Source organism: Oncorhynchus keta, unplaced genomic scaffold, assembly GCF_023373465.1.
Source record: "Oncorhynchus keta strain PuntledgeMale-10-30-2019 unplaced genomic scaffold, Oket_V2 Un_scaffold_2042_pilon_pilon, whole genome shotgun sequence".
Lineage (NCBI taxonomy): Eukaryota > Metazoa > Chordata > Actinopteri > Salmoniformes > Salmonidae > Oncorhynchus > Oncorhynchus keta.
Genome location: NW_026290857.1, coordinates 183131 through 252500, shown reverse-complemented (window position 1 = coordinate 252500; position 69370 = coordinate 183131). Strand labels below are relative to the sequence as shown.

The window sequence follows — 69370 nt, the reverse complement described above, 5'->3', positions numbered from 1 at the left end:
GGAGATGGTAGAGGATGCCTCTAACTACTGGTCTGAGATCAGACATCGTTTGATGGGTAATCTGATCCTAGATCTGTGGCTTAGAGGAAACTTCTACTCAGAGCTGATCTGACGTCCTGTATTTAACCACACTGGTTGTTTTGTGGTCTGACTCTGTGCTCTCAACACACCGGGGACAACGAGAGAGAACCTCAGACATGTTGTGGAAGGTCATCATGATTGTACAGATTATTTGTATGTGTGCTATACTTAAGAGAATAAAGTCGCCACAGGTTGTGTTTTTACACAGTACTGTGTCATCAGGTTGTGTTTTTACACAGCACTGTGTCATCAGGTTGTGTTTTTACCCAGTACTGTGTCATCAGGTTGTGTTTTTACACAGCACTGTGTCATCAGGTTGTGTTTTTACACAGTACTGTGTCATCAGGTTGTGTTTTTACACAGCACTGTGTCATCAGGTTGTGTTTTTACACAGTACTGTGTCATCAGGTTGTGTTTTTACACAGTACTGTGTCATCAGGTTGTGTTTTTACACAGTACTGTGTCATCAGGTTGTGTTTTTACACAGTACTGTGTCATCAGGTTGTGTTTTTACACAGTACTGTGTCATCAGGTTGTGTTTTTACACAGTACTGTGTCATCAGGTTGTGTTTTTACACAGCACTGTGTCATCAGTTTGTGTTTTTACACAGCACTGTGTCATCAGGTTGTGTTTTTACACAGTACTGTGTCATCAGGTTGTGTTTTTACACAGTACTGTGTCATCAGGTTGTGTTTTTACACAGCACTGTGTCATCAGGTTGTGTTTTTACACAGCACTGTGTCATCAGGTTGTGTTTTTACACAGCACTGTGTCATCAGTTTGTGTTTTTACACAGTACTGTGTCATCAGGTTGTGTTTTTACACAGTACTCACAGTCATTAGTTTTCCTTTAAATGTTTTGGGCACTTCAGGGATTGATATGATACAGTGGAGTCTGATCTCGTACCTTTCAAGAGGGCAGATATCAGAGCAGTATAAAAGGGCTCCCGGGTGGCTCAGCGGTCTAAGGCATCAGTACAGACCCTGGTTCGATCCCGGGCTGTATCACAACCGGACGTAATTTGGGAGTCCCATGGGACAGTGCACAATTGGCCCAGTGTCGTCCGGCTTAGGGGAGGGTTTGGCCTGTGTAGGCTGTCTTTGTAAATAAGGATTTGTTTGTATCTACTTGCCTAATTAAATAAAGGATAAATAAAGGTTAAAAATATGTATCAACCATCTCAGTGTAGGAGTGCTGATCTAGAATCAGACTCCCCCTGTCCATGTAATCCTGTTCATTGTTATCTAAATGACTAAACTGATCCTACATCAGCAGTCTTTTACTCTGAGACGCTTGATATATAATAAGGCCCCAGGAGCCTACCAACTTTCCTCCTTGTGAAGTCCTCCTCTCATACAGGATGTTATCACGCGGGTTGTGTTGGTCCGCTGTGAAAAGGACTGGTCCCTGTGTTTACATGGCTGCCCACTGTTAGTGTGAAAAGGACTGGTCCCTGTGTTTACATGGCTGCCCACTGTTAGTGAGAAAAGGACTGGTCCCTGTGTTTACATGGCTGCCCACTGTTAGTGAGAAAAGGACTGGTCCCTGTGTTTACATGGCTGCCCACTGTTAGTGAGAAAAGGACTGGTCCCTGTGTTTACATGGCTGCCCACTGTTAGTGAGAAAAGGACTGGTCCCTGTGTTTACATGGCTGCCCACTGTTAGTGTGAAAAGGACTGGTCCCTGTGTTTACATGGCTGCCCACTGTTAGTGAGAAAAGGACTGGTCCCTGTCCCTGTGTTTTACATGGCTGCCCACTGTTAGTGTGAAAAGGACTGGTCCCTGTGTTTACATGGCTGCCCACTGTTAGTGAGAAAAGGACTGGTCCCTGTGTTTACATGGCTGCCCACTGTTAGTGTGAAAAGGACTGGTCCCTGTGTTTACATGGCTGCCCACTGTTAGTGTGAAAAGGACTGGTCCCTGTGTTTACATGGCTGCCCACTGTTGTGAGAAAGGACTGGTCCCTGTGTTTACATGGCTGCCCACTGTTAGTGTGAAAAGGACTGGTCCCTGTGTTTACATGGCTGCCCACTGTTAGTGTGAAAAGGACTGGTCCCTGTGTTTACATGGCTGCCCACTGTTAGTGTGACAAGGACTGGTCCCTGTGTTTACATGGCTGCCCACTGTTAGTGAGAAAAGGACTGGTCCCTGTGTTTACATGGCTGCCCACTGTTAGTGAGAAAAGGACTGGTCCCTGTGTTTACATGGCTGCCCACTGTTAGTGTGAAAAGGACTGGTCCCTGTGTTTACATGGCTGCCCATGTTAGTGAGAAAGGACTGGTCCCTGTGTTTACATGTGCCCACTGTGTGAGAAAAGGACTGGTCCCTGTGTTTACATGGCTGCCCACTGTTAGTGAGAAAAGGACTGGTCCCTGTGTTTACATGGCTGCCCACTGTTAGTGAGAAAAGGACTGGTCCCTGTGTTTACATGGCTGCCCACTGTTAGTGAGAAAAGGACTGGTCCCTGTGTTTACATGGCTGCCCACTGTTAGTGAGAAAAGGACTGGTCCCTCCCTGTGTTTACATGGCTGCCCACTGTTAGTGAGAAAAGGACTGGTCCCTGTGTTTACATGGCTGCCCACTGTTAGTGAGAAAAGGACTGGTCCCTCCCTGTGTTTACATGGCTGCCCACTGTTAGTGTGAAAAGGACTGGTCCCTGTGTTTACATGGCTGCCCACTGTTAGTGAGAAAAGGACTGGTCCCTGTGTTTACATGGCTGCCCACTGTTAGTGAGAAAAGGACTGGTCCCTGTGTTTACATGGCTGCCCACTGTTAGTGTGACAAGGACTGGTCCCTGTGTTTACATGGCTGCCCACTGTTAGTGTGAAAAGGACTGGTCCCTGTGTTTACATGGCTGCCCACTGTTAGTGAGAAAAGGACTGGTCCCTGTGTTTACATGGCTGCCCACTGGTCCCTGTGTTTACATGGCTGCCCACTGAAAAAAGGACTGGTCCCTGTGTTTACATGGCTGCCCACTGTTAGTGAGAAAAGGACTGGTCCCTGTGTTTACATGGCTGCCCACTGTTAGTGTGACAAGGACTGGTCCCTGTGTTTACATGGCTGCCCACTGTTAGTGTGAAAAGGACTGGTCCCTGTGTTTACATGGCTGCCCACTGTTAGTGAGAAAAGGACTGGTCCCTCCCTGTGTTTACATGGCTGCCCACTGTTAGTGTGACAAGGACTGGTCCCTGTGTTTACATGGCTGCCCACTGTTAGTGAGAAAAGGACTGGTCCCTGTGTTTACATGACTGCCCACTGTTAGTGAGAAAAGGACTGGTCCCTGTGTTTACATGGCTGCCCACTGTTAGTGTGAAAAGGACTGGTCCCTGTGTTTACATGGCTGCCCACTGTTAGTGAGAAAAGGACTGGTCCCTGTGTTTACATGGCTGCCCACTGTTAGTGAGAAAAGGACTGGTCCCTGTGTTTACATGGCTGCCCACTGTTAGTGTGAAAAGGACTGGTCCCTGTGTTTACATGGCTGCCCACTGTTAGTGAGAAAAGGACTGGTCCCTGTGTTTACATGGCTGCCCACTGTTAGTGAGAAAAGGACTGGTCCCTGTGTTTACATGGCTGCCCACTGTTAGTGAGAAAAGGACTGGTCCCTGTGTTTACATGGCTGCCCACTGTTAGTGTGAAAAGGACTGGTCCCTGTGTTTACATGGCTGCCCACTGTTAGTGAGAAAAGGACTGGTCCCTGTGTTTACATGGCTGCCCACTGTTAGTGAGAAAAGGACTGGTCCCTGTGTTTACATGGCTGCCCACTGTTAGTGAGAAAAGGACTGGTCCCTGTGTTTACATGGCTGCCCACTGTTAGTGTGAAAAGGACTGGTCCCTGTGTTTACATGGCTGCCCACTGTTAGTGAGAAAAGGACTGGTCCCTGTGTTTACATGGCTGCCCACTGTTAGTGAGAAAAGGACTGGTCCCTGTGTTTACATGGCTGCCCACTGTTAGTGAGAAAAGGACTGGTCCCTGTGTTTACATGGCTGCCCACTGTTAGTGAGAAAAGGACTGGTCCCTGTGTTTACATGGCTGCCCACTGTTAGTGAGAAAAGGACTGGTCCCTGTGTTTACATGGCTGCCCACTGTTAGTGAGAAAAGGACTGGTCCCTGTGTTTACATGGCTTTACATGGCTGCCCACTGTTAGTGTGAAAAGGACTGGTCCCTGTGTTTACATGGCTGCCCACTGTTAGTGAGAAAAGGACTGGTCCCTGTGTTTACATGGCTGCCCACTGTTAGTGAGAAAAGGACTGGTCCCTGTGTTTACATGGCTGCCCACTGTTAGTGAGAAAAGGACTGGTCCCTGTGTTTACATGGCTGCCCACTGTTAGTGTGAAAGGACTGGTCCCTGTGTTTACATGGCTGCCCACTGTTAGTGAGAAAAGGACTGGTCCCTGTGTTTACATGGCTGCCCACTGTTAGTGAGAAAAGGACTGGTCCCTGTGTTTACATGGCTGCCCACTGTTAGTGAAAGGAAAAGGACTGGTCCCTGTGTTTACATGGCTGCCCACTGTTAGTGAGAAAAGGACTGGTCCCTGTGTTTACATGGCTGCCCACTGTTAGTGAGAAAAGGACTGGTCCCTGTGTTTACATGGCTGCCCACTGTTAGTGTGAAAGGACTGGTCCCTGTGTTTACATGGCTGCCCACTGTTAGTGAGAAAAGGACTGGTCCCTGTGTTTACATGGCTGCCCACTGTTAGTGAGAAAAGGACTGGTCCCTGTGTTTACATGGCTGCCCACTGTTAGTGAGAAAAGGACTGGTCCCTGTGTTTACATGGCTGCCCACTGTTAGTGAGAAAAGGACTGGTCCCTGTGTTTACATGGCTGCCCACTGTTAGTGAGAAAAGGACTGGTCCCTGTGTTTACATGGCTGCCCACTGTTAGTGAGAAAAGGACTGGTCCCTGTGTTTACATGGCTGCCCACTGTTAGTGAGAAAAGACTGGTCCCTGTGTTTACATGGCTGCCCACTGTTAGTGAGGAACATGGCTGCCCACTGTTAGTGACTGGTCCCTGTGTTTACATGGCTGCCCACTGTTAGTGAGAAAAGGACTGGTCCCTGTGTTTACATGGCTGCCCACTGTTAGTGAGAAAAGGACTGGTCCCTGTGTTTACATGGCTGCCCACTGTTAGTGTGAAAAGGACTGGTCCCTGTGTTTACATGGCTGCCCACTGTTAGTGTGAAAAGGACTGGTCCCTGTGTTTACATGGCTGCCCACTGTTAGTGAGAAAAGGACTGGTCCCTGTGTTTACATGGCTGCCCACTGTTAGTGAGAAAAGGACTGGTCCCTGTGTTTACATGGCTGCCCACTGTTAGTGAGAAAAGGACTGGTCCCTGTGTTTACATGGCTGCCCACTGTTAGTGAGAAAAGGACTGGTCCCTGTGTTTACATGGCTGCCCACTGTTAGTGAGAAAAGGACTGGTCCCTGTGTTTACATGGCTGCCCACTGTTAGTGAGAAAAGGACTGGTCCCTGTGTTTACATGGCTGCCCACTGTCCCTAGTGGTCCCTGTGTTTACATGGCTGCCCACTGTTAGTGAAAAAGGACTGGTCCCTGTGTTTACATGGCTGCCCACTGTTAGTGAGAAAAGGACTGGTCCCTGTGTTTACATGGCTGCCCACTGTTAGTGAGAAAAGGACTGGTCCCTGTGTTTACATGGCTGCCCACTGTTAGTGAGAAAAGGACTGGTCCCTGTGTTTACATGGCTGCCCACTGTTAGTGTGAAAAGGACTGGTCCCTGTGTTTACATGGCTGCCCACTGTTAGTGAGAAAAGGACTGGTCCCTGTGTTTACATGGCTGCCCACTGTTAGTGAGAAAAGGACTGGTCCCTGTGTTTACATGGCTGCCCACTGTTAGTGAGAAAAGGACTGGTCCCTGTGTTTACATGGCTGCCCACTGTTAGTGAGAAAAAAGGACTGGTCCCTGTGTTTACATGGCTGCCCACTGTTAGTGAAAAGGAAAAGGACTGGTCCCTGTTAGTGAGAAAAGGACTGGTCCCTGTGTTTACATGGCTGCCCACTGTTAGTGAGAAAGGACTGGTCCCTGTGTTTACATGGCTGCCCACTGTTAGACTGGTCCCTGTGTTTACATGGCTGCCCACTGTTAGTGAGAAAAGGACTGGTCCCTGTGTTTACATGGCTGCCCACTGTTAGTGAGAAAAGGACTGGTCCCTGTGTTTACATGGCTGCCCACTGTTAGTGAGAAAAGGACTGGTCCCTGTGTTTACATGGCTGCCCACTGTTAGTGAGAAAAGGACTGGTCCCTGTGTTTACATGGCTGCCCACTGTTAGTGAGAAAAGGACTGGTCCCTGTGTTTACATGGCTGCCCACTGTTAGTGCCCACTGAGTGAGAAAGGACTGGTCCCTGTGTTTACATGGCTGCCCACTGTTAGTGAGAAAAGGACTGGTCCCTGTGTTTACATGGCTGCCCACTGTTAGTGAGAAAAGGACTGGTCCCTGTGTTTACATGGCTGCCCACTGTTAGTGAGAAAAGGACTGGTCCCTGTGTTTACATGGCTGCCCACTGTTAGTGAGAAAAGGACTGGTCCCTGTGTTTACATGGCTGCCCACTGTTAGTGAGAAAAGGACTGGTCCCTGTGTTTACATGGCTGCCCACTGTTAGTGAGAAACTGGTCCCTGGACTGGTCCCTGTGTTTCCCTGTGTTTACATGGCTGCCCCTGTGTTTACTGTTAGTGAGAAAAGGACTGGTCCCTGTGTTTACATGGCTGCCCACTGTTAGTGAGAAAGGACTGGTCCCTGTGTTTACATGGCTGCCCACTGTTAGTGTGAAAAGGACTGGTCCCTGTGTTTACATGGCTGCCCACTGTTAGTGAGAAAAGGACTGGTCCCTGTGTTTACATGGCTGCCCACTGTTAGTGTGAAAAAGGACTGGTCCCTGTGTTTACATGGCTGCCCACTGTTAGTGAGAAAAGGACTGGTCCCTGTGTTTACATGGCTGCCCACTGTTAGTGTGAAAAGGACTGGTCCCTGTGTTTACATGGCTGCCCACTGTTAGTGAGAAAACTGGACTGGTCCCTGTGTTTACATGGCTGCCCACTGTTAGTGAGAAAGGACTGGTCCCTGTGTTTACATGGCTGCCCACTGTTACTGTCCCTAGTGCCCACTGAGTGAAAGGACTGGTCCCTGTGTTTACATGGCTGCCCACTGTTAGTGAGAAAAGGACTGGTCCCTGTGTTTACATGGCTGCCCACTGTTAGTGTGAAAAGGACTGGTCCCTGTGTTTACATGGCTGCCCACTGTTAGTGAAAAGGAAAAGGACTGGTCCCTGTGTTTACATGGCTGCCCACTGTTAGTGAGAAAAGGACTGGTCCCTGTGTTTACATGGCTGCCCACTGTTAGTGTGAAAAGGACTGGTCCCTGTGTTTACATGGCTGCCCACTGTTAGTGAGAAAAGGACTGGTCCCTGTGTTTACTGCCCACTGTTAGTGAGAAAAGACTGGTCCCTGTGTTTAGGCTGCCCACTGTTAGTGAAAAAGGACTGGTCCCTGTGTTTACATGGCTGCCCACTGTTAGTGAGAAAAGGACTGGTCCCTGTGTTTACATGGCTGCCCACTGTTAGTGAGAAAAGGACTGGTCCCTGTGTTTACATGGCTGCCCACTGTTAGTGAGAAAAGGACTGGTCCCTGTGTTTACATGGCTGCCCACTGTTAGTGAGAAAAGGACTGGTCCCTGTGTTTACATGGCTGCCCACTGTTAGTGTGAAAAGGACTGGTCCCTGTGTTTACATGGCTGCCCACTGTTAGTGAGAAAAGGACTGGTCCCTGTGTTTACATGGCTGCCCACTGTTAGTGAGAAAAGGACTGGTCCCTGTGTTTACATGGCTGCCCACTGTTAGTGTGAAAAGGACTGGTCCCTGTGTTTACATGGCTGCCCACTGTTAGTGAGAAAAGGACTGGTCCCTGTGTTTACATGGCTGCCCACTGTTAGTGAGAAAAGGACTGGTCCCTGTGTTTACATGGCTGCCCACTGTTAGTGAGAAAACTGGACTGGTCCCTGTGTTTACATGGCTGCCCACTGTTAGTGAGAAAAGGACTGGTCCCTGTGTTTACATGGCTGCCCACTGTTAGTGAGAAAAGGACTGGTCCCTGTGTTTACATGGCTGCCCACTGTTAGTGAGAAAAGGACTGGTCCCTGTGTTTACATGGCTGCCCACTGTTAGTGAGAAAAGGACTGGTCCCTGTGTTTACATGGCTGCCCACTGTTAGTGTGAAAAGGACTGGTCCCTGTGTTTACATGGCTGCCCACTGTTAGTGAGAAAAGGACTGGTCCCTGTGTTTACATGGCTGCCCACTGTTAGTGAGAAAAGGACTGGTCCCTGTGTTTACATGGCTGCCCACTGTTAGTGAGAAAAGGACTGGTCCCTGTGTTTACATGGCTGCCCACTGTTAGTGAGAAAAGGACTGGTCCCTGTGTTTACATGGCTGCCCACTGTTAGTGAGAAAAGGACTGGTCCCTGTGTTTACATGGCTGCCCACTGTTAGTGCCCACTGAAAAGGACTGGTCCCTGTGTTTACATGGCTGCCCACTGTTAGTGAGAAAAGGACTGGTCCCTGTGTTTACATGGCTGCCCACTGTTAGTGCCCACTGTTAAAAAAGGACTGGTCCCTGTGTTTACATGGCTGCCCACTGTTAGTGAGAAAAGGACTGGTCCCTGTGTTTACATGGCTGCCCACTGTTAGTGAGAAAAGGACTGGTCCCTGTGTTTACATGGCTGCCCACTGTTAGTGAAAAGGAACATGGCTGCCCACTGTTAGTGAGAAAAGGACTGGTCCCTGTGTTTACATGGCTGCCCACTGTTAGTGAGAAAAGGACTGGTCCCTGTGTTTACATGGCTGCCCACTGTTAGTGAGAAAAGGACTGGTCCCTGTGTTTACATGGCTGCCCATGTGCTGCCCACTGTTAGTGAGAAAAGGACTGGTCCCTGTGTTTACATGGCTGCCCACTGTTAGTGTGAAAAGGACTGGTCCCTGTGTTTACATGGCTGCCCACTGTTAGTGAGAAAAGGACTGGTCCCTGTGTTTACATGGCTGCCCACTGTTAGTGAGAAAAGGACTGGTCCCTGTGTTTACATGGCTGCCCACTGTTAGTGAGAAAAGGACTGGTCCCTGTGTTTACATGGCTGCCCACTGTTAGTGAGAAAGGACTGGTCCCTGTGTTTACATGGCTGCCCACTGTTAGTGAGAAAAGGACTGGTCCCTGTGTTTACATGGCTGCCCACTGTTAGTGAGAAAAGGACTGGTCCCTGTGTTTACATGGCTGCCCACTGTTAGTGAGAAAAGGACTGGTCCCTGTGTTTACATGGCTGCCCACTGTTAGTGAGAAAAGGACTGGTCCCTGTGTTTACATGGCTGCCCACTGTTAGTGAGAAAACTGGTCCCTGTGTTTACATGGCTGGTCCCTGTGTTTACATGGCTGCCCACTGTTAGTGTGAAAAGGACTGGTCCCTGTGTTTACATGGCTGCCCACTGTTAGTGAGAAAAGGACTGGTCCCTGTGTTTACATGGCTGCCCACTGTTAGTGAGAAAAGGACTGGTCCCTGTGTTTACATGGCTGCCCACTGTTAGTGAGAAAAGGACTGGTCCCTGTGTTTACATGGCTGCCCACTGTTAGTGAGAAAAGGACTGGTCCCTGTGTTTACATGGCTGCCCACTGTTAGTGAGAAAAGGACTGGTCCCTGTGTTTACATGGCTGCCCACTGTTAGTGAGAAAAGGACTGGTCCCTGTGTTTACATGGCTGCCCACTGTTAGTGAGAAAAGGACTGGTCCCTGTGTTTACATGGCTGCCCACTGTTAGTGTGAAAAGGACTGGTCCCTGTGTTTACATGGCTGCCCACTGTTAGTGAGAAAAGGACTGGTCCCTGTGTTTACATGGCTGCCCACTGTTAGTGAGAAAAGGACTGGTCCCTGTGTTTACATGGCTGCCCACTGTTAGTGAGAAAAGGACTGGTCCCTGTGTTTACATGGCTGCCCACTGTTAGTGAGAAAAGGACTGGTCCCTGTGTTTACATGGCTGCCCACTGTTAGTGAGAAAAGGACTGGTCCCTGTGTTTACATGGCTGCCCACTGTTAGTGTGAAAAGGACTGGTCCCTGTGTTTACATGGCTGCCCACTGTTAGTGAGAAAAGGACTGGTCCCTGTGTTTACATGGCTGCCCACTGTTAGTGAGAAAAGGACTGGTCCCTGTGTTTACATGGCTGCCCACTGTTAGTGAGAAAAGGACTGGTCCCTGTGTTTACATGGCTGCCCACTGTTAGTGAGAAAAGGACTGGTCCCTGTGTTTACATGGCTGCCCACTGTTAGTGAGAAAAGGACTGGTCCCTGTGTTTACATGGCTGCCCACTGTTAGTGAGAAAAGGACTGGTCCCTGTGTTTACATGGCTGCCCACTGTTAGTGTGAAAAGGACTGGTCCCTGACTGGTCCCTGTGTTTACATGGCTGCCCACTGTTAGTGAGAAAAGGACTGGTCCCTGTGTTTACATGGCTGCCCACTGTTAGTGTGAAAAGGACTGGTCCCTGTGTTTACATGGCTGCCCACTGTTAGAGAAAAGGACTGGTCCCTGTGTTTACATGGCTGCCCACTGTTAGTGAGAAAAGGACTGGTCCCTGTGTTTACATGGCTGCCCACTGTTAGTGAGAAAAGGACTGGTCCCTGTGTTTACATGGCTGCCCACTGTTAGTGAGAAAAGGACTGGTCCCTGTGTTTACATGGCTGCCCACTGTTAGTGAGAAAAGGACTGGTCCCTGTGTTTACATGGCTGCCCACTGTTAGTGTGAAAAGGACTGGTCCCTGTGTTTACATGGCTGCCCACTGTTAGTGAGAAAAGGACTGGTCCCTGTGTTTACATGGCTGCCCACTGTTAGTGAGAAAAGGACTGGTCCCTGTGTTTACATGGCTGCCCACTGTTAGTGTGAAAAGGACTGGTCCCTGTGTTTACATGGCTGCCCACTGTTAGTGAGAAAAGGACTGGTCCCTGTGTTTACATGGCTGCCCACTGTTAGTGAGAAAAGGACTGGTCCCTGTGTTTACATGGCTGCCCACTGTTAGTGAGAAAAGGACTGGTCCCTGTGTTTACATGGCTGCCCACTGTTAGTGTGAAAAGGACTGGTCCCTGTGTTTACATGGCTGCCCACTGTTAGTGAGAAAAGGACTGGTCCCTCCCTGTGTTTACATGGCTGCCCACTGTTAGTGTGAAAAGGACTGGTCCCTGTGTTTACATGGCTGCCCACTGTTAGTGTGAAAAGGACTGGTCCCTGTGTTTACATGGCTGCCCACTGTTAGTGAGAAAAGGACTGGTCCCTGTGTTTACATGGCTGCCCACTGTTAGTGAGAAAAGGACTGGTCCCTGTGTTTACATGGCTGCCCACTGTTAGTGAGAAAAGGACTGGTCCCTGTGTTTACATGGCTGCCCACTGTTAGTGAGAAAAGGACTGGTCCCTGTGTTTACATGGCTGCCCACTGTTAGTGTGAAAAGGACTGGTCCCTGTGTTTACATGGCTGCCCACTGTTAGTGAGAAAAGGACTGGTCCCTCCCTGTGTTTACCCTGTGTTTACATGGCTGCCCACTGTTAGTGAGAAAAGGACTGGTCCCTGTGTTTACATGGCTGCCCACTGTTAGTGTGAAAAGGACTGGTCCCTGTGTTTACATGGCTGCCCACTGTTAGTGTGAAAAGGACTGGTCCCTGTGTTTACATGGCTGCCCACTGTTAGTGAGAAAAGGACTGGTCCCTGTGTTTACATGGCTGCCCACTGTTAGTGAGAAAAGGACTGGTCCCTGTGTTTACATGGCTGCCCACTGTTAGTGAGAAAAGGACTGGTCCCTGTGTTTACATGGCTGCCCACTGTTAGTGAGAAAAGGACTGGTCCCTGTGTTTACATGGCTGCCCACTGTTAGTGTGAAAAGGACTGGTCCCTGTGTTTACATGGCTGCCCTGTGTTTATGCCCACTGTTAGTGAGAAAAGGACTGGTCCCTGTGTTTACATGGCTGCCCACTGTTAGTGAGAAAAGGACTGGTCCCTGTGTTTACATGGCTGCCCACTGTTAGTGTGAAAAGGACTGGTCCCTGTGTTTACATGGCTGCCCACTGTTAGTGAGAAAAGGACTGGTCCCTGTGTTTACATGGCTGCCCACTGTTAGTGAGAAAAGGACTGGTCCCTGTGTTTACATGGCTGCCCACTGTTAGTGAGAAAAGGACTGGTCCCTGTGTTTACATGGCTGCCCACTGTTAGTGAGAAAAGGACTGGTCCCTGTGTTTACATGGCTGCCCACTGTTAGTGTGAAACTGGACTGGTCCCTGTGTTTACATGGCTGCCCACTGTTAGTGAGAAAAGGACTGGTCCCTGTGTTTACATGGCTGCCCACTGTTAGTGAAAAGAAAAGGACTGGTCCCTGTGTTTACATGGCTGCCCACTGTTAGTGAGAAAAGGACTGGTCCCTGTGTTTACATGGCTGCCCACTGTTAGTGTGAAAAGGACTGGTCCCTGTGTTTACATGGCTGCCCACTGTTAGTGAGAAAAGGACTGGTCCCTGTGTTTACATGGCTGCCCACTGTTAGTGAGAAAAGGACTGGTCCCTGTGTTTACATGGCTGCCCACTGTTAGTGAGAAAAGGACTGGTCCCTGTGTTTACATGGCTGCCCACTGTTAGTGAGAAAAGGACTGGTCCCTGTGTTTACATGGCTGCCCACTGTTAGTGAGAAAAGGACTGGTCCCTGTGTTTACATGGCTGCCCACTGTTAGTGAGAAAAGGACTGGTCCCTGTGTTTACATGGCTGCCCACTGTTAGTGAGAAAAGGACTGGTCCCTGTGTTTACATGGCTGCCCACTGTTAGTGAGAAAACTGGGACTGGTCCCTGTGTTTACATGGCTGCCCACTGTTAGTGAGAAAAGGACTGGTCCCTGTGTTTACATGGCTGCCCACTGTTAGTGAGAAAAGGACTGGTCCCTGTGTTTACATGGCTGCCCACTGTTAGTGTGAAAAGGACTGGTCCCTGTGTTTTTACATGGCTGCCCACTGTTAGTGAGAAAAAAAGGACTGGTCCCTGTGTTTACATGGCTGCCCACTGTTAGTGAGAAAAGGACTGGTCCCTGTGTTTACATGGCTGCCCACTGTTAGTGTGAAAAGGACTGGTCCCTGTGTTTACATGGCTGCCCACTGTTAGTGAGAAAAGGACTGGTCCCTGTGTTTACATGGCTGCCCACTGTTAGTGTGAAAAGGACTGGTCCCTGTGTTTACATGGCTGCCCACTGTTAGTGTGACAAGGACTGGTCCCTGTGTTTACATGGCTGCCCACTGTTAGTGAGAAAAGGACTGGTCCCTGTGTTTACATGGCTGCCCACTGTTAGTGTGAAAAGGACTGGTCCCTGTGTTTACATGGCTGCCCACTGTTAGTGTGACAAGGACTGGTCCCTGTGTTTACATGGCTGCCCACTGTTAGTGAGAAAAGGACTGGTCCCTGTGTTTACATGGCTGCCCACTGTTAGTGTGACAAGGACTGGTCCCTGTGTTTACATGGCTGCCCACTGTTAGTGAGAAAAGGACTGGTCCCTGTGTTTACATGGCTGCCCACTGTTAGTGTGAAAAGGACTGGTCCCTGTGTTTACATGGCTGCCCACTGTTAGTGTGAAAAGGACTGGTCCCTGTGTTTACATGGCTGCCCACTGTTAGTGAGAAAAGGACTGGTCCCTGTGTTTACATGGCTGCCCACTGTTAGTGAGAAAAGGACTGGTCCCTGTGTTTACATGGCTGCCCACTGTTAGTGAGAAAAGGACTGGTCCCTGTGTTTACATGGCTGCCCACTGTTAGTGAGAAAAGGACTGGTCCCTGTGTTTACATGGCTGCCCACTGTTAGTGAGAAAAGGACTGGTCCCTGTGTTTACATGGCTGCCCACTGTTAGTGAGAAAAGGACTGGTCCCTGTGTTTACATGGCTGCCCACTGTTAGTGAGAAAAGGACTGGTCCCTGTGTTTACATGGCTGCCCACTGTTAGTGTGAAAAGGACTGGTCCCTGTGTTTACATGGCTGCCCACTGTTAGTGTGACAAGGACTGGTCCCTGTGTTTACATGGCTGCCCACTGTTAGTGAGAAAAGGACTGGTCCCTGTGTTTACATGGCTGCCCACTGTTAGTGAGAAAAGGACTGGTCCCTGTGTTTACATGGCTGCCCACTGTTAGTGAGAAAAGGAACAAGCATGTTGGAGTGGAGTCTCTTACAGGCCACCCAAGAGCTATTGTTGCTAAGCTACATGTCCAACCCCCCAGTTTTAGCTGGACTGTCTGTTCTATTTAAGGACAATTCTAGAATGGACTCTTGTATTCATGGAAAGGTAACACAGTTGTTCTGTCACAATGTTCCGTCTCTTCTCACAGCCACTGTATCTCTGTGACTGTGAGGAAAGAGACTGTAATGTTGAGTTCAAAACATCACACTGAAATGAATGTCAATGTTGTTAGTAGGTCTGTGCTGGTTTATGCCCAGTTATGAAAAGGGTTCATTCAGACCATTAGGGACAGGTAAGAAACAGGATACAAAGGAACAATGTACACTATATATACAAAAGTATGTGGACAGCCCATCAAATTAGTGGATTCAGCTATTTCAGCCACACCCATTGCTGACAGGTGTATAAAATCGCGCTCGCAGCCATGCAATCTCCATAGACAAACATTGGCAGTAGAATGGCCTTACTGAAGAGCTCAGTGACTTTCAAGGTGGCACTGTCATAGGATGCCAGCTTTCCAACAAGTTAGTTTGTCAAATTTCTGCCCTGCTAGAGCTGGCCCGGTCAACTGTAAGAGCTGTTATTGTGAAGTGGAAACATCTAGTAGCAACAACGGCTAAGCCGCAAAGTCGTAGGCCACACAAGCTCACAGAACGGGACAACCGAGTGCTTAAGCAGGTACGGCATAGAAATCATCTGTCCTCGGTTGTAAAACTCACTACTGAGTTTCAAACTGCCCCTGGAAGCAACATCAGCACAATAACTGTTTGTCAGGAGCTTCAAGAAATGGTTTTCCATGGCCGAGCAGCCGCACACAAGCCTGATATCACCATATGCAATGCCAAGCATCGGCTGGAGTGGTGTAAAGCTCGCCGCCATTGGACTCTGGAGCAGTGAAAATGCGTCCTCTTGAGTGATGAATCACGCTTCACGATCTGGCAGTCCGACAGACGAATCTGGGTTTGGCGGATGCCAAAGAGAACCCTACCTGCCCCAATGCATAGTGCCAACTGTAACGTTTGGTGGAGGAGGAATAATGGCCTGGGGCTGTTTTTCTTGGTTCTGGCAAGGCTCCTTAGATCCAGTGAAGGGTACTCTCAACCCCATTGAACACCTTTGGGATGAACTGGAACAGACTCCTACACATACTTTAAAGGCTGCATCCCAAATGGGCCCTGGCAAAAAGTGCACTATAAAGGGAACAAGGTTCTATTTAGGATGCAGGCTTTAAAGTATGTGTAGGAGTCTGTTAAGAAAGCAGAAGTTTCACTGACACAGTATGTCTTACCTGGTTTCAGTTCCCGTTATTCTGTGGAGGCTATAAATGATGTCGCATAATAACTGTAAAGTCAATTACTTCAACAGAAACAAACAAGTCATGGAAAGGAATCTCCCTAATTACGGCGACATGAAGTTGGATGCAATGCCGAGGTCATAGGGCTAGAGTTCTAGGCTGCATATGTTACACACATATTTCATTTTTATAAAAAAATATATATGTTTTAGGTATGCAAAATACTCAAACTTGGTTGTGCAGTCAGCCTGGTAAAAAGGCATCCTTTTAGAGGGAGTTCTATTATGACCGTGTACGGGGCATGCGCGTTTCTCCAAGGCCAGTTTCCATAGCAGTGGTCGCACCGCGAGATAAGTTCTCCAACTTATGATGATTGACTGACACCCACCGTGCGAGTTCATTTGATATGGATCTTACTATGGACTTACGTATGTTACATTTTATTTAGCCTAGTAGGCTTCCTAATTGTTGCCTTCCCAATTGATTCAGTGCGCTTTTGCGTTTTGGCAAGAGACTGTAGCTGAGACAAAAGTCCGACTGATTGGGTAAAACAAACAATTATGGGCAATCAAGACGGTGAATTCTGCTTCTTAATTTGAGCAAATATTTATTTTTGTCATCACAGTGTGCTTTTCGTTTTTGAACGCCATCCGACAAAAGTAAGTAATTTTCTAATAATTTTGAATACACTTTACAGATGTAAAAAGGTCAACTTCAACAGCTTATTTGATGTATTTTGATATGTGTATAATCAGTGTATGTATTTTATGTTTGCAGCTGTGCACGTTGGTGTTTTGGAAAATGTTTAGTTCTGATTGTGGTGTTTGCGTTGTTGAGTGTGTGACTGACAGATGAACACAACGCATTATGGAACATTCGCAGTTAAACGTCCGGTTGGTGCATTTTGTTATGGCTTCTATATAATAAAGCCATTTGACTCACTATACATTTTCCTGTCTCGATTTATGTTTCAACTATTGTGGGAACTAGGGCTACATTATTTGCCTAGCAAAACAGTGTAGTCGGAGAAACCATCCGATTGGCAGGAGCGCAAATAAGAAGCCTGGGTCCTATTCATTAGTCCACACCGGAGCAAAACGTTTTGCAACTGCAAACGAAAACGAGGGTTTAGTCCAGACTGGTCTTTCCCAGTTTCAGTACATTTTCTTCCGCATGGCGCTTAATGAATACGCCAAAGGGATTTATTACTGAATTTGCTAGGCAACCGAATTTCAACCCCTGTCAATGAACTCAGGAGGCAGACAGGATCATACGCCCATGTCAAAGCGCTGGCTCAATGCCCAGGTGATGATGACAAAACGATTAGCTCTACAGCATCATCATTTTTCATCCACTAACATTCTGACAATTGCATTTTGAGAATAAAGAGAATGGTCATTATGATTTTGACAGCTTAGTGGAGAAGGTAAGACGAGGAAGGGACCATTTTAAGTCAGATATAACGATAGAAACATAGTGGCATAGGAGGAGTTTGTCCGCGTAAATGTCATAGAAAAAGTTGAGCATTGATTGGGAAAGGTTAAAATGTTGTGCCTGCCTGACTACTCAAAGCAATATCCTCCTTGTGAAACGAACTTCTGTTTTTAAAAACCCGATAGTCCAAAGAAAAGGAAGTAGATTTGTTTTCATCTTAACCAAAAACCGTCCAGAAGGGTTGGATATTATGACCACAGTTGTGTCCGTCCCAAACGGCACTCTGTTCTTTCTATAGGGCACTACATCCGACTAGAGCGCTATGGGTCCTGGTCAGAAGTGGTGTAATATATAGGGAATCGGGTGCCATTTGGGACGTTGGCCCAGAGTGTTTAGATATTATGCTGAACCGCTATGGACACTGTGAGAAAAGCTGTTGATACAGGATGGTTGTGGGGGATGGTAACGATGCCGTCATGCTCCAACTCAACTCATTTCCCTGGCAAATGTAACCGCAGCCTACCAAGTGTGGCATCGTGCATTCTAAAAGAGACACAAAACATCCCTTTCACTTTTGGTGTGATGATGCAAGTTGTCCTTGGCCGTTTGACACAAAAAATGAAGAACTTTGGATCCTAGTCATCAGTCTCAACCAGGGTCATAGTCTAGTCTATAACCAGGGTCCTAGTCATCATAGTCTATAACCAGGGTCCTAGTCATCATAGTCTATAACCAGGGTCCTAGTCATCATAGTCTATAACCAGGGTCCTAGTCATCATAGTCTATAACCAGGGTCCTAGTCATTATAGTCTATAACCAGGGTCCTAGTCATCATAGTCTATAACCAGGGTCCTAGTCATCATAGTCTATAACCAGGGTCCTAGTCATTATAGTCTATAACCAGGGTCCTAGTCATCATAGTCTATAACCAGGGTCCTAGTCATTATAGTCTATAACCAGGGTCCTAGTCATCATAGTCTATAACCAGGGTCCTAGTCATTATAGTCTATAACCAGGGTCCTAGTCATCATAGTCTATAACCAGGGTTGTAGACTATAACCAGGGTTGTAGCCTAAAACCAGGGTTGTAGCCTATAACCAGGGTTGTAGTCTATAACCAGGGTCCTAGTCATTGTAGTCTATAACCAGGGTCCTAGTCGTCGTAGTCTATAACCAGGGTCCTAGTCAGCATAGTCTATAACGAGAGAGGTTTTCCTGGTCAGGTATTGTGTTCAGGAGAAATGCCTGGGCTGCCAAATGGCACACTAGTCTCTATATAGTGCACTACAGACAGAGCACCATGGGTCCTGGTTTAAAGTAGTGCACTGAATGGGGTGGCAGGGTAGCCTAGTGGTTAGAGCGTTGGACTAGTAACCGGAAGGTTGCAAGTTCAAACATAGGACCTTGATCCTATGTGTCACTGTCTTCTGTGTTCCAGATGAGCTGTTTTGGGCGGGGGCTGAGGCGGACGGCCCCTGCACGCGGCAGCAGCAGGAATGAGCTGGTGACCCCCTCGACGGCATCTCTCTCCAGGGTTAACGGCTGGGCCTGTCCCCCTCACTCCTTCCAGCTGGTGGGATGGACAATATACAGCTACATGGCTGTAGTTGGCTTTGGGATCTATATCCCACTACTACCTTCACCCTGGAGCCACATGGCCTACTCTGTAACCTTTACTCAAGGAGTCAAGGACTCTGGGTCGAAAGCAGAGGTTGAAGAGGTTTCAAGGGGGCCTGGGGTCAAACACTTTCAAATACTTGAGCTGCACTCGATTTACTTTGCCTGGTACAAGTAGAACCATTTTAATTAGTTTTCCAGGTACAAGTAGAACCATTTTAATTCGTTTTCCAGGTACAAGTAGAACCATTTTAATTAGTTTTCCAGGTACAAGTAGAACCATTTTAATTAGTTTTCCAGGTACAAGTAGAACCATTTTAATTAGTTTTCCAGGTACAAGTAGAACCATTTTAATTAGTTTTCCAGGTACAAGTGTAACGGATGTGAAACGGCTAGCTTAGTTAGCGGTGTGCGCTAGATAGCGTTTCAATCGGTTACGTCACTTGCTCTGAGACCTTGAAGTAGTAGTTCCCCTTGCTCTGCAAGGGCCGCGGCTTTTGTGGAGCGATGGGTAACGATGCTTCGAGGGTGACTGTTGTCGATGTGTGCAGAGGGTCCCTGGTTCGCGCCCGGGTATGGGCGAGGGGACGGTTTAAAATTATACTGTTACACAAGTAGAACCATTTTAATTAGTTTTCCAGGTACAAGTAGAACCATTTTAATTAGTTTTCCAGGTACAAGTAGAACCATTTTAATTCGTTTTCCAGGTACAAGTAGAACCATTTTAATTAGTTTTCCAGGTAAAAGTAGAACCATTTTAATTTGTTTTCCAGGTACAAGTAGAACCATTTTAATTTGTTTTCCAGGTACAAGTAGAACCATCTTAATTAGTTTTCCAGGTACAAGTAGAACCATTTGATTTAGTTTTCCAGGTACAAGTAGAACCATTTGATTTAGTTTCCAGGTACAAGTAGAACCATTCGATTTAGTTTTCCAGGTAAAAGTAGAACCATTTTAATTAGTTTTCCAGGTACAAGTAGAACCATTTGATTTAGTTTTCCAGGTACAAGTAGAACCATTTGATTTAGTTTTCCAGGTACAAGTAGAACCATTTGATTTAGTTTTTCAGGTACAAGTAGAACCATTTGAATTAGTTTTCCAGGTACAAGTAGAACCATTTTAATTTGTTTTCCAGGTAAAAGTAGAACCATTTTAATTAGTTTTCCAGGTACAAGTAGAACCATTTGATTTAGTTTTTCAGGTACAAGTAGAACCATTTGAATTAGTTTTCCAGGTACAAGTAGAACCATTTGAATTAGTTTTCCAGGTACAAGTAGAACCATTTGAATTAGTTTTCCAGGTACAAGTAGAACCAATAGAATAGTACCGAAAGTCATTCTCAACTCAAATAAGTGTAAATATTTGACCGAGGGGTTCAGGTCAGATGTTTTCTACGAGATGTCTTGCTTGGTTTCAGTTCCTGAAATATTTCTGCTTTAAGTGAAGAGCAAGACCTATAAATTGCACAGAAGGCTTTGGTGTTGCCTTGCGTCCCAAAATGGCACCCTATTCCCTACATAGTACACAACTTTTGACCTAAAGTAGTGCACTATGTAGGGAATAGGGTGCCATTTGGGATGTAAAGCCACTGTCATCACAGCTCTTTTGTCTTGATTTGACTGCAGTATGATGTCAGCTGCACCTCTTTGTTTAAAGACGAGCAGGTTGATGGCAGAAACAGAAAGGGTAGATTTATTCAGACTTGGCACTACTACTCCTCCTCACATAGAGAAGCTTTTGTGTACCTCGAAGGCTCTCCTAAAGGCCCCGTTTCTTATGTGTGGCTCTTCCACACACAATGGAATCTTCTGTGAGAAGATCATGAATGAGTTGAATGTTATATTATTCACTAGTATACCGTATAGTCACTTGAAGTCACTGTAAGGTCTGTGAAAATGACATCTGGACTGAGAGTGGACACTATGTCATCCGTCAATACAGAATCAGATATTCAAGCTGGTTTGGATTCTACTATGGTTCATGCTGTGGCTATTTGATCAATTGTATCAATATTTCCCTTGTTAGTCCCTTGACCTTTCCACTATGCAGCTGACTGGCATAGCCTTCATTGTGCACCTGGTCACCCATCTAGCTGCCGTGTCTATAGACCCAGCAGATGCAGGCGTCCGTGCCAAGAAGAGCTACTCCAACCCACTGCCTGTCTTTGACAAGAAGAAACAACCACATGTTATCCACAACCTACACTGCTACCTGTGTAAAATCAATGTGTATGTATCTCACACAAGTCTCGTTAAAAGGGCAATCTGGAATTGGTCAAATGTTTTCATTCACTTTTAAAAGTGGCGGCCGGACATTTTGTTCTGGTTTGAATTCAGGATTACCCCTTTATAAGTATATATTTATGACCTGCTGCATTATACTATAAAATTGAGATACAATTGTGTTTTTTTTCTCATTGAAGAAATCAACAAGGTTGATGTGGTTTCTGTGTCTTTCTCCAGGGACCCTAAAGTGAAACACTGTGGTGTGTGCAACAAGTGTATTGAAGACTTTGACCACCACTGTAAATGGCTGAACAACTGTGTGGGGGGACAGAACTACTGGTAAGAGGAAGCATGGGAGGACGGCCCATTTCAGTCAACGTTGACTACTAAGACTGTGAGGAAATATTGTTTTGAGTATTGTTCTTTTGAAATGTAGTTTATTTCAGCCACTTTGCTTTAGCTTCTGCTTTGCTTGCTCTTTGGGGTCTGGGCCGGGTAACTGGAAAGCACCTTGTGGCTCATATAAAAAGGACAAGGTTAAATCCAATACATTTGATTGAGATCAAAGCCACATTTCTCTATGTTTCTCCTCCTCAGGTACTTCTTTGTGACGGTGTTGTCTGCTACACTGGGCGTCCTTGTGCTTCTCATGGTCGTCCTGTTCATCTTCATCCAGCATTATATGGACCCTGCCAGTCTCCGCACCGCACCACAGTTTACCAGTGAGTTTATCTCCGCACCGCACCACAGTTTACCAGTGAGTTTATCTCTGCATCGCACCACAGTTTACCAGTGAGTTTATCTCCGCATCGCACCACAGTTTACCAGTGAGTTTATCTCCGCACCGCACCACAGTTTACCAGTGAGTTTATCTCCGCACCGCACCACAGTTTACCAGTGAGTTTATCTCCGCACCGCACCACAGTTTACCAGTGAGTTTATCTCCGCACCGCACCACAGTTTACCAGTGAGTTTATCTCCGCATCGCACCACAGTTTACCAGTGAGTTTATCTCCGCACCGCACCACAGTTTACCAGTGAGTTTATCTCCGCACCGCACCACAGTTTACCAGTGAGTTTATCTCCGCACCACAGTTTACCAGTGAGTTTATCTCCGCACCGCATCACAATTTACCAGTGAGTTTATCTCCGCACCGCACCACAGTTTACCAGTGAGTTTATCTCCGCACCGCACCACAGTTTACCAGTGAGTTTATCTCCGCATCGCACCACAGTTTACCAGTGAGTTTATCTCTGCATCGCACCACAGTTTACCAGTGAGTTTATCTCCGCACCACAGTTTACCAGTGAGTTTATCTCCGCACCGCACCACAGTTTACCAGTGAGTTTATCTCCGCACCGCACCACAGTTTACCAGTGAGTTTATCTCCGCACCGCACAACAGTTTACCAGTGAGTTTATCTCCGCACCGCACCACAGTTTACCAGTGAGTTCTCCTCCACACCACAGTTTACCAGTGAGTTCTCCTCCACACCACAGTTTACCAGTGAGTTCTCCTTCACACCACAGTTTACCAGTGAGTTCTCCTCCACACCACAGTTTACCAGTGAGTTCTCCTCCACACCACAGTTTACCAGTGAGTTCTCCTCCACACCACAGTTTACCAGTGAGTTCATCTCCACACCACAGTTTACCAGTGAGTTCTCATCCACACCACAGTTTACCAGTGAGTTCATCTCCACACCACAGTTTACCAGTGAGTTCTCCTCCACACCACAGTTTACCAGTGAGTTTATCTCCGCACCACAGTTTACCAGTGAGTTTATCTCTGCATCGCACCACAGTTTACCAGTGAGTTTATCTCCGCATCGCACCACAGTTTACCAGTGAGTTTATCTCCGCACCGCACCACAGTTTACCAGTGAGTTTATCTCCGCACCGCACCACAGTTTACCAGTGAGTTTATCTCCGCACCGCACCACAGTTTACCAGTGAGTTTATCTCCGCACCGCACCACAATTTACCAGTGAGTTTATCTCCGCACCGCACCACAGTTTACCAGTGAGTTTATCTCCGCACCGCACCACAGTTTACCAGTGAGTTTATCTCCGCACCGCACCACAGTTTACCAGTGAGTTTATCTCCGCACCGCACCACAGTATACCAGTGAGTTTATCTCCGCACCGCACCACAGTTTACCAGTGAGTTTATCTCCGCACCGCACCACAGTTTACCAGTGAGTTTATCTCCGCACCGCACCACAGTTTACCAGTGAGTTTATCTCCGCACCGCACCACAATTTACCAGTGAGTTTATCTCCGCACCGCACCACAGTTTACCAGTGAGTTTATCTCCGCACCGCACCACAGTTTACCAGTGAGTTTATCTCCGCACCACAGTTTACCAGTGAGTTTATCTCCGCACCGCACCACAGTTTACCAGTGAGTTTATCTCCGCACCGCACCACAGTTTACCAGTGAGTTTATCTCCGCACCGCACCACAGTTTACCAGTGAGTTTATCTCCGCACCGCACCACAGTTTACCAGTGAGTTTATCTCCGACCGCACAACAGTTTACCAGTTAGTTTATCTCCGCACCGCACCACAGTTTACCAGTGAGTTTATCTCCGCACCGCACCACAGTTTACCAGTGAGTTTATCTCCGCACCGCACCACAGTTTACCAGTAAGTTTATCTCCGCACCGCACCACAGTTTACCAGTGAGTTTATCTCCGCACCGCACCACAATTTACCAGTGAGTTTATCTCCGCACCGCACCACAGTTTACCAGTGAGTTTATCTCCGCACCGCACCACAGTTTACCAGTGAGTTTATCTCCGCACCGCACCACAGTTTACCAGTGAGTTCTCCTCCACACCACAGTTTACCAGTGAGTTCTCCTCCACACCACAATTTACCAGTGAGTTTATCTCCGCACCGCACCACAGTTTACCAGTGAGTTTATCTCCGCACCGCACAACAGTTTACCAGTGAGTTTATCTCCGCACCGCACCACAGTTTACCAGTGAGTTCTCCTCCACACCACAGTTTACCAGTGAGTTCTCCTCCACACCACAGTTTACCAGTGAGTTCTCCTTCACACCACAGTTTACCAGTGAGTTCTCCTCCACACCACAGTTTACCAGTGAGTTCTCCTCCACACCACAGTTTACCAGTGAGTTCTCCTCCACACCACAGTTTACCAGTGAGTTCATCTCCACACCACAGTTTACCAGTGAGTTCTCCTCCACACCACAGTTTACCAGTGAGTTTATCTCCGCACCGCACCACAGTTTACCAGTGAGTTTATCTCTGCATCGCACCACAGTTTACCAGTGAGTTTATCTCCGCATCGCACCACAGTTTACCAGTGAGTTTATCTCCGCACCGCACCACAGTTTACCAGTGAGTTTATCTCCGCACCGCACCACAGTTTACCAGTGAGTTTATCTCCGCACCGCACCACAGTTTACCAGTGAGTTTATCTCCGCACCGCACCACAGTTTACCAGTGAGTTTATCTCCGCATCGCACCACAGTTTACCAGTGAGTTTATCTCCGCACCGCACCACAGTTTACCAGTGAGTTTATCTCCGCACCGCACCACAGTTTACCAGTGAGTTTATCTCCGCACCGCACCACAGTTTACCAGTGAGTTTATCTCCGCACCGCACCACAGTTTACCAGTGAGTTTATCTCCGCACCGCACCACAGTTTACCAGTGAGTTTATCTCCGCACCGCACCACAGTTTACCAGTGAGTTTATCTCCGCACCGCACCACAGTTTACCAGTGAGTTTATCTCCGCACCGCACCACAGTTTACCAGTGAGTTTATCTCCGCATCGCACCACAGTTTACCAGTGAGTTTATCTCCGCACCGCACCACAGTTTACCAGTGAGTTTATCTCCGCACCGCACCACAGTTTACCAGTGAGTTTATCTCCGCACCGCACCACAGTTTACCAGTGAGTTTATCTCCGCAACCACAGTTTACCAGTGAGTTTATCTCCGCACCGCACCACAGTTTACCAGTGAGTTTATCTCCGCACCGCACCACAGTTTACCAGTGAGTTTATCTCCGCACCGCACCACAATTTACCAGTGAGTTTATCTCCGCACCGCACCACAGTTTACCAGTGAGTTTATCTCCGCACCGCACCACAGTTCACCAGTGAGTTTATCTCCGCATCGCACCACAGTTTACCAGTGAGTTTATCTCCGCACCACAGTTTACCAGTGAGTTTATCTCCGCACCGCACCACAGTTTACCAGTGAGTTTATCTCCGCACCGCACCACAGTTTACCAGTGAGTTTATCTCCGCACCGCACCACAGTTTACCAGTGAGTTTATCTCCGCACCGCACAACAGTTTACCAGTGAGTTTATCTCCGCACCGCACCACAGTTTACCAGTGAGTTTATCTCCGCACTGCACAACAGTTTACCAGTGAGTTTATCTCCGCATCGCACCACAGTTTACCAGTGAGTTTATCTCCGCACCACAGTTTACCAGTGAGTTTATCTCCGCACCGCACCACAGTTTACCAGTGAGTTTATCTCCGCACCGCACCACAGTTTACCAGTGAGTTTATCTCCGCACCGCACCACAGTTTACCAGTGAGTTTATCTCCGCACCGCACAACAGTTTACCAGTGAGTTTATCTCCGCACCGCACCACAGTTTACCAGTGAGTTTATCTTCGCACTGCACAACAGTTTACCAGTGAGTTTATCTCCGCATCGCACCACAGTTTACCAGTGAGTTTATCTCCGCACCACAGTTTACCAGTGAGTTTATCTCCGCACCGCACCACAGTTTACCAGTGAGTTTATCTCCGCACCGCACCACAGTTTACCAGTGAGTTTATCTCCGCACCGCACCACAGTTTACCAGTGAGTTTATCTCCGCACAACAGTTTACCAGTGAGTTTATCTCCGCACCGCACCACAGTTTACCAGTGAGTTCTCCTCCACACCACAGTTTACCAGTGAGTTCTCCTCCACACCACAGTTTACCAGTGAGTTCTCCTCCACACCACAGTTTACCAGTGAGTTCTCCTCCACACCACAGTTTACCAGTGAGTTCATCTCCACACCACAGTTTACCAGTGAGTTCTCATCCACACCACAGTTTACCAGTGAGTTCATCTCCACACCACAGTTGTGTGATGAGTAACGGGACGTGGCCGGTCTTCCTGTCTGTAGGTGTGATGAGTAACGGGACGTTGCTGGTCTTCCTGTCTGTAGGTGTGATGAGTAACAGGACGTGGCTGGTCTTCCTGCCCCTGGTACCCATGGAAACAGGGTCAGAGAGTCTCCTGGTTGTCGCCTTCCTCACGGTCATGTTGGCTACTGGCTCTCTACTGCTGCTGGTTCACCTACTGGGCTTCCACATCTATCTCTGTGAGTTACAAACTGGTCCAAGGGCTGTATGTATCAAGTGTCTCAGAGTAAAAGTGCTGATCTAGGATCAGGTTCCCCCTGTCCATATAAGCTTTTTCATTATGATCCTTGATCAGCAGTTCTGTTCTGAGACTTTGTGAATACGGGCCCAGACCTGGTTAGAATATTGTACATATGTGAAAATACTTTTGAATACCTTCCATATACTAGATGTTATCTTGATTTAGTACAATGGAACCGATGGAATAGTGTATCTGTGTGTGAGTTGGCATGACAACACTTAATGTTTCTCTCTGAGGATGTTTCTCTTGCAGAGTTCTAACAATACACAAGGTCCTCACAACCAGACGCTACAAACTGCATGTCTTCCTTCCTTCATTCCTGTCTTCTCTTCCTCTGGTCTCTGCAGTGTTAAACAACATGAGCACGTATGACTACATTATAACAAGACGTCGTAAACAGGCCAGCCAGCAGGACATAGAGATGGGCTTTCCCCAGTCATCTGACAGCAACGCAGGACCGGTCAGATCCTTTGTTTCACTACTCCTATCTGGCCCTGGTGATTAACCAACCAGGATTTCTGGAAAAACTTGGCATTTTGGGAAAGTTACTGGAATTTTGCAACTCTAATTCCAATAGTTGCATGCAAACTGTTTTTTTTTTTCAATCCCACAACCATGAGTTTGGTACAAGTGAGACTACACAATCATGTGTTCTCAGGTTTGATTGGTTGATTTGATTGTTTTCTAGAATCATCCGCAAATGGAGCCCTCCATCGATTGTGATGCGTTGTTGTCAGACAGTGTCAGGTAGGTAAATCCCACTAGGAAATCATGACACCGATGCATTTGGTTATCATGTACAGTGTTGAAAGACACAGGTACTGGAAGTTCTGCTATGCAGCTGTGGAATCGTAATCTTCCAAAGTGTCAAAGTTATCTCAACGATAGACTTGTAGAATCACACATTATTGTAGATATCTCAAAGATAGACTTGTAGAATCACACATTATTGTAGATATCTCAAAGATAGACTTGTAGAATCACACATTATTGTAGATATCTCAAAGATAGACTTGTAGAATCACACATTATTGTAGATATCTCAACGATAGACTTGTAGAATCACACATTATTGTAGATATCTCAAAGATAGACTTGTAGAATCACACATTATTGTAGATATCTCAAAGATAGACCTGTAGAATCACACATTATTGTAGATATCTCAAAGATAGACTTGTAGAATCACACATTATTGTAGATATCTCAACGATAGACTTGTAGAATCACACATTATTGTAGATATCTCAAAGATAGACTTGTAGAATCACACATTATTGTAGATATCTCAACGATAGACTTGTAGAATCACACATTATTGTAGATATCTCAACGATAGACTTGTAGAATCACACATTATTGTAGATATCTCAACGATAGACTTGTAGAATCACACATTATTGTAGATATCTCAACGATAGACTTGTAGAATCACACATTATTGTAGATATCTCAACGATAGACTTGTAGAATCACACATTATTGTAGATATCTCAACGATAGACTTGTAGAATCACACATTATTGTAGATATCTCAAAGATAGACCTGTAGAATCACACATTATTGTAGATATCTCAACGATAGACTTGTAGAATCACACATTATTGTAGATATCTCAAAGATAGACCTGTAGAATCACACATTATTGTAGATATCTCAACGATAGACTTGTAGAATCACACATTATTGTAGATATCTCAACGATAGACTTGTAGAATCACACATTATTGTAGATATCTCAACGATAGACTTGTAGAATCACACATTATTGTAGATATCTCAACGATAGACTTGTAGAATCACACATTATTGTAGATATCTCAACAATAGACCTGTAGAATCACACATTATTGTAGATATCTCAACGATAGACTTGTAAAATCACACATTATTGTAGATATCTCAACGATAGACTTGTAGAATCACACATTATTGTAGATATCTCAACGATAGACTTGTAGAATCACACATTATTGTAGATATCTCAACGATAGACTTGTAGAATCACACATTATTGTAGATATCTCAACGATAGACTTGTAGAATCACACATTATTGTAGATATCTCAACGATAGACTTGTAGAATCACACATTATTGTAGATATCTCAACGATAGACTTGTAGAATCACACATTATTGTAGATATCTCAACGATAGACTTGTAGAATCACACATTCTGCATGGTACCGCCTTGTTTTTTCCTGTGGTAGCTGCAAGAATCAGGAAACGGGAACTATTGCAAGTCGACCTTCTGGATCTTTCTGTTCTGAGGTCAGTTACCCTAACCAAATTAAAGGTGATCACTAAACTACTTTTGTCATCGTATTCTAAAGTAATATTTGGGGTATTGTCTGTATGAAGGTGTTTTGTTTCTGAACTATCAGTTAGGACCATTTTGCACGAAAATATTAGAATAAAATAAGTCTATGTTCTTGTTCTAGTTGGACAACTTTACTAAATCATCAGAAAAGGAAAATGGCTTTTACTATGGCACAGAGCTACCCACCCAGATTATACCAGGTGAGTTTACCCACCCAGATTATACCAGGTGAGTTTACCCACCCAGATTATACCAGGTGAGTTTACCCACCCAGATTATACCAGGTGAGTTTACCCACCCAGATTATACCAGGTGAGTTTACCCACCCAGATTATACCAGGTGAGTTTACCCACCCAGATTACACCAGGTGAGTAAACCCACCCAGATTATACCAGGTGAGTAAACCCACCCAGATTATACCAGGTGAGTTTACCCACCCAGATTATACCAGGTGAGTAAACCCACCCAGATTATACCAGGTGAGTTTATCCACCCAGATTATACCAGGTGAGTAAACCCACCCAGATTATACCAGGTGAGTATACCCGCCCAGATTATACCAGGTGAGTATACCCGCCCAGATTATACCCGGTGAGTATACCCGCCCAGATTATGCCAGGTGAGTTTACCCGCCCAGATTTTGCCAGGGGAGTTTACCCACCCAGATTATACCGGGTGAGTTTACCCACCCAGATTATACCAGGTGAGTTTACCCGCCCATATTTTGCCAGGGGAGTTTACCCGCCCAGATTATACCAGGAGAGTATACCCGCCCAGATTATACCCGGTGAGTATACCCGCCCAGATTATACCCGGTGAGTTTACCCGCCCAGATTATGCCAGGTGAGTTTACCCGCCCAGATTTTGCCAGGGGAGTTTACCCGCCCAGAATATACCGGGGGAGTTTACCCACACAGATTATACCAGGTGAGTTTGAACAGACATTTTCAATTCAGCATGAACTTTTTAAACGCTTACGCTGAATTTAGGTCTCCGGGTCTTTCCTATTTAGCAAGAGCTGTGTCCCAAATGACACTCTGTTCCCTATTTAGTTCACTACCTTTGACCAGCCCCCAGTGAATATGGGTCCTGGTCAAAAGTAGTGCACTGCATAGGGAATATGGTGCAATTTGGGACACAGCCCTAGGTGATTATCAGTGTAACTAATTCCAATCTGCTGGTTTTCCTCACTGACATGTTTTAAATGTTCTGTCTGGAAGGTGAAGTGGTGATGGATGACCCCTTGGGCTTGAGGTTGGGTGGAGGTGGAGAGGGCCCCAGAGCAGGCCAGTGTGAGGGGGTCCCCTGCACTGACAGAGCTCATCAGTAGCTGGTCTCTGATGCTCTGCAGGTGGCCACACACAGTACCTGAGGAACTAAAGGCATTGACACGCCATAGTGAACGTCGGCCGTGTGCAGTACAGTAGATCACCTACTGGATGTTGACTAACTGTGGTCGATACAACATGTCAAACCTTTGGGAAATGAACAAACAATGACTGTTGATGTTGTCTGGTCAGAAGCCATGGAATCGTCCACCGGCAGCAGTATTGACCCAGCACAGCACTGGGGAACAAATAGAATGTTCATGCTGGATTGAAGCCACTGTGATGCGTCCAACGGACCTCCTGCTGTTGCCTATGACGATCACCACTTGAAACTGGAAATGGACATTTATAATTGACTATTTTAATAGGATATTTACACTGAGTGATGGGAAGGACATTTATTTTGCAGCAGTTTTATGTGTTTTATCTGTGGATTTAAATAATTGTTTTACCTATGTTTTATTTGTTAATTTAGCCATATCAGATCATAATGTTCTTGCTGAATTTAAAAATAAAATGTGTAAACATACTGTACAAACTCTTGAATGAAATGTTCCATTCCCAAGTTAACCACACAGTGGCGCTACTGAGACTCCTTGAACTACAATTGAACAACAATAAATCTCATTAATTTATACCCTATGTATATCCAGGCAATGAAGTGACAGAGCATTTGTCATTCCTAAGAAACATTTCCTGGAGCTGTAAATTAGTGTCTTGGATAATCCATGAGTGCTGTACAGTGGTGGCTGGTAGCACTTTAAATGGGGAGGACACGGATCATAGTAATGGCTGAAACGGAATGAATGCATTTTTACATTTACATTTACATTTAAGTCATTTAGCAGACGCTCTTATCCAGAGCGACTTACAAATTGGTGCATACACCTTATGACATCCAGTGGAACAGCCACTTACAATAGTGCATCTAAATCTTTTTAGGGGGGTGAGAAGGATTACTTACCCTATCCTAGGTATTCCTTGAAGAGGTGGGGTTTCAGGTGTCTCCGGAAGGTGGTGATTGACTCCGCTGTCCTGGCGTCGTGAGGGAGTTTGTTCCACCATTGGGGGCCAGAGCAGCGAACAGTTTTGACTGGGCTGAGCGGGAACTGTACTTCCTCAGTGGTAGGGAGGCGAGCAGGCCAGAGGTGGATGAACGCAGTGCCCTTGTTTGGGTGTAGGGCCTGATCAGAGCCTGGAGGTACTGAGGTGCCGTTCCCCTCACAGCTCCGTAGGCAAGCACCATGGTCTTGTAGCGGATGCGAGCTTCAACTGGAAGCCAGTGGAGAGAGCGGAGGAGCGGGGTGACGTGAGAGAACATTTTGTTTAATACCATTCTGTTCATTCCATTCCAGACATTATTATGAGGCGTCCTCCTCTCACCAGCCTCCTCTGGTGCTGTTTCACCACCAGCCTGCCTGGCCCCAGTGGACACTGCGTTATATCATCTCCAGTTCTACATGTTAAATCATTACCACTAGTTGTATAACCCTTTAAAGAGGTCTATGCCGTGAGTGGACAAGATCAGAGAATGAACCATACCTAGAAATCAAATGAACCACAGAGGTTAGATGGGGGCAGAGTGATACAATTACAGAGATGTTGAGACTTTGATTTTCAAGTCCCATGTGCATTCCAAGCAGAACTGTTGACGTTGAAGGAAGTTGAGGGTTCTGTCCTACTCGCTATCTTTTAGGGAATATCTTATTTCCCTAGAGAGCGGATGCGTCCCAAATGACTCCCTATAAGCCCTGGTTAACAGAAGTGCACTACAGGAATAGGGTGCCATTTGGGATGCAAATTGCCTCCACTGTATCTTTGAGGAGAATCTTCTTTCCCCAGAGAGAGAATCCCACAGGCCATGTGTTGACCAGCCCACACAAGACATCCTGGACCCGGACGAGAGCCAGGGTGTATTTCCTGGAGAAAACATGTTTTTATTTTATCATCTTTTTATATACATGTCATGACCTTTGACCTTAGTGATGTGCTAATGCTTTCTCACACTGCCTGTACTGTCTCTTTATTGTGGAATACATTTCACTCGGAATGTATATTCTGAAGTATTACATTATTGGATGGGAGTACAATTGATTGAATAGCAGCAGCTAATACAGGTGAAAGTACAATCACCTCACTGGCTGATCTAACATTTGATAGATGGTTTAGAAGCCCCCCGAATACGCCATACTGCAAAAGAGCATGACAGAACAGAGATTCCCACGGAACGGAAGGAATTCACTTATCCTATTATGGATAAAACAAAACAACGTCCTGCATCACCTTCATGAGAATAGATTGATGTTTACACGAGTGGTAGGAGTGCTGCAGCCAATCAGTGGCCTGGATTTCTCCCCGCATTTCTTTCTGAGAGGCGAACAGCAGACAGGCATTTGAGATTCTATATAGCGGGAGAATATAGTGTTGGCAACGCTCTTTCATCCTCCAACATTCCTCGACATGCAGTTATGATTTTGTGAAATTGACAACAAAGAACAGTGGATTGGAGAAGGATTGAGATATCAGGTAAATGTGTTATTTTACAGATATTTTTTGGCAAAAGAACAGCTATTGATGTTGACAGTTTATTTGTTTTGGTGTTCGTTTATTTTGACACTGACTCAGTCGGGTTCAATGCCTTTTTATAAATATGCAACTTTATAGCTACAAATGTAAACGTATTTCAATATTTCATTGCACTAAATTATGTTGTGCATTATATGCAGGAAGTCGCTTGATTGTCAAATATGCTTTCGTTTTTCCCTCATTTGAAAGCACTGGTCTTTTACGCCGTTTGGTTCTGGAATTATGCCTTGCATAATGGTGTATGGTTTACTGAATTGTAGACGCTGTCAATGGTGTATACGCATATTCAATGTATTGCCAGGTATTGCGTTATGCACTGGCAAGTGGCTATAGAAGAGCGGCGACTGCAGCCTGTGCATGGTCACAATAACAATGGTCACGTGCCACTGTAGACTATTCCGGAGACCACTACTGGAGCATGCATTTCTGCACATTTGCAAGTTTATGTAACCAGTCTCGCGCATGAAACACGCTCATACTGCATTACACAACTTCCGTACTGTCAACTTAAACACAACCATAGTATAGTCTATGTCGTTTGTTCTCCTGACGTTGTACATGTGTTGTTGTTACCTTCTCCCTACTACGTCCTCTATCAAGAGGTCAAGGTCCGTGATGACATAGGAGATCCTCTTGAAACTGTAGGACAGATCGTTGGTATCGAACCCTGCGCTGCCTTCTAATGCATAATTATTACATCATGTCGCCTGGACAGCCTAGAAGGGTAATAGTTGAAGGAAGCCTTTTTGGAATGATAATATTCTCATACATACAAACTACCGTAAGGATGAATGACGCCCATTTACCCAGTTCTCTTCCTTATTCTGTTTCTGTACTCTTTAGGCGTACGTCGATTTTATTGCGTCAAAGATTCTACCTATATCTTGTAACATGATGATGATGATATGGTAGTGTGGCTGATGGTAATGGTAGTGTGGCTGATGGTCATGTATGTTAATGGAAATGACAGATGCTTGGCAGGCAGCACTACACGCGTTGGGCTTACATACAGTATCTAGTGTTTCACAGTCAAGAGAGTTAAATGAGAGCATTTGCCAATCAGTCTTTGCTTTTGTCGGACTCAAGCATTATATAAGTAAAGCACTACTGTAATTAAAACGTTGACCTAATTGCAAACGTAGGTCAGATTCTACAAATAAATGGCCCAGTATTTTGTTCATAGCACTTCTGATTTACATGTTAGCCTTGTTTATCACCATATGTTGTATTAGGTACGCACGAGGAGAGAATGCACTGACTATGCCCCAGATATCTCTTTTGGCTCTAGGTTGCAAGTGCACTCTGGTCCCGAGAGCCTCTGGGTCCAGTCATAAACGATTACCCTCACGGTGTAAATTAGTCTGTTTTGTTGTTCCATTCGTTCATATTCAGGACAGTGTGGTGTTATGAAAGGTTATGTTTTTGGTAAAAAGCCAGCTTATGAAAGTGTGTTGTCTACATGATCAGTGAAAAAAGCCAAAGAGGTGGTCTAGTAGTCAAAGCTTTAAGCCGCCTCCTCAGGAGCACATGTACGATGTACCGCTGTCAACATGGGTTTGAATCCGGACGACTGCTCTTTAAGCCGGCTCTCTCCTACCTTTCACCACCACATGAAAAAACTCCCCACTCTTTTTCCCCCATAAAAAGCCAGATATATTCAGCTCTTGTAGTCCTCTTAAATCATTCAGGTAATTGTTGGTGTCACTGATGATTAGTAATTAGAGGACGCTGTCCGTTTCTAATCAGCCCGCTACATTTTGAAATGTTTTAGTTTTCTAAATGTTAAACTTTTCCTCTCCCAGCCGAGTGATATCAATGAAAACATGTGGTTCCAGTTTCCACAATTGACTGGTGTTTACAGTAGAATGTCAAAGGGAACCCACTTTGTTCTGCATTCCTGTTGAAGTTCAACACCTTCCACTCAGTGCTGTCAGATGAACATGGCTGCACATCCCTAATGGCACCCTATTCCCTATATAGTGCACTACTCTTGACCAGAGCCCATGTCGTGTACTGCATAGGGAATAAGGTAGCATTTGAGCCACAGCCCAGGCCTCTCTCCGTGACAGACAGGACCACTGCTGCTCTCATTGGGATCATTCAGCCAATGGGGTTGAATAAGGATCCTCTCTTTCATTACTCTGCCTTGTATCTTAATATGTCTGGTTGTTATGACCACAATAAGAACTGAGCAGAGATATAGTGTGACATATTGTTTCTGAAGCACAATACATTGTGTCTGACACCAGAGGGGGGATGGAGCGAGGGGGAGGGAGGGATGGAGATGTAACAGAATAACTTTACACCGTCCCCTCGCCCATACCCGGGCGCGAACCAGGGACCCTCTGGACACATCAACAACTGACACCCACGAAGCATCGTTACCCATCGCTCCACAAAAGCCACGGCCCTTGCAGAGCAAGGGGAACTACTACTTCAAGGTCTCAGAACAAGTGACGTCACCGATTGAAACACTATTTAGCGCGCACCACCGCTAACTAAGCTAGCCGTTACACATCCGTTACAGAGACACACAATCTCTAGTGATGGGGGAAGAAATCGATAGTTACACTTCACAATATTATTCTTAGATGATATTATATCGATATTTGACTCCCAAGTATCGATTTGTAAAAAATATTTACTTTTGTTTATTAATGTAGGTGGTGTTAGCTAGCGCTAGTCGGCTGTACCTGAGCCAAAACTCCAGTCTTTTTACTCTTATAGCTTGTTCTCCATCTTCTTCTTAAATAGTGAACATGTTTTCAGCACTTTAATTTCCCTAACTGATCAAAACTACTTTTCTCACGGCTCTCTCGTCTCTCTGCAGCAGACATGCAGTGAGGGGAAAAGTATTTGATCCCCTGCTGATTTTGTACGTTTGCCCACTGACAAAGACATGATCCGTCTATAATTTTAATGGTCGGTTTATTTGAACAGTGAGAGGCAGAATAACAACAGCAAAAATCCAGAAAAACGCATGTTATAAATGTTATAAATTGATTTGCATTTTAACGAGGGAAATAAGTATTTGACCCCCTCTCAATCAGAAAGATTTCTGGCTCCCAGGTGTCTTTTATACAGGTAACGAGCTGAGATTAGGAGCACACTCTTAAAGGGAGTGCTCCTAATCTCAGTTTGTTACCTGTATGACAGACACCTGTCCACAGAAGCAATCAATCAATCAGAATACAAACTCTCCACCATGGCCAAGACCAAATAGCTCTCCAAGGATGTCAGGGACAAGATTGTAGACCTACACAAGGCTGGAATGGGCTACAAGACCATCGCCAAGCAGCTTGGTGAGAAGATGAAAACAGTTGGTGCGATTATTCGCAAATTGAAGATACACAAAAGAACTGTCAATCTCCCCCGGCCTTGGGCTCCATGCAAGATCTCACCTCGTGGAGTTGCAATGATCATGAGGACGGTGAGGAATCAGCCCAGAACTACACAGGAGGATCTTGTCAATGATCTCAAGGCAGCTGGGACCATAGTCACCAAGAAAACAATTGGTAACACACTACGCTGTGAAGGTCTGAAATCCTGCAGTGCTCGCGAGGTCCCCCTGCTCAAGAAAGCACATATACATGCCCGTCTGAAGTTTGCCAATGTACATCTGAATGATTCAGAGGACAACTGGGTGAAAGTGTTGTGGTCAGATGAGACTAAAATGGAGCTCTTTGGCATCAACTCAATTCGCCGCAAGAGACACAGACCAACAACAGTGAGTGACTTCAGACCCATGGGGCAGTAGGGTGATGGTGTAATGCACTCTGGGATAGCTGGATGGATGGAGGGGTGCGGGTTTATGTGCCTAAATATTTTGATGTGTGACCTGGAATTTTAATTTAGAAAAAAAATGAAGGATTCTAGCTTTATTACATCATATTTGTGTGAGCATACATTTAGGTTGCACACATGCTCCTTGTAAAAAATGTCACCGTAGAGCCCTGGGCAAGACTGGGTGACTACAAACTGACTACCTGGATGTGGCAGAGAGGTTTGGTAGAGCTGTATACACAGGGAAGAGTTGTTGTCTGACTGGTGGACTCGGTTCAGTGGTTAGTGGTACAATGGCGGCCTGGGACTCTGAGTGCTGGTGCTCTACTGAAGACTGACAGACTCAGGATAGTGTGTTTTTAGCCTTCGGTCAATGTAGCCTGGGCCCAGATCGCTATTGCTTTATGTATGGGATTGGCAGTGCTAGTTAGAGCTGGGACCAGGCTACCCCATAATGATCTGGGACCAGGCTACCCCATAATGATCTGGGACCAGGCTACCCCATAATGATCTGGGACCAGGCTACCCCATAATGATCTGGGACCAGGCTACCACATAATGATCTGGGACCAGGCTACCCCATAATAATCTGGGACCAGGCTACCCCATAATGATCTGGGACCAGGCTACCCCATAATGATCTGGGACCAGGCTACCACATAATGATCTGGGACCAGGCTACCCCATAATGATCTGGGACCAGGCTACCCCATAATGATCTGGGACCAGGCTACCACATAATGATCTGGGACCAGGCTACCCCATAATGATCTGGGACCAGGCTACCACATAATGATCTGGGACCAGGCTACCCCATAATGATCTGGGACCAGGCTGCCACCTAATGATCTGGGACCAGGCTGACCACCTTCAGTGGTTATGATCTGGGACCAGGCTACCACATAATGATCTGGGACCAGGCTACCACATAATGATCTGGGACCAGGCTACCCCATAATAATCTGGGACCAGGCTACCCCATAATAATCTGGGACCAGGCTACCACATAATGATCTGGGACCAGGCTACCCCATAATGATCTGGGACCAGGCTACCCCATAATGATCTGGGACCAGACTACCCCATAATGATCTGGGACCAGGCTACCACATAATGATCTGGGACCAGAACTGGGTAGACTAGGGGTCATGATGGTATAGAACTGGGTAGACTAGGGGTCATGGTGGTATAGAACTGGGTAGACTAGGGGTCATGGTGGTATAGAACTGGGTAGACTAGGGGTCATGGTGGTATAGAACTGGGTAGACTAGGGGTCATGGTGGTATAGAACTGGGTAGACTAGGGGTCATGGTGGTATAGACCTGGGTAGACTAGGGGTCATGATGGTATAGAACTGGGTAGACTAGGGGTCATGATGGTATAGAACTGGGTAGACTAGGGGTCATGATGGTATAGAACTGGGTAGACTAGGGGTCATGGTGGTATAGAACTGGGTAGACTAGGGGTCATGGTGGTATAGAACTGGGTAGACTAGGGGTCATGGTGGTATAGAACTGGGTAGACTAGGGGTCATGATGGTATAGACCTGGGTAGACTAGGGGTCATGATGGTATAGAACTGGGTAGACTAGGGGTCATGATGGTATAGAACTGGGTAGACTAGGGGTCATGATGGTATAGAACTGGGTAGACTAGGGGTCATGATGGTATAGAACTGGGTAGACTAGGGGTCATGATGGTATAGAACTGGGTAGACTAGGGGTCATGGTGGTATAGAACTGGGTAGACTAGGGGTCATGGTGGTATAGACCTGGGTAGACTAGGGGTCATGATGGTATAGAACTGGGTAGACTAGGGGTCATGATGGTATAGAACTGGGTAGACTAGGGGTCATGATGGTATAGAACTGGGTAGACTAGGGGTCATGATGGTATAGAACTGGGTAGACTAGGGGTCATGGTGGTATAGAACTGGGTAGACTAGGGGTCATGGTGGTATAGAACTGGGTAGACTAGGGGTCATGATGGTATAGAACTGGGTAGACTAGGGGTCATGGTGGTATAGAACTGGGTAGACTAGGGGTCATGATGGTATAGAACTGGGTAGACTAGGGGTCATGATGGTATAGAACTGGGTAGACTAGGGGTCATGATGGTATAGAACTGGGTAGACTAGGGGTCATAGTGGTATAGAACTGGGTAGACTAGGGGTCATAGTGGTATAGAACTGGGTAGACTAGGGGTCATGATGGTATAGAACTGGGTAGACTAGGGGTCATAGTGGTATAGAACTGGGTAGACTAGGGGTCATAGTGGTATAGAACTGGGTAGACTAGGGGTCATGATGGTATAGAACTGGGTAGACTAGGGGTCATAGTGGTATAGAACAGGGTAGACAAGGGGTCATGGTGGCATTGTACCACACATTCTGTTCTGATTTGCTGACAAGGCCACATTCAAGAGCAGTTGGCTGGCTGGGACTGATCTAGATGTAGAGCAGATGGGTTCACCACGGCATGCCCAGTCAGGGAGTGACACACAAACACACACACAGGCACTCATACGAATGCTTGAATAAACGAACACAAGGGTGCCCGCTCACAAGCAAACACTCACTCACTCACTCACTCACTCACTCACTCACTCACTCACTCACTCACTCACTCACACACCTCAAGTTGTTAAGTGTGTGGTATTCTCATCATTTTTACGATTGGCTGTCTGCTTATTCTCTTGTGCTGACTATTCCCCCTCTCTTAAGAACAGATAGAATGTTCTTACCATGGCGTGTTGTGTTGCTATTAATACCAGAGTTCAAAATGGGCCAATTTCTATAGTAAAGCAGTCATCTGTAAGCAGCAATGCATGGCCAGAAGGAGAGTATATGTGAGCAGCAATGCATGGCCAGAAGGAGAGTATATGTGAGCAGCAATGCATGGCCAGAAGGAGAGTATATGTGAGCAGCAATGCATGGCCAGAAGGAGAGTATATGTGAGCAGCAATGCATGGCCAGAAGGAGAGCATATGTGAGCAGCAATGCATGGCCAGAAGGAGAGCATCTGTAAGCAGCAATGCATGGCCAGAAGGAGAGTATATGTGAGCAGCAATGCATGGCCAGAAGGAGAGTATATGTGAGCAGCAATGCATGGCCAGAAGGAGAGCATATGTGAGCAGCAATGCATGGCCAGAAGGAGAGCATCTGTAAGCAGCAATGCATGGCCAGAAGGAGAGTATATGTAAGCAGACAGTCATCCAGTCACAGGTTTATCTCTTGAGATCTGGACTTAACCAAATGGCTTTTGTCCTTTGTAGTGGGACAGGAAACAGGCCTAAGACTGTAGTACGGTCTTCTATCTGGCCAATGTGTCAGCACGGACTATACTCCACACTGTTGGGGGTTACTATGCCCAGTGCCTGGTTAATGCCATGGTAATTAACCTTTCATATGCAGTAATGAAATCCTCTATTAGATCCAAGCCACACCAACTGTCATTTCTGACAGTTATAATTGATGTCATTTATTCAAATCAAATCAAATCAAATCAAATTTATTTATATAGCCAGCAATGTACATCAGCTGATATCTCAAAGTGCTGTACAGAAACCCAGCCTAAAACCCCAAACAGCAAACAATGCAGGTGTAAAAGCACAATGTGGCTAGGAAAAACTCCCTAGAAAGGCCAAAACCTAGGAAGAAACCTAGAGAGGAACCGGGCTATGTGGGGTGGCCAGTCCTCTTCTGGCTGTGCCGGGTAGAGATTATAACAGAACATGACCAAGATGTTCAAATGTTCATAAATGACCAGCATGGTCGAATAATAATAAGGCAGAACAGTTGAAACTAGCAGCAGCACAGTCAGGTGGACTGGGGACAGCAAGGAGCCTTCATGTCAGGTAGTCCTGGGGCACGGTCCTGGGCTCAGGTCAGTTGAAACTGGAGCAGGAGCATGGCCAGGTGGACTGGGGACAGCAATGTCCTCATGTCAGGTAGTCCTGGGACATGGTCCTAGGGCTCAGGTCCTATTTTCCGAGAGAGAGAAATGAAAGAGAGAAGGAGAGAATTAGAGAACGCACATTAGATTCACACAGGACACCGAATAGGACAGGAGAAGTACATCCAGATATAACAAACTGACCCTAGCCCCCTGACACATAAACTACTGCAGCATAAATACTGGAGGCTGAGACAGGAGGGGTCAGGAGACACTGTGGCCCCATCCGAGGACACCCCGGACAGAGCCAAACAGGAAGGATATAACCCCACCCACTTTGCCAAAGCACATCCCCCACACCACTAGAGGGATATCTTCAACCACCAACTTACCATCCTGAGACAAGGCCGAGTATAGCCCACAAAGATCTCCGCCACGGTAACCCAAGGGGGGTTCAATCCCTGACAGGCCGGTACCACAACAGTGAATCAACCCAACAGGTGTTACGCACTGTTCCTAGGGACGGTCACGAGAGAGCCCTTAGCAAGCCAGTGACTCAGCCCCGTAACAGGGTTAGAGGCAGAGAATCCCAGTGGAAAGAGGGGAACCGGCCAGGCAGATGTAATCCAATCATCATCAATCACATGATCATCCAATCATAACATGTTTACTAAAATGTAAGGTAATAATATATTCTGTATTCATGGTCTAAATGAGACCTAAAGCTGCAATATGTTCCTTTTTGGGTGACCTGACCAAATTCACATAGAAATGTGTGCTATAGATCTGTCATGCTTATTGAAAGCAAGTCTAAGAAGCGGTAGATTTGTTCTATGTGAGCTTCACCTTCTTAACTTCTAGTTTTTGCGTCTTTTACTTTAGGTTTTGTACACCAGTTTCAAACAGCTGAAAATACAATATTTTTGCTTATTGAAAATACATTTCACAGCGGTTTAGATGTTACAATGATTCTCTACACCTGCTTGTTTTGCCACATAAACTGAAATTAGATGAGCTATTAGAATTTTAGCAACCAGGAAATGGCAGAGCGGTTTCTGCATATTGCACCTTCAATAGACACAATGCTTGGAAAAACTACCCATGTAAAAGTACTAAAATACTTTCTCTGCTTATATTTTCCACACCATCCTGTCTTAATTGTTAACATGAGGGTTTTGTAGACTGAATTAACTCTTGGGGTGTTTCCCTAATGGCACACTATTCCCTACATAGTGCACTACTTTAGACCAGAACCCAATAAGTAGTGCACTATATAGGGTGTCAGTTGGGATGCATCCTCTCTCGCTAGCCTCTCTATTATCCTTAGTCTTGAACGTGGTGGGTTTTTGAGGAGTCTGGCTGTATAGAACACTGGCAGTTGAACACTTGAGACTAAACTGACTATAAGACTAGAGAGTGAAAAGACTCCTTTGTTCCAGATGGATTCTGCTGTAGACATCAGGGCACACAGGGTGTTACAGAGCACTCTATCGTAGGGATGAGGGTGTTACAGAGCACTCTATCGTAGGGATGAGGGTGTTACAGAGCACTCTATCGTAGGGATGAGGGTGTTACAGAGCACTCTATCGTAGGGATGAGGGTGTTACAGAGCACTCTATCGTAGGGATGAGGGTGTCACAGAGCACTCTATCGTAGGGATGAGGGTGTCACAGAGCACTCTATCGTAGGGATGAGGGTGTCACAGAGCACTCTATCGTAGGGATGAGGGTGTTACAGAGCACTCTATCGTAGGGATGAGGGTGTCACAGAGCACTCTATCGTAGGGATGAGGGTGTCACAGAGCACTCTATCGTAGGGATGAGGGTGTTACAGAGCACTCTATCGTAGGGATGAGGGTGTCACAGAGCACTCTATCGTAGGGATGAGGGTGTCACAGAGCACTCTATCGTAGGGATGAGGGTGTTACAGAGCACTCTATCATAGAGATGAGGGTGTCACAGAGCACTCTATCGTAGGGATGAGGGTGTTACAGAGCACTCTATCGTAGGGATGAGGGTGTCACAGAGCACTCTATCGTAGGGATGAGGGTGTCACAGAGCACTCTATCGTAGGGATGAGGGTGTTACAGAGCACTCTATCGTAGGGATGAGGGTGTCACAGAGCACTCTATCGTAGGGATGAGGGTGTCACAGAGCACTCTATCATAGGGATGAGGGTGTCACAGAGCACTCTATCGTAGGGATGAGGGTGTTACAGAGCACTCTATCGTAGGGATGAGGGTGTTACAGAGCACTCTATCGTAGGGATGAGGGTGTTACAGAGCACTCTATCGTAGGGATGAGGGTGTTACAGAGCACTCTATCGTAGGGATGAGGGTGTTACAGAGCACTCTATCGTAGGGATGAGGGTGTTACAGAGCACTCTATCATAGAGATGAGGGTGTTACAGAGCACTCTATAATAGGGAGGGGTGTCAGGGATGAGGGTGTTACAGAGCACTCTATCATAGGATGAGGGTGTTACATGAGGGGATGTGTACAGAGCACTCTATCGTAGGGATGAGGGTGTCACAGAGCACTCTATCGTAGGGATGAGGGTCACAGTCTACAGAGCACTCTATCATAGGGATGAGGGTGTCACAGAGCACTCTATCGTAGGGATGAGGGTGTCACAGAGCACTCTATCGTAGAGATGAGGGTGTTACAGAGCACTCTATCATAGAGATGAGGGTGTCACAGAGCACTCTATCGTAGGGATGAGGGTGTTACAGAGCACTCTATCATAGAGATGAGGGTGTTACAGAGCACTCTATAGTAGGGATGAGGGTGTTACAGAGCACTCTATCGTAGGGATGAGGGTGTTACAGAGCACTCTATCATAGAGATGAGGGTGTTACAGAGCACTCTATCATAGAGATGAGGGTGTTACAGAGCACTCTATCATAGGGATGAGGGTGTTACAGAGCACTCTATCGTAGGGATGAGGGTGTCACAGAGCACTCTATCGTAGGGAAGAGGGTGTCACGGAGCACTCTATCATAGAGATGAGGGTGTTACAGAGCACTCTATAGTAGGGATGAGGGTGTTACAGAGCACTCTATCATAGAGATGAGGGTGTTACAGAGCACTCTATCATAGGGATGAGGGTGTCACAGAGCACTCTATCATAGAGATGAGGGTGTTACAGAGCACTCTATCATAGAGATGAGGGTGTTACAGAGCACTCTATAGTAGAGATGAGGGTGTTACAGAGCACTCTATCATAGAGATGAGGGTGTTACAGAGCACTCTATCATAGAGATGAGGGTGTTACAGAGCACTCTATCATAGAGATGAGGGTGTCACAGAGCACTCTATCGTAGGGATGAGGGTGTTACAGAGCACTCTATCGTAGGGATGAGGGTGTCACAGAGCACTCTATCGTAGGGATGAGGGTGTTACAGAGCACTCTATCATAGAGATGAGGGTGTTACAGAGCACTCTATCATAGAGATGAGGGTGTCACGGTAAATAAACAGCCTAAAGGCTTCCCCAAACACCAGTATGTGCACAGAGGGAAGCCAAGTCTGTCAGTACATGTAGATGGTTCCAGAGAAATTGGAGTGAATTTGCTGGGAAAGTCTTGTTCGGCAGGATGCAAGCTGAAACAAGACCGTGTGAAGGTTTCACACAGATCATCCAAGGTCCTGTACCACTGGTAGCTGGAATGTTGTGATATCACATCACATTTGATTGGTCATATACACATATTTAGCAGATGTTATTGCGGGTGTAGCGAAATGCTTGGTCATATCACTGTTTCTATTCATTTGCGGAAGAGAGAAGCTGTTGAACTCTATGTGTTCTCTATCATACAGTTGTTTGTTTATTCTTGTTTGTTTATTCCTGGGAGTTCAGTAGTTGAATGGTCGGTCACTAGATCTGTTTAGGTTTCAAGGGTAACTGTTTAAATACTTAACTGTTATAGCTCTAACTTGGTAACTTAACACGTCCCAAAAGTCACCCTATTCCATATATAGTGCACTACTTTTCACCAGGGCCCTTTATAGTGCACTACTTTAGACCAGAGCTGTATTGGCCCGAGTCAACACTAAGTCATGCACTATATAGGGAATAGGGTAGAATTTGGGATACTGTATTGGCCAGAGTCCTGGATGACCCACGCCACCACCTCAACCCCCCTAACACCAACGGTAGCACCCAGCGACGTCACCCACCATGTGTGTGTGTGTGAAGAGATGGCCATGGGACTCAGAACCAGACAGAGCTGTCACAGTGCTGTCACAATGGCTTCCCAGTGTCCCTCCTTCTCAATGACATGATTGATAGACATTAATAAGGGCTTGTTTTCCCTGTAAGAATGGACCTGTGAAACATAATGCCTTTACTCAGGGTCCATCTGGGCTTTTCTGTACTCTGTACTTAGAGTTCATTTGTGTGGTTGATTTGTAGCTGTGTCTTGTCAACGAAACCCTTGTTCTGCCACCCACGGGGCCGTACCACCCATGTAGTGCTGAAGGGGGCTGGGGGTGCATTGAATGACAGCAACTATCCAGTCTTCACTCCTCTATATTTTTGAAAATTAGAGTGACAGTTGAAATCAGTTGGAGAAGAAGTTTAAGATTGAAATCTTCTGGAATATAAAAGATGTCTGTCTGTATTCCGGACCTCTAGATAGATAACAGAACTGCTCTCTGGGAGCAGTCAGAACTGACAAGCTGCGTGTGTCGGAGGGGAGGGGGGGGGGGGGGGCTCTTTGCTGTGGTGTACTTTGCCATGGCAACACGGGTTCTGCGAGGCTGCTGAGTGGTTACTGTAGTTCACCATGGGAACGACTTGGTGAGCACAGTTCTTATTTACTTCAGTAGAACAACATTAACAGTAAGTCATCAGTATCTTCCTAAAACACATCTGATACCTGTCATTGGTTACTCTTTTAAAATCTACACGAGGTATTTAAATGAGACTTGTAAACATGGAATAAAATACCTGTGTGTGTCTTTATTAATGTACATGTGATCTGTGATCCAGGAGTGTTTTATGCCTTGTTTATCTGAATGCTGCTTGTCTTGCTGTGTGTAGACACAAATGGTGATGACTATGATGTGTTTGAAGAGGGCTCCTGCTCCTCAGACTGACTGAAAGCATCTGGAAGAGGGAGGTTGTGTCCCAAACAGCACCCTGTTCTATATAGTGCATTACTTTTGGGACATAGCCAGAGAAAGACTGTTGTAAAACAGGCCCTTAACAGGAGAGGGGCTCGGCTATAGCCAGCCTTTAAAAGGGAAGGCAGTCAGGTTTTATCAGTTGGGTTGAAGAAATGAGAAACAGGAGGTGAGACAGCTGTGGCAGGACATGACTGTTGTCTGTTAGGGTTTTAACTATAATACTGAACAATACGGTATGTATTTGTTTTTAATCTAAACTATAAGTATTTAGGTTATACTATAAGGTGTTATTCGTATTGACATGCTATTACTAGTTTAGTGCTTTGGATTTGGTGCCAAGTACATAATGAAATATGTCTTCATCCCAAATGGCACCCTATTCCCTAAATAGTGCACTACTTTTGACCAGAGCCTTATGGGTAAGTAGTACCCTATATAGGGAATAGGGTGCTGTTTGGGACGTGGTTGTTATCACTGGATGGGTCATAAATATGTGGACAGTAGAAGAAGGGTGATTAATGAGTCTGAAGGCCTCACAATGTGAAAGTAGCAGCACTCACAGTCCCGGACTTTGCACTTTGTTTTCCGACTTTGATGAACAATGGGCTATCACTTTGTCCACTTTCGTTCTTGTTCTCACACACACACACACACACACACACACACACACACACACACACACACACACACACACACACACACACACACACACACACACACACACACACACACACACACACAGAGAGAGAAGGACTGTGAACATCACTCACTTACAATGTTCATTGAATCTTTTTCACAGTACAAAGAAACTAAGAGAGTCACCTACTCCAAGCAGTGTAGAGGGGGAAACCAACTACTGCAGCGCCATGGCTGACCCAATAAAGCTGGCTGACCCAAAGCTGGCTGAACTAAGGTAAGTAGTAACGAATGTCTCTGAATATGCTGTTGTATCAACATCAATGCCCAACATTTCTTCAATCAGTCTGCCTCTCTCTAAACTGTTCTATGACCTCACGATCACAGTGAAACACAGCGGTTTGAAACAGTAGAAATACTGGCTGTGTGTGTGTGTGTGTGTGTGTGTGTGTGTGTGTGTGTGTGTGTGTGTGTGTGTGTGTGTGTGTGTGTGTGTGTGTGTGTGTGTGTGTGTGTGTGTGTGTGTGTGTGTGTGTGTGTGTGTGTGTGTGTGTGTGTGTGTGTGTGTGTGTGTGTGCGTCGGCCTGACTGTCCATCTGCTCTCCTGGCACAACCATGGCTCTGCTCTTGAATACCAGAGATCTATTAATAATCATCACCTCCATGCCAGAACACTTACGACATCTGCCCATTCACAGTCAGCCTGGGCTCACACCACTGACAACTAGCTGAGCTAAAGCTCTGCCTCCAGCCTCCAGCTAGCACACTGAGTTAGCAGTGAGAGAGAACCAGAGCCAATGAAACAAGCCTTGTGTTAGAGACCGTGTGTTTTCACAGGGGAACAAGAGGACCCAAGTCAAACCCCTACGACTGTCTGTACAGCTGTACTAACATTGTCCCCAGGCTAATCCCTTGTCCAAAATGGGACCCTATTTTCTACATAGTTCATGACCCGTCGGGTCTGATGAACAAGATGAGATCTGACCCTACAGTCACCTCCTTCGCCTACAGTCATCTTCTTCGCCTACAGTCATCTCCTTCTCCTACAGTCACCTCCTTCGCCTACAGTCACCTCCTTCGCCTACAGTCACCTCCTTCGCCTACAGTCACCTCCTTCTCCTACAGTCACCTCCTTCTCCTACAGTCACCTCCTTCGCCTACAGTCATCTCCTTCTCCTACAGTCATCTCCTTGACCTACAGTCATCTCCTTCTCCTACAGTCATCTCCTTCTCCTACAGTCATCTCCTTCTCCTACAGTCATCTCCTTCTCCTACAGTCATCTCCTTCTCCCATTGTCATCTCCTTGACCTTCAGTCATCTCCTTCTCCTTCAGTCATCTCCTTCTCCTACAGTCATCTCCTTCTCCTACAGTCACCTCCTTCGCCTACAGTCATCTCCTTCTCCCATTGTCATCTCCTTGACCTTCAGTCATCTCCTTCTCCTACAGTCATCTCCTTCTCCTACAGTCATCTCCTTCGCCTACAGTCACCTCCTTCGCCTACAGTCATCTCCTTCTCCTACAGTCATCTCCTTGACCTACAGTCATCTCCTTCTCCTACAGTCATCTCCTTCGCCTACAGTCACCTCCTTCGCCTACAGTCATCTCCTTCTCCTACAGTCATCTCCTTGACCTACAGTCATCTCCTTCTCCTACAGTCACCTCCTTCTCCTACAGTCACCTCCTTCTCCTACAGTCACCTCCTTCGCCTACAGTCATCTCCTTCTCCTACAGTCACCTCCTTCTCCTACAGTCATCTCCTTCTCCTACAGTCACCTCCTTCGCCTACAGTCATCTCCTTCTCCTACAGTCATCTCCTTGACCTACAGTCATCTCCTTCTCCTACAGTCATCTCCTTCTCCTACAGTCATCTCCTTCTCCTACAGTCATCTCCTTCTCCTACAGTCATCTCCTTCTCCCATTGTCATCTCCTTGACCTTCAGTCATCTCCTTCTCCTTCAGTCATCTCCTTGACCTACAGTCATCTCCTTCTCCTACAGTCATCTCCTTCTCCTACAGTCATCTCCTTCTCCCATTGTGATCTCCTTGACCTACAGTCATCTCCTTGACCTACAGTCATCTCCTTGTCCTACAGTCATCTCCTTCACCCATTGTCATCTCCTTGACCTACAGTCATCTCCTTGACCTACAGTCATCTCCTTCACCTACAGTCATCTCCTTCACCTACAGTCATCTCCTTCACCTACAGTCAGGATCACAGCATGATGCAGTAGAGATGAGAATTCCCCTTTTCTGCTCCAGACCTGTTATGTCCCAGTCCACCTGTACTAACACAGTGGTTTAACACAGGAGACAGAGCTGGTATTATGTCCCAGTCCACCTGTACTAACACAGTGGTTTAACACAGGAGACAGAGCTGGTATTATGTCCCAGTCCACCTGTACTAACACAGTGGTTTAACACAGGAGACAGAGAGCTGGTATTATGTCCCAGTTCACCTGTACTAACACAGTGGTTTAACACAGGAGACACAGAGCTTTTATTATGTCCCAGTCCACCTGTACTAACACAGTGGTTTAACACAGGAGACACAGAGCTTTTATTATGTCCCAGTCCACCTGTACTAACACAGTGGTTTAACACAGGAGACACAGAGCTGGTATTATGTCCCACATACTTAACTCATGCACAGTATGTAAATCTGTTTCACATAAACAGGAAAACCACACATCTTCAGCTAATAGTGTCGGTCTCTTTCCTCTTCCTCAGAGACAGCATGGCAGATTTTACAGTTCAGACGGCCAAGCACTCCAACCCTCCAATCTCCTCCACTCCCCTGCGGCCGCCCAGCGAACAGCAGTCCAAGGACCGGGCCTCCAAAAGGCTTTCCTCCGAGTCCAACGGGACCAGCGAGGGTGGGGCAGGGTCGCGGACGCCCGTGGAGATAACCGCACTGGAGGAGTCGTTCCGGCGCTTCGCCATCCACGGCGACACACGTGCCACAGGAAAGGACATGCATGGCAAGAACTGGTCCAAGCTGTGCAAGGACTGCGGTGTCATCGACGGAAAAACTGTCACCCTCACGGACGTGGATATCGTCTTCACTAAAGTCAAGTAAGGAAATCTTTTCTAGTAATCTGTGTCCCAAATGGCGTAGTAGAAATCTTGCGGGCATTGTTGCCCTCAGTAACAGTCATGTTGTGGGGGTTGTTGCCAGTCATGTTGGGGGGTTGTTGCCTCAGTCAGTAACAGTCATGTTGTGGGGTTGTTGTTGCCCTCAGTAACAGTCATGTTGTGGGGGGTTGTTGCCCTCGGTAACAGTCATGGGGGTTGTTGCCCTCAGTAACAGTCATGTTGTGGGGGTTGTTGCCCTCAGTAACAGTCATGTTGTGTGGGGTTGTTGCCCTCAGTAACAGTCATGTTGTGTGGGGTTGTTGCCCTCAGTAACAGTCATGTTGTGGGGGTTGTTGCCCTCAGTAACAGTCATGTTGTGGGGGTTGTTGCCCTCAGTAACAGTCATGTTGTGGGGGTTGTTGCCCTCAGTAACAGTCATGTTGTGGGGGTTGTTGCCCTCAGTAACAGTCATGTTGTGGGGGTTGTTGCCCTCAGTAACAGTCATGTTGTGGGGGGTTGTTGCCCTCAGTAACAGTCATGTTGTGTGGGGTTGTTGCCCTCAGTAACAGTCATGTTGTGGGGGTTGTTGCCCTCAGTAACAGTCATGTTGTGGGGGTTGCCCTCAGTAACAGTCATGTTGCCCCTCAGTAACAGTCATGTTGTGTGGGGTTGTTGCCCTCAGTAACAGTCATGTTGTGTGGGGTTGGCCCTCAGTAACAGTCATGTTGTGGGGGGTTGTTGCCCTCAGTAACAGTCATGTTGTTGTGGGGTTGTTGTAACAGTCATGTTGTGGGGGTTGTTGCCCTCAGTAACAGTCATGTTGTGGGGGGTTGTTGTTGCCCTCAGTAACAGTCATGTTGTGGGGGTTGCCCTGTTGCCCTCAGTAACAGTCATGTTGTTGTGGGGTTGTTGCCCTCAGTAACAGTCATGTTGTTGTTGGGGTTGTTGCCCTCAGTAACAGTCATGTTGTGGGGGTTGTTGCCCTCAGTAACAGTCATGTTGTTGTGGGGTTGTTGCCCTCAGTAACAGTCATGTTGTGGGGGGTTGTTGCCCTCAGTAACAGTCATGTTGTGGGGGTTGTTGCCCTCAGTAACAGTCATGTTGTGGGGGTTGGGTCATGTTGTTGCCCTCAGTAACAGTCATGTTGTGGGGGTTGTTGCCCTCAGTAACAGTCATGTTGTTGGGGGTTGTTGCCCCTCAGTAACAGTCATGTTGTGGGGGTTGTTGCCCTCAGTAACAGTCATGTTGTTGTGGGGTTGTTGCCCTCAGTAACAGTCATGTTGTGGGGGGGTTGTTGCAGTCAGTAACAGTTGTGGGGGTTGTTGCCCTCAGTAACAGTCATGTTGTGGGGGGTTGTTGCCCTCAGTAACAGTCATGTTGTGGGGGGGTTGTTGCCCTCAGTAACAGTCATGTTGTGGGGTTGTTGCAGTAACAGTCATGTTGTCATGTTGGGGTTGTTGCCCTCAGTAACAGTCATGTTGTGTGGGGTTGTTGCCCTCAGTAACAGTCATGTTGTTGTGGGGTTGTTGCCCTCAGTAACAGTCATGTTGTGGGGGGTTGTTGCCCTCAGTAACAGTCATGTTGTGGGGGTTGTTGCCCTCAGTAACAGTCATGTTGTGGGGGTTGTTGCCCTCAGTAACAGTCATGTTGTGGGGGTTGTTGCCCTCAGTAACAGTCATGTTGTGGGGGTTGTTGCCCTCAGTAACAGTCATGTTGTGGGGGTTGTTGCCCTCAGTAACAGTCATGTTGTGGGGGTTGTTGCCCTCAGTAACAGTCATGTTGTGGGGGTTGTTGCCCTCAGTAACAGTCATGTTGTGGGGGGTTGTTGCCCTCAGTAACAGTCATGTTGTGGGGGGTTGTTGCCCTCAGTAACAGTCATGTTGTTGTGGGGTTGTTGCCCTCAGTAACAGTCATGTTGTTGTGGGGTTGTTGCCCTCAGTAACAGTCATGTTGTGGGGGGTTGTTGCCCTCAGTAACAGTCATGTTGTGGGGGGTTGTTGCCCTCAGGTCATGTTGTTTGTTGCCCTCAGTAACAGTCATGTTGTTGTGGGGTTGTTGCCCTCAGTAACAGTCATGTTGTTGTGGGGGTGTTGCCCTCAGTAACAGTCATGTTGTGGGGGGTTGTTGCCCTCAGTAACAGTCATGTTGTGTGGGGTTGTTGCCCTCAGTAACAGTCATGTTGTGTGGGGTTGTTGCCCTCAGTAACAGTCATGTTGTGGGGGGTTGTTGCCCTCAGTAACAGTCATGTTGTGGGGGGTTGTTGCCCTCAGTAACAGTCATGTTGTGGGGGTTGTTGCCCTCAGTAACAGTCATGTTGTGGGGGGTTGTTGCCCTCAGTAACAGTCATGTTGTGGGGGGTTGTTGCCCTCAGTAACAGTCATGTTGTGGGGGTTGTTGCCCTCAGTAACAGTCATGTTGTGGGGGTTGTTGCCCTCAGTAACAGTCATGTTGTGGGGGTTGTTGCCCTCAGTAACAGTCATGTTGTGGGGTCATGTTGTTGCCCTCAGTCATGTTGTGGGGGGTTGTTGCCCTCAGTAACAGTCATGTTGTGGGGTTGTTGCCCTCAGTAACAGTCATGTTGTGGGGGGTTGTTGCCCTCAGTAACAGTCATGTTGTGGGGGGTTGTTGCCCTCAGTAACAGTCATGTTGTGTGGGGTTGTTGCCCTCAGTAACAGTCATGTTGTGTGGGGTTGTTGCCCTCAGTAACAGTCATGTTGTTGTGGGGTTGTTGCCCTCAGTAACAGTCATGTTGTGGGGGTTGTTGCCCTCAGTAACAGTCATGTTGTGGGGGTTGTTGCCCTCAGTAACAGTCATGTTGTGTGGGGTTGTTGCCCTCAGTAACAGTCATGTTGTTGTGGGGTTGTTGCCCTCAGTAACAGTCATGTTGTGGGGGTTGTTGCCCTCAGTAACAGTCATGTTGTGTGGGGTTGTTGCCCTCAGTAACAGTCATGTTGTTGGGGGTTGTTGCCCTCAGTAACAGTCATGTTGTTGGGGGTTGTTGCCCTCAGTAACAGTCATGTTGTGGGGGGTTGTTGCCCTCAGTAACAGTCATGTTGTTGTGGGGTTGTTGCCCTCAGTAACAGTCATGTTGTGGGGGGGTTGTTGCCCTCAGTAACAGTCATGTTGTGTGGGGTTGTTGCCCTCAGTAACAGTCATGTTGTTGGGGGTTGTTGCCCTCAGTAACAGTCATGTTGTGGGGGTTGTTGCCCTCAGTAACAGTCATGTTGTTGTGGGGTTGTTGCCCTCAGTAACAGTCATGTTGTTGTGGGGTTGTTGCCCTCAGTAACAGTCATGTTGTGGGGGGTTGTTGCCCTCAGTAACAGTCATGTTGTGGGGGTTGTTGCCCTCAGTAACAGTCATGTTGTGGGGGTTGTTGCCCTCAGTAACAGTCATGTTGTGGGGGTTGTTGCCCTCAGTAACAGTCATGTTGTTGGGGTTGTTGCCCTCAGTAACAGTCATGTTGTGTGGGGTTGTTGCCCTCAGTAACAGTCATGTTGTTGTGGGGTTGTTGCCCTCAGTAACAGTCATGTTGTTGGGGTGGGGTTGTTGCCCTCAGTAACAGTCATGTTGTGGGGGGTTGTTGCCCTCAGTAACAGTCATGTTGTGGGGGGTTGTTGCCCTCAGTAACAGTCATGTTGTGGGGGGTTGTTGCCCTCAGTAACAGTCATGTTGTGGGGGGTTGTTGCCCTCAGTAACAGTCATGTTGTTGTGGGGTTGTTGCCCTCAGTAACAGTCATGTCATGTTGTGGGGTTGTTGCCCTCAGTAACAGTCATGTTGTGGGGGTTGCCCTCAGTAACAGTCATGTTGCCCTCAGTAACAGTCATGTTGTTGTGGGGTTGTTGCCCTCAGTAACAGTCATGTTGTGGGGGTTGTTGCCCTCAGTAACAGTCATGTTGTGGGGGTTGTTGCCCTCAGTAACAGTCATGTTGTGGGGGTTGTTGCCCTCAGTAACAGTCATGTTGTGGGGGTTGTTGCCCTCAGTAACAGTCATGTTGTGGGGTTGTTGCATGTCATGTTGTGGGGCCCTTGTTGCCCTCAGTAACAGTCATGTTGTGGGGGTTGTTGCCCTAACAGTAACAGTCATGTTGTGGGGGTTGTTGCCCTCAGTAACAGTCATGTTGTGGGGGTTGTTGGGGTTGTTGCCCAGTCATGTTGTGGGGGTTGTTGCCCTCAGTAACAGTCATGTTGTGGGGGTTGTTGCCCTCAGTAACAGTCATGTTGTGGGGGTTGTTGCCCTCAGTAACAGTCATGTTGTTGTGGGGTTGTTGCCCCTCAGTAACAGTCATGTTGTGTTGGGTTGTTGCCCTCAGTAACAGTCATGTTGTTTGTTGGGGTTGTTGCCCCTCAGTAACAGTCATGTTGTGGGGCGTTGTTGCCCTCAGTAACAGTCATGTTGTGGGGGGTTGTTGCCCTCAGTAACAGTCATGTTGTGGGGGTTGTTGCCCTCAGTAACAGTCATGTTGTGGGGGTTGTTGCCCTCAGTAACAGTCATGTTGTGGGGGTTGTTGCCCTCAGTGTCATGTTGTGGGGGGTTGTTGCCCTCAGTAACATTCATGTTGTGGGGGGTTGTTGCCATCGGTAACAGTCATGTTGTGGGGGGTTGTTGCCCTCGGGTACAGTCATGTTGTTGTGGGGGGCTGTTGCCCTCGGTAACATTCATGTTGTGAGGGGTTGTTGCCCTCGGGTACAGTCATGTTGTTGTGGGGTTGTTGCCCTCGGTAACAGTCCGGGGGCAGGATTGTTCACTCTGCTGTTTCCCCAGATGCCTGAGGCAGTCGTCATCCTCTACTGCCACAGGGTCCAGGTCATTTCTAGTAGAATGACCTCAATAACAACCCAACACACACTGACTGAACCGTGCTTGTTGTGGGGTTCTGTGTTCGTATGTTCTGTGTTGGGTATTGAATGGTTAAGATATATATTCTGTATGCTTTGAAAGGCATGGGGGTGTATGTCTATCGTGTTGATCATGAGCATTGTGCTCTAAATGCAGGTGAAGGAAGGTGTATCTACAAAGCATGAAGCTAAATGACAGGACAGGGCAGTCTGTTTTACATGTAGTCATATTTGTTTTGTTTTTTTGGGGGGGGGGGTTGCTGTTTGCTCAAGTATGAAGCTTTAATGAAGTGATTTGTTTCATCCTGACTGAGCCCTGAGAGTAGAGATAATTCTGCTAGACAGCGTCAGAACAGACCAGTACTGTAGCTGGAGCGAGGGGAGAGAGCAGTTCATTCACTACCACACTGACCACTGAACATTCCCAAAACAATGAATTTAGCAGTATTCATTTTGTTATTATGTTTCAGCAACAAAAAAACACGGCATTAGCCATTTGCAAAATGCAGGAAACTAGCTCCATGGCCGAAATGTACTTTAAAACTGCAACATTTTCTCTCAGCTGCATGGCATAATGTGTACATTTTGCAGGAAATTAGCTTTAAAACGGAAGAAAAAAATTGACGGCTGCTGTTGTCAGAGAGAGAGAGAGAGAGAGAGAGAGAGAGAAAGAGAGAGAGAGAGCGAGAGCAGAGATTTGTGGGGGAGGGAATGTGTTCTGAGCTGTTTCTGAGGCATGAGCAGAGCTGAGCTGGGGAGGTGTGTTCATTCACTACCACACTGTGACAATGAATTTAGCATGCCAGAGAGATTTGCAAAATGCAGAGCTCCAGAGTACCTTTCATTTTTCTCTCAGCTGCATCAGAGAGTCAGAGCTCAGACAGCGAGAGAGAGAGATGAAGAGAGAGAGAGAGAGTCAGAGCTCAGAGCAGCTGGGGAGCACCAGAGACATGAAGAATTCAACAGAGAGTCAGAGCTCACACAGCGCTAGCAAGGACATGAAGAATTCAACAGAGAGTCAGAGCTCACACAGCGCTAGCAAGGACATGAAGAATTCAACAGAGAGTCAGAGCTCACACAGCGCTAGCAAGGACATGAAGAATTCAACAGAGAGTCAGAGCTCACACAGCGCTAGCAAGGACATGAAGAATTCAACAGAGAGTCAGAGCTCACACAGCGCTAGCAAGGACATGAAGAATTCAACAGAGAGTCAGAGCTCACACAGCGCTAGCAAGGACATGAAGAATTCAACAGCTTTATGGCCACTGTCTGATGACTGTGGCTCCGTTAATTCCACATTTATTCAGGGGGGAAGTTGTCTACTGTACCACTGGGTTTCTCTGCCATGCTATAGCCTATGTAATGAGTCTCTGTGTTCGTGGCATTTCATGCCAGTGATGATCCTTCCCTCTCACTGACGAGACAACCTGGACTCAGAGCATTTTGTATTATTCTGTACGTAAAGCCGAGACACTCCATTTAATATGATGTTTCATTTCGTATGGTATTTATTATTTGTGGATGTCCATCACCCATTTCATATGATACACTACAGTACATGACCAAAATCATGTTGACACCTGCTTGTCGAATTATCTCATTCCAAAGTCATGGGCATTAATATGGAGTTGGTTCCCCCTTTGCTGCAATAACAGCCTCCACTCTTCAGGGAAGGCTTTCCACTAGATGTTGGAATATTGCTGCAGGGACTTGCTTCCATTCAGCCACAAAAGCATTAGTGAGGTCGGGCACGGATGTTGGGCGATTAGGCCTGGCCTGTAGTCAGCGTTCCAATTCATCCCAAAGGTGTTGGATGGAGTTGAGGTCAGGGCTCTGTGTAGGCCAATCAAGTTCTTCCACACCATCTCAACAAACCACTAACATGCTGAAACGGGAAAGGCCTTTCCCCAAACTGTTGCCACTAAGTTGGAAGCACCTCTTGAACATCAGCCTCATCTCCACTGTCACTTTCCAACCTTGTTGAGGATGGCTAGTTGTCAGGCTCAAAAAGCCTCACATTTGTCCGGATGGCCACCAATTTTTCAACCCTTGTATTGGTCAGCCTGTTGCGTGCTTTGGTGTGTGTGTTCCCAAACAAGGACAAATTGCGCTCTGAGGCGGCTGATGTTTGTGGGGTTTGGAGGATGATGGAGGCAACAGGGGAAAGAGCCTCAGATCCACAAAGTCCCTTCCACCAGGTGGCGGATGATATATGTTGGCACGACTACCATATTGCATCTCCATCCCTAAGCCCTTGCTTGGAAGTGTACTTCGCCAGACTACCAAGAACCTTGCCCTCATCCAGGCCAAGGTGGCGAGACACGGTAGTGATGACACCATAGGCCTAGTTGATCTCTGCACCAGACAGGATGCTCTTGCCAGCAGACTTGGGGTCCAACATGTGAGCTGCGGCATGTATGGGCTTCAGGCAGAAGTCTGGACACTTTTTGATGTATTTCAGAACTGAAGTTTCCTCTGCTTGGAGCAACAGTGAAGTGGGCAGGGCAGTACGGATTTCTTCTCTTACATCTGCAAGCAGAGTCTGAACATCAGACAGGATGGCATTGTCTCCCTCAATCAGTGCAATGGCTACTGCTATAGGTTTCAGGAGTTTCAGGCTGCTTACCACTCTCTCCCAAAATACACCATCCAGGAGGATGCTCTTGACGGGGCTGTCCATATTGGCAGACTGTGATATGGCCATTTCTTGGAGAGACTCCTTCCCCTCCAGGAGACTGTCAAACATGATGACAACACCACCCCAACGGGTGTTGCTGGGCATCTTCAATCTGGTGGTCTTATTCTTACACTTTGCTTGGTGAGGTGGATTCCTGCTATAACTTAATGACCCTTCACATACTTAACCATTTCCTTGGCTCTCTTGTAGAGTGTATCCATTGTTTTCAGTACCATGATGTCCTTGAGGAGCAGATTCAATGCATGAGCAGAACAGCCAATGGGTGTGATGTGAGGGTAGGACTCCTCCACTTTAGACCAAGATGTTTGCAGCATTGTCTGTCACCAGTGCAAATACCTTCTGTGGTCCAAGGTCATTGATGACGGCCTTCAGTTCATCTGCAGTGTGGAGACCAGTGTGTCTGTTGTCCCTTGTGTCTGTGCTCTTGTCGAATACTGGTTGAGGGGTGGAGATGATGTAGTAGATAGCTTTCTCTATGATTTGCATGACCATCAATTGAACTCTGTTGAACTCTGCATCCAGCAAATTAGTAGATAAAGCATGTCTGGTTGGAGGGGTGTTTGCTGTGTGAAGAACATTCAGAAATCTCTTCCAATACACATTGCCTGTGAGCATCAGAGGTGAACCGGTTGCATACACAGCTCGAGCAAGACATTCATCAGGGGTATCAGATAAATGTTTATGGAAACAGGTGAATTAACACTCCTTAGTTAGCAGGTTCAAGCAAGCTAAAACCCACATGGTATCAAAAACTAACTAGCAGAAATTGTTAACAAGTTAGAAATGATTTAAACACACTTTGCTGTAGGTTACTATTTACTAGTTAACAAAAAAATAATGTATGTCATATAAAATATATTCACCCCACCCAGTATTGTAATCAAAACTTACCAGGAAGCATGTAGTCCTTGGCTCAGACAGTGTAGTAGTGTGGGCTCAATAGCATCTCATTAGTGTGCAAGATCTTGAGAATCAGCTGTACAGAATGCGCTGTGCATGCAGAGGGTTGCAATTGCCTTATGTGTATCCCACAAAAAGGTTCACTGTTATAAGCTAACTTTTTTGATGAATTTAAACAAAATTCCTGGGCTTGACTTCCCATGATAAATTTCCGGAAAGTTTCCGACTCTTTGCAACCCTACTTAACCGATGATTTTTACGCTCTACGCACTTCAGCGGTCCCGTTCTTCGAGCTTGTGTGGCCTACTACTTCGCAGCTGAGCCGTTGCTGCTCCTAGACGTTTCCACTTCACAATAACAGCACTTACAGTTGACCGTTGCAGCTTTAGCAGTGCAGAAATTTGACGAACTGATTTGTTGGAAAGGTGGCATCCTATGACGGCGCCATGTTGAAAGTCACTGAGCTCTTCAGTATGGGCTATTCTACTGCCAATGTTTGTATATGGAGATTACATGGCCCTGTGCTTGATTTTATACACTTGTCTGCAATGGGTGTGGCTGAAATATCCGAATCCACTCATTTGAAGGGGTGTCCACATACCTTTGCCCATGTAGTGTATGTTACGAATTACAATTCGTATTATATGTTACGAACGTGGAAAGTGTACAATATATTATCGAATTTGCAAAATGTAGGATGTGCTACGAATTCTAGATAGGTGGCTAACTTTAGCTCGGCTAGGGATTAGGGTTAAAGTTAGGTTAAAGGGTTAAGGTTAGGGGAAGGGTTAGCTAACATGCTAAGTATTTGCAAAGTAGCATAAAAAGTAGTAAGTAGTTTAAAAGTTGCTAAAATGCTAAAGTTATTCGTGATGAGATTCGAACTCGCAACCTTTAGGTTACTAGATGTTTGCGTTATACACCCACCCATCTACCCCGACCAAACCACCCTACTTTCATTTTTGCCTTAAGTAATCATCTGTCTTATGTAACCATACCAAACAACATATCATACAAATTTGAGTGTAACGAATTTACCTTTACTATGTTACGTCTAGTCTATGAGACCAGGCTGGACCTGCTGTAGTTCAGTACTATGGTGTCTACTGCCTACCCCAACCCCAACCCTACTGTGGTGAGCCAGGCAGCTGGATAGATGTTTTTTTTCTCCAGTAAAAACATAAGAAAGTAAAAAATTACGCCCCATCCCATGTTTAACACGGTATAAAAACTATATCCGCACAGTCTAGAACCGAAAGGCTTACCAAACGGCTAGCCACTCATTTGAATGATTTGTCCCAACCAGCCCCCACCACAGATCCAGAGCTGTGTGTCAAGCTTCTCAGTGTAGGAGTGCTGATCTAGGATCAGGTCCTCACCCTGTCCTTATTTGTCAGAGCAGCTCACAGATCACTGCTCCTGTACATAGCCCATTTGTAAATAGCCCATCCAACTACCTCATCCCCATACTGTTATTTATTTATTTTGCTCCTTTGCCTCCCAGTATCTCTACTTTGCACATTCACCTTCTGCACATCTATCACTCCAGTATTTAAATGCTATATTGTAATTATTTCGCCACCTTCGGCTATTTATCACCTTACCTCCCTTATCTTACCTCATTTGCACACACTGTATATAGACGTTTTCTATTGTGTTATTGAGTGTATGTTTGTTTATTCCATGTGTTACTCTGTGTTGTTGTTTGTGTCGCACTGCTTTGCTTTATCTTGGCCAGGTCTCAGTTGTAAATGAGAACTTGTTCTCAACTATCCTACCTGGTTAGATAAAGGTGAAATAAATCAAAAAGGAAGTTATCTAAAAGGCTAAACTGATCCTAAATCAGCACTCCTACGCTTTGTAGATGCTGTTTGATATGTCTGATTCCTTAGCAAGCTCCTGACAGGGTCATTTGAATTGGTTTCCAGAGGACACAGAGCCCTCCTCCTCCTCCTCCTCCTCAGACACAACGTGCCAGCTGGAAGTCCTATGTCCCACCTGACATTAGACAGCATGGAACAGACGGAGGAATGGAGCTCTCAACTGTTCAACACTGACGGATCGGCCCAAACAAAATCACTCACTGAAGGAGTCAATTTAATAATAAACCCCAAACACGCCTGTTTACTGTAGCTTGTTGCTATGACAGCAGGTTACCCGGGGAGACTGTTTGGCTTTACAGCCTTTTGTTTAGCAGATTTATCACCACAGCAATGGTTGTTTGTATTTGTGTTACTATGCACGACGACGTCTGAACGGAGAAGCAGAATGGTGTATAGTCAGTTTAAACAGCCGTACGCATGGACCCTTGAAGGGGTGGATGTGATTGGTTGAGCTATAATAACACCTGACATCATGTTGATGACTACTAGGCTGCGTACCAAATGGACCCTGGTTGAAAGTAATGCATCATTTAGAGAACAGGGTCCTATTTGAGGGTGCTATTTGGGACACAACCCTAGTAGAAAGCAGAACACGGAACACCAGAAAATCTAAAAACTCTGTAGCCGAGAAGTTCACTTTCACACATAAACACATCGTCTGTCTCTGTCCAGGCAGTGCCTAAGATGCTTCTCCCTGTGTCTGTCTCTGTCCAGGCAGTGCCTAAGATGCTTCTCCCTGTGCCTGTCTCTGTTCAGGCAGTGCCTAACATGCTTCTCCCTGTGCCTGTCTCTGTTCAGGCAGTGCCTAAGATGCTTCTCCCTGTGTCTGTCTCTGTTCAGGCAGTGCCTAACATGCTTCTCCCTGTGCCTGTCTCTGTTCAGGCAGTGCCTAAGATGCTTCTCCCTGTGTCTGTCTCTGTCCAGGCAGTGCCTAAGATGCTTCTCCCTGTGTCTGTCTCTGTCCAGGCAGTGCCTAAGATGCTTCTCCCTGTGTCTGTCTCTGTCCAGGCAGTGCCTAAGATGCTTCTCCCTGTGTCTGTCTCTGTCCAGGCAGTGCCTAAGATGCTTCTCCCTGTGTCTGTCTCTGTCCAGGCAGTGCCTAAGATGCTTCTCCCTGTGTCTGTCTCTGTCCAGGCAGTGCCTAAGATGCTTCTCCCTATGTCTGTCTGTAGAGCACACCATCACACAGCTGTGCACGCAGCAGGGCCATCAGATAGCTGACATGTTGATGCTATCACACAGCAGGGCCATCAGACAGCTGATATGTTGATGCTATCACACAGCAGGGCCATCAGATAGCTGATATGTTGATGCTATCACACAGCAGGGCCATCAGATAGCTGATATGTTGATGCTATCACACAGCAGGGCCATCAGATAGCTGATATGTTGATGCTATCACACAGCAGGGCCATCAGATAGCTGATATGTTGATGCTATCACACAGCAGGGCCATCAGATAGCTGATATGTTGATGCTATCACACAGCAGGGCCATCAGATAGCTGACATGTTGATGCTATCACACAGCAGGGCCATCAGACAGCTGATATGTTGATGCTATCACACAGCAGGGCCATCAGATAGCTGATATGTTGATGCTATCACACAGCAGGGCCATCAGACAGCTGATATGTTGATGCTATCACACAGCAGGGCCATCAGATAGCTGATATGTTGATGCTATCACACAGCAGGGCCATCAGACAGCTGATATGTTGATGCTATCACACAGCAGGGCCATCAGATAGCTGATATGTTGATGCTATCACACAGCAGGGCCATCAGATAGCTGATATGTTGATGCTATCACACAGCAGGGCCATCAGACAGCTGATATGTTGATGCTATCACACAGCAGGGCCATCAGATAGCTGACATGTTGATGCTATCACACAGCAGGGCCATCAGATAGCTGATATGTTGATGCTATCACACAGCAGGGCCATCAGACAGCTGATATGTTGATGCTATCACACAGCAGGGCCATCAGATAGCTGATATGTTGATGCTATCACACAGCAGGGCCATCAGATAGCTGATATGTTGATGCTATCACACAGCAGGGCCATCAGACAGCTGATATGTTGATGCTATCACACAGCAGGGCCATCAGATAGCTGATATGTTGATGCTATCACACAGCAGGGCCATCAGACAGCTGATATGTTGATGCTATCACACAGCAGGGCCATCAGATAGCTGATATGTTGATGCTATCACACAGCAGGGCCATCAGATAGCTGATATGTTGATGCTATCACACAGCAGGGCCATCAGATAGCTGATATGTTGATGCTATCACACAGCAGGGCCATCAGATAGCTGATATGTTGATGCTATCACACAGCAGGGCCATCAGATAGCTGATATGTTGATGCTATCACACAGCAGGGCCATCAGATAGCTGATATGTTGATGCTATCACACAGCAGGGCCATCAGATAGCTGATATGTTGATGCTATCACACAGCAGGGCCATCAGATAGCTGACATGTTGATGCTATCACACAGCAGGGCCATCAGATAGCTGATATGTTGATGCTATCACACAGCAGGGCCATCAGATAGCTGATATGTTGATGCTATCACACAGCAGGGCCATCAGACAGCTGATATGTTGATGCTATCACACAGCAGGGCCATCAGATAGCTGACATGTTGATGCTATCACACAGCAGGGCCATCAGACAGCTGATATGTTGATGCTATCACACAGCAGGGCCATCAGATAGCTGATATGTTGATGCTATCACACAGCAGGGCCATCAGACAGCTGATATGTTGATGCTATCACACAGCAGGGCCATCAGATAGCTGATATGTTGATGCTATCACACAGCAGGGCCATCAGATAGCTGATATGTTGATGTTATCTCATGGCTTTGTATACAGTGTGGTGGATTCTCCTTTGACACTCTCAAACTGTGATGAGGGGCATTAAAATGACAAGCCAAACCATGTCTCCAATGGCACCCTATTCCCTTTTTATACTGCACTACCTTTGACCAGGGTACTCAATAGGAAAAAGGGTGTGATTTGGGACACGCATCCCCATGTTTATGATGTAACATGGAGACAGAGGTCAACGTCAACAGCAGTAGAATTCTCTCACTGAGTTCCACAGACTCTTCACTCTGTGACATCGGTAGTTTTGACATTTCTAAGTGGCTGGTTGGTTGTTTCTACATTTCAGGAAGAAATCGTGTCGCACCATCACGTTTGACGAGTTCAAGGCAGCGGTGGGAGAGCTGGCCAGCAAGAGATTCAAGGAGAAAACGGGAGAGGAGGCGGAGGGGGAGGTCTTCAGGATGATTGAGGGGAAGAAACCGGTCATTAAAGGAGTCACGGTAAGGTCCCAAAGCAGCAGGAAATGACATCCAATAGTACTGACCTACAACAGATATGAATGAATACACGTATACAGACACAGTGCATTCAGAAAGTATTCAGACCCCTGGACTTTTTCCACTTTTCGTTACCTTACACTTATTCTAACATGGATTAAAATAAAATCCCCAATCTACACACAATACCCCATAATGACAAAGCAAAAAACAGGTTTTTAGTAGACTAGTCAGGGTGGAGGGAAAGATGAACAGAGCAAAGTATAGAGAGATCCTTGATGAAAACCTGCTCCAGAGCGCTCAGGACCTCAGACTGGGGAGAAGGTTCACCTTCCAACAGGGCCACGACCCTAAGCACACAGCCAAGACAACACAGGAGTGGCTTCAGGACAGGTCTCTGAATGGCCTTGAGTGGCCCAGCCAGAACCCGGACTTGAACCCGATCGAACATCTCTGGAAAGACCTGAAAATAGCTGTGCAGCGATGCTCCCCATCCAACCTGACAGAGCTTGAGAAGATCTGCAGAGAACAAAGGGAGAAACTCCCAAATATGCCAAGCTTGTAGCGTCATACCCAAGAAGAATCGAGGCTGTCATCGCTGCCAAAGGTGCTTCAACAAAGTACTGAGTAAAGGGTCTGAACACTTATGTAAATGTGATATTTCCAAAATCTGTTTTTGCTTTGTCATTATGGGGTATTCTGTGTAGGTTGATGAGGAGAATTAAAAAAAAATCCATTTTGTAATAAGGCTGTAACGTCACAAAATGTGGAAAAAGTCAAGGGGTCTGAATACTTTCTGAATGCACTGTATGTATGCTACAGACCAATGTAAGTAAACCTTGTCCAAGCCAGAACGGCCCATAGGGATCCTGTAGCGTGAGGCATCTTGATGTACCAGTACACCCCCTGGACAGGATGCTAGTGACCACTGTGATGTGTACATAGAAACAACTGCTGGGTATGACTCGGGATGCGTCCCAAATGGCACCCTAATCCCTTTATAGTGCACTACTTTTGACCAGGGCCCATAGGGTAGTGCACTACTTTTGACCAGGGCCCATAGGGTAGTGCACTACTTTTGACCAGGGCCCTTAGGGTGCTATTTGGGATGGATTCTCAGAACAAACTCAAGTCGTCATCATGCATGTCCTTTTTTAATGTAACTTTCTTTCTGTCCACAGAGAGCGGTGGCTTCTCCCACCGTGTCTCGTCTGACGGACACGACCAAGTTCACTGGGTCACACAAGGAGCGCTTTGACGAGAGTGGCCGTGGGAAGGGGAAGGCAGGTCGCGTGGACATGGTGGACACATCCGGGTACGTCGCAGGATACAAACACCTCGGGTCATATGAGAAGAAAGTCACCAAGCCCACCGGGCCCCCTGGAGGAGGGCACTCTGGAGGGGCACTCTGGAGGAGGGCCCCCTGGAGCCGGGCCCCCTGGAGCCGGGCACTCTGGAGGAGGGCACTCTGGAGGAGGGCCCCCTGGAGCCGGGCACTCTGGAGGAGGGCACTCTGGAGGAGGGCCCCCTGGAGCCGGACCCCCTGGAGCCAAGCCAGTGTGAAGAAAGAAACAAACAGAAACATAAGACCAACTACTAGGATAATAATTTTCTAAAGAAAGAACTCCATGAAAGCACAACAAAACGATAGGATTTCATATTTTCTCACCCATCTTGTTTTCTTTTCGCGAGTGGGATGTTTTGAGTTCCTCTCTTTTTTGTTATGTGTGAGAACTGGAAAACTGTTTACATCAATTTTTACAGCTGGTACATTCCTGACAGATCGCAAGTTACTGCCAAAGGTTCAAATGAAGCCACCAACCAACAAGGGAAACAACTGTTTTACTCTGCATTCTTTGAAACCTCTTCATGATGATAGGCATCTTCACATATGTATTATAAGCACTATGAATAACACCATGCCAAGAAAAACTAATAAGAGAAGGAAGGGTTCGCCAAATGATTTAACAAGATTGCACTTTGCTTTAGATGGGCAATAGCTTCTTTTCCCATTTTTAGTTGAAGAAACACGTCCTTAATTTCATACTTTTTAGTTAGTTGAATGTCTATTGGCATAAACTGGTGAAGTAGATATACTGGTAGGTTGTTATATTGATCAAACCATCTTCAATATCAACTTTCTGCCTTTCCTCTGGTCAATGAGGTCTGCTGTATGAGTCTTCATCTACTGGCTGTCTGAGTCTTCATCTACTGGCTGTCTGAGTCTTCATCTACTGGCTGTCTGAGTCTTCATCTACTGGCTGTCTGAGTCTTCATCTACTGGCTGTATGAGTATTCATCTACTGGCTGTATGAGTCTTCATCTACTGGCTGTATGAGTCTTCATCTACTGGCTGTATGAGTATTCATCTACTGGCTGTATGAGTCTTCATCTACTGGCTGTATGAGTATTCATCTACTGGCTGTATGAGTATTCATCTACTGGCTGTATGAGTCTTCATCTACTGGCTGTCTGAGTCTTCATCTACTGGCTGTCTGAGTCTTCATCTACTGGCTGTCTGAGTCTTCATCTACTGGCTGTCTGAGTCTTCATCTACTGGCTGTCTGAGTCTTCATCTACTGGCTGTATGAGTATTCATCTACTGGCTGTATGAGTATTCATCTACTGGCTGTATGAGTATTCATCTACTGGCTGTATGAGTCTTCATCTACTGGCTGTATGAGTATTCATCTACTGGCTGTCTGAGTCTTCATCTACTGGCTGTCTGAGTCTTCATCTACTGGCTGTATGAGTATTCATCTACTGGCTGTATGAGTCTTCATCTACTGGCTGTCTGTTCTCCTTTATACTTCATCATAGTTTACACATATTGACGACAACATCGTTTGCCTTCAATTGTTCTTAAAATAACTAAACCTTTAAACAGGATATGTAGAAGTTCTGTATCTTCCTGTCTTTAGCTACGTATATCATATGAATGATAACATTTTATTTTTGTTCATTCTACTGTCAGATATCAAGTTTGTTATCTATGAGTCTTAACTTCCCTTTCTTGTGAATTTTGCTTTTATAAACGTTCTGTGAAGTTATATCGATACTGTACCTTATGTATTTACAACACAAGGAGAAGAATACTGCTAGAATGATTTCATATCCTAAGGCCACGTCTTGTCTGGTTCATTCTGAAACCCTCATCAATTATTTACACCCAACATATTAAACGACAATAGGTAAATGACCCTGACATGATTATCTCTAATCATTCATCTAAATCACACACACCAACTTGATAAGGCTCCACAGTTTGTTCACACTATGTCCGCTTGTATTCGCTGGACCTCTGAAACTAAGAGGTGAGCTGGGTTGTTCGGGTTTGTATTTTTCAATATTTAACTGATATGATATTGCCGTCAGATTTCTATAGTTGTAATATATTGGTGGTAAGAGTGTGTATATTTCTAAACATGTGGCCGCATGGCTTCATTTAAGACACTGACCTGCGTTTGTTTTTCTTGTCTTGCTGTATCTTATGCATGAAGTCATGGAATGCTACTACTTGACCATTAACAATATGAAACAGACAACATATTTCAGAGGTCTCATTTCAACCTGCTGTGTTAGTGACTTGCTCTGCTCCTACGTTCTGGCAGAGTAGTCAGACCAATGGAATTAAAACTAAAACAACTTCACTTTGACAGGAGGACCAAGTTGTGGTTACATTGTGAGTGTACAGAGACCATAATAGATCCTATAAATGCCTATGTATAGACTAAGAATATCAAAGGAGACATTTGTGGCCAAGGAGTTGGGTGACATTATCAGGTGATATCATTGACCGTACATGCAGAAAAAATCTATAGCTTGGTGGAACCAGCCTGATCATTACGTTCACTATGAAAGAGAATGATGAACCAGCCTGATCATTGCGTTCACTATGAAAGAGAATGATGAACCAGCCTGATCGCTGCGTTCACTATGAAAGAGAATGATGAACCAGCCTGATCGTTGCGTTCACTATGAAAGAGAATGATGAACCAGCCTGATCGCGTTCACTACCAGTTCACTATGAAAGAGAATGATGAACCAGCCTGATCGTTATGAAAGAGAATGATGAACCAGCCTTCACTATGAAAGAGAATGATGAACCAGCCTGATCATTGCGTTCACTATGAAAGAGAATGATGAACCAGCCTGATCTCTGCGTTCACTATGAAAGAGAATGATGAACCAGCCTGATCATTGCGTTCACTATGAAAGAGAATGATGAACCAGCCTGATCGCTGTGTTCACTATGAAAGAGAATGATGAACCAGCCTGATCGCTGCGTTCACTATGAAAGAGAATGATGAACCAGCCTGATCATTGCGTTCACTATGAAAGAGAATGATGAACCAGCCTGATCGTTGCGTTCACTATGAAAGAGAATGATGAACCAGCCTGATCGTTGCGTTCACTATGAAAGAGAATGATGAACCAGCCTGATCGTTGCGTTCACTATGAAAGAGAATGATGAACCAGCCTGATCATTGAAAGAGAATGATGAACCAGCCTGATCGCTGCGTTCACTATGAAAGAGAATGATGAACCAGCCTGATCTCACTCACTATGAAAGAGAATGATGAACCAGCCTGATCATTGAAAGAGAATGATGAACCAGCCTGATCTGTATGAAAGAGAATGATGAACCAGCCTGATCGTTGCGTTCCACTATGAAAGAGAATGATGAACCAGCCTGATCGTTGCGTTCACTATGAAAGAGAATGATGAACCAGCCTGATCGTTGCGTTCACTATGAAAGAGAATGATGAACCAGCCTGATCTCTGCGTTCACTATGAAATGGAACCAATTAAGAGAAATGATGAACCAGCAATCAGGCTGGTTCCACCAGGCTACAAAATCAAATGTCAGCAATTTGAATTGTATCAAATGGATGCATATGAAACTAGAAGGTTTTACATTCTAAATGAAAAAGACTCCTATGCCATAGATACTACAGGTAGGTACATATGACTAGTGACTTCATCAGTATTGTTTGTGACCCTTGAACTCTTGTCTTTGAAGAAGTTTTAGAGAAACCTTTTTAGTGTAAACACTGTTATCCTGACACTTTCTACGGCACACACTCAACAGAACACAAAAGGCAGGGTAATATAGTACTGTGATGTTTGATGGACAGACTGTATGAGGTGAAGGGGATGAACAAAGAAGTAGACTTTTGTAGGACATATATTTTTCCAGCATAATGACATAATGTTGCTTTCATACTGGTCACCCTACCTTAGCCTCCGCTGACCAATAAGACTCGTGCGTTGATTGAGATCAACACCTGTTAACTAGTTGAATCGTAATCACTTTAGTACGATTTGTCTTGTGTGCTTAATGCCAAATACTGTGCACCTTTTCGTGTGGAGAAGCAAATCCTTCTTGTTTTTTCAAAAAATAACTTGTTAATGTGCGATTATTGTGACCTGGTGCATGCTTTGTGTTTTGGTTCTTGTTCTCGAGACCTGTGTGTTCATGATTTGTAGCATTGTTGAAAATAAAAACTCCCCATCCTGAAGAATCAATGGTGTGTTTCTAATCTCCTCTACTGATCTGATGACTTACTGAGGATCAGTTGTCTCCTCTACTGATCTGATTACTTATTGAGAGGATCAGTTGTCTCCTCTACTGATCTGATTACTTATTGAGAGGATCAGTTGTCTACTGATCTGATTACTTATTGAGAGGATCAGTTGTCTCCTCTACTGATCTGATGACTTACTGAGGATCAGTTGTCTCCTCTACTGATCTGATTACTTATTGAGAGGATCAGTTGTCTCCTCTACTGATCTGATTACTTATTGAGAGGATCAGTTGTCTCCTCTACTGATCTGATTACTTATTGAGAGGATCAGTTGTCTCCTCTACTGATCTGATTACTTATTGAGAGGATCAGTTGTCTCCTCTACTGATCTGATTACTTACTGAGGATCAGTTGTCTCCTCTACTGATCTGATTACTTATTGAGAGGATCAGTTGTCTCCTCTACTGATCTGATTACTTATTGAGAGGATCAGTTGTCTCCTCTACTGATCTGATTACTTAGAGAGGATCAGTTGTCTCCTCTACTGATCTGATTACTTATTGAGAGGATCAGTTGTCTCCTCTACTGATCTGATTACTGATTATATTGAGAGGATCAGTTGATCTGATTACTTACTGAGGATCAGTTGTCTCCTCTACTGATCTGATTACTTACTGATCTGATTATCTGATTACTTATTGAGAGGATCAGTTGTCTCCTCTACTGATCTGATTACTTATTGAGAGGATCAGTTGTCTCCTCTACTGATCTGATTACTTATTGAGAGGATCAGTTGTCTCCTCTACTGATCTGATTACTTATTGAGAGGATCAGTTGTCTCCTCTACTGATCTGATTACTTACTGATGAGAGGGATCAGTTGTCTCCTCTACTGATCTGATTACTTATTGAGAGGATCAGTTGTCTCCTCTACTGATCTGATTACTTATTGAGAGGATCAGTTGTCTCCTCTACTGATCTGATTACTTATTGAGAGGATCAGTTGTCTCCTCTACTGATCTGATTACTTATTGAGAGGATCAGTTGTCTCCTCTACTGATCTGATTACTTATTGAGAGGATCAGTTGTCTCCTCTACTGATCTGATTACTTATTG

General features: G+C 46.1%; 2 protein-coding genes and 1 long non-coding RNA gene across 80 annotated transcripts; 2 read left to right on the top strand and 1 right to left on the bottom strand.

Moving 5' to 3' along the window:
- Positions 1 to 13581: 13581 nt before the first annotated feature.
- Positions 13582 to 30495, top strand: zdhhc11 (zinc finger DHHC-type containing 11). Of its 50 annotated transcripts, none has more exons than XR_008130246.1 (13): positions 13582 to 16044; positions 16242 to 16275; positions 18488 to 18715; positions 20716 to 20894; positions 21129 to 21230; positions 21489 to 21613; positions 26056 to 26253; positions 26663 to 26775; positions 27004 to 27062; positions 28528 to 28588; positions 28759 to 28949; positions 29006 to 29173; positions 29398 to 29563. XR_008130246.1 is itself a non-coding variant. In XM_052514965.1 (12 exons), the coding sequence occupies exons 2-11, from the start codon at positions 18488 to 18490 to the stop codon at positions 29039 to 29041; spliced, it is 1152 nt and encodes a 383-aa protein (XP_052370925.1). In that variant the 5' UTR covers positions 13586 to 16275; the 3' UTR covers positions 29042 to 29089; positions 29859 to 30495. The 50 variants fall into 50 exon arrangements, 2 of the variants coding, with proteins under 2 accessions (XP_052370924.1, XP_052370925.1); XR_008130248.1 differs by lacking the exon at positions 29398 to 29563 and adding exons at positions 29202 to 29341; positions 29859 to 30495 and having other exon boundaries at positions 13585 to 16275; positions 28759 to 28893; positions 29034 to 29089; XR_008130240.1 differs by lacking the exon at positions 29398 to 29563 and adding exons at positions 29202 to 29341; positions 29859 to 30495 and having other exon boundaries at positions 13585 to 16275; positions 28759 to 28893; positions 29034 to 29117.
- Positions 27302 to 28442, bottom strand: LOC127928068 (uncharacterized). 27 transcript variants are annotated; one of them, XR_008130275.1, is made up of 5 exons: positions 28190 to 28439; positions 27985 to 28148; positions 27903 to 27943; positions 27575 to 27861; positions 27302 to 27451 (listed from the first exon to the last, which is right to left on the bottom strand). It is a non-coding gene; the product is annotated as an uncharacterized LOC127928068 (long non-coding RNA). The 27 variants fall into 27 exon arrangements; XR_008130280.1 differs by having other exon boundaries at positions 28026 to 28148; positions 28231 to 28439; XR_008130285.1 differs by having other exon boundaries at positions 28067 to 28148; positions 28231 to 28439.
- A 1825-nt stretch (positions 30496 to 32320) lies between the features above and the next one.
- On the top strand, positions 32321 to 65927 carry LOC127928049 (tubulin polymerization-promoting protein). 3 transcript variants are annotated; one of them, XM_052514949.1, is made up of 5 exons: positions 32321 to 32492; positions 46153 to 46266; positions 48719 to 49063; positions 62577 to 62730; positions 63909 to 65927. In XM_052514949.1, the coding sequence occupies exons 2-5, from the start codon at positions 46220 to 46222 to the stop codon at positions 64341 to 64343; spliced, it is 981 nt and encodes a 326-aa protein (XP_052370909.1). In that variant the 5' UTR covers positions 32321 to 32492; positions 46153 to 46219; the 3' UTR covers positions 64344 to 65927. The 3 variants fall into 3 exon arrangements, with proteins under 3 accessions (XP_052370909.1, XP_052370908.1, XP_052370910.1); XM_052514948.1 differs by lacking the exon at positions 32321 to 32492 and adding an exon at positions 44937 to 45024; XM_052514950.1 differs by lacking the exon at positions 32321 to 32492 and adding an exon at positions 45489 to 45586.
- Positions 65928 to 69370: the final 3443 nt, after the last annotated feature.

Bases quoted from the DNA above. Each gene is read 5' to 3' on its own strand.
- zdhhc11 (XM_052514964.1), top strand. From the start codon at position 18,488: ATGAGCTGTTTTGGGCGGGGGCTGAGGCGGACGGCCCCTGCACGCGGC. The intron at 21,231-21,488 runs GTAAGAGGAAGC...TCTCCTCCTCAG, and splicing joins GTGGGGGGACAGAACTACTG to GTACTTCTTTGTGACGGTGT. The intron at 26,254-26,662 runs GTGAGTTACAAA...TGGTCTCTGCAG, and splicing joins GGGCTTCCACATCTATCTCT to TGTTAAACAACATGAGCACG.
- LOC127928049 (XM_052514948.1), top strand. The intron at 46,267-48,718 runs GTAAGTAGTAAC...CCTCTTCCTCAG, and splicing joins CCAAAGCTGGCTGAACTAAG to AGACAGCATGGCAGATTTTA. The intron at 49,064-62,576 runs GTAAGGAAATCT...TCTACATTTCAG, and splicing joins ATCGTCTTCACTAAAGTCAA to GAAGAAATCGTGTCGCACCA.